We start from the raw sequence: 72,089 nt of genomic DNA, 5'->3' as shown, positions 1-72,089 counted from the left end.
ACATTTGCTTATTAAGCATGCTAGGCTGAGGCTCTTTCTTTTGAACACTCATGTTTGGTTTCTTGCCTCAAGACCTGGAGTTTCTCTTAGGTTTCCCCCTATGCCTCATTGCTTTTGGTGCAATTTGTCCTTCAGTTGATAGAGGTGGTTTAGCAAGGGGTTTTGGTATCCAAATCCATCGGTTACCTGCGTAATACCCTTGAGCACGTAGCAATGCTTTGGATATCCATCACGGCGTTGTGCTGACCCTCCATTGATGCCTTCATCTATAAGGCTTGGGTTTCTTTTGGGGTGTTCTACGATATTTTTAAGTCCAAAGCCCATTCTTGGCATTGTCTCTTGACCTTCTTGTTTCAGGCATGGCCTCACTTACTGGTTCTCGTTGTTCGACCTATGCTTGTTTCAGCTCTTCCAACAAGTCCTTGCTCTCGTTAGTAGGCTTGACTATTATGTCAGCACCTTCCTTGCCCTTCCCTCGAGGTTCGATGAGGTCACTCTTGCTAAAGGTTGTGACTATCCTCACACCCTGTAGTGTCAGGTGTATCCTATGTGCTACATAGTCAGTCTCACACTTGGTCGCCCTTTTAAAGGATCTTCCTAGGAGGGTTTCCTTCCCATAATTAGCACTATTTGAAGGAACATGAAATAGGATAGGAAAGCTTTCAATTTCAATTTTCGCAAGGATTTTGCACTTTCCTATGAGTGCTTGTGGGTGTCCCCCATAAGGGCTAAGAGTTGCATTAGTCGGTGTGAGCTCTGGTTGGCCTAGTAGGGTCCATGATTCATAGGTCACGATATTAAAATCTGCTCCTTCATCAATCAGAGCATCGATAGTATGCTCTCTTTTTGCAGTGAGTTTGACCCTAAGATAAGCAGGTGGTACTATGTCTTTGTCTTTCGGGTCTTGGATTGTAAATTTAAGCCTTTTGACAAATGCCCTTGAGTCCCCAACTGCACGACCAGATGTGGATTCTCCACCGATGTCTTGGGTCGTCTGGTGCAGTGCTACCCAAGGTACATCTCTCGTCAAGAGTGTCATGTCTAGTCATCTTCACATTTGTAGCTTGCTGATGTTGCATTTCGCTCTGACTAGACAAGGCCTGAACACAATGTCTTTGTGTTCTCATGGTGTGGCCTTTTTGCCCTTGATGGCTAGATTGGCATGTTGAGATTCTAGGGTCTCTTTTTGTCTTTGTTTGGGTGTGGGTTTCTGTTTGCTGCTTTGTAAGTGAAGATCTATGCTTGTGTAGAGCCATTACTACACTAGGGCCTAATCTAGAGGACCTATCACGATGCACATTTTCCCTCCAACCTACTTTGGGGAGGTGTGGAGGGGGCAGACTCTGCGGGGGTCCGGGGGGAGGGGGGGCAGTCCCTCCGACCTGTAGGGCCGTTACGGTAAACACCATGTGTAATTTGGAGGACCTTTTATAGCCAAATTTTGAACTACTTGCTCTAGGTTTCAGTCCAGTGATGGATCTGTGATGTGCCTTTAGCTCTAAGTAGCCTTTGGGGTCCATTTCGGGGTTTAGATGCATCAAAATTTGTGTTCTAGATACCTGTCCAATTTTGATAGTTTTATGTTTGATTCTCAGATATTCAAATTTCAGGAGTTCGATTATCAGAGTCGGACGCCCAATTTTGGTCCGATTGGCCTAGTGGTCCGATTTTGGTCACGTTTGATTTTTGGAATTGGATGTCCAATTTTGACAGGCGTCCGATTCTGAGTGGTCCGATTCCTTGTGTTTGATTTTCAAGGTCCGAGTGTCCGATTTTCAAAATCGAACAGGCGAGTGTCCCGATCAGTCAGACCAGGGTGATCCGATTTTCGGAGTCGGACGATTTTCGGAGAGGTCCGATTTTTAGAGTCGGACGGTCTGACTCCAAAGATATGGGAGTCAGATGAAGTGGTCCGATTGCATGGCCGACGGCCCGCGAGTTGCACGCGATGCCTCTAGGCTGATGTCTACTTCACCGAATTGTGCTGTGCCATCTAATTAGATGCAAAGCAACAGAGGGAAACGCCTGGCGTACTTGGAAACGGTGTGGCGCTCGAATCGATCAGCACGTCAACGATCTCCCCATAGCTCTCTCTCTCTCTCGCTCTCTCCCTGGCTCTCAAGCTCACTCTCTTCTCAGAAGGCAGGGTGTCAAATGTGGTATTTCCTGATTCCCTGGGCCTCTTATTGCCCCATCCCAGCCTGTTGTGACCTCAGAAGTTAGTCTCTCATACTCCTCCAGTCAAAAATCTGAATTTGTGCCCCTATTCCCCTATTTTAGCCTGTTATACATCAATAGAAAACCCTACAGTTTGCTCCAATTTTTTGCTCCTATCCTTCCTAAATGCAAGACAAAATTATAAGAATAATACCTACACTACTCCATCATGCTTTCCCAAGTCCAAAACAACAAAAATCTACTTACTAAGGAGATCGAATACCTCTTCAAACTCCCTCGCTTCCTACCTATCTAGCTCAAGCACCGGTTCAGGGAAAACCCTACTTCAATGCTCGATTCGAAGTGCGCAAGCGCTCAAGGCTTGAATCCGTTGGTCCCAACAATGGAACCAAAATGTGGGAGCTTTTGCTCAACTGCTAAGACCCACGGACCGCTTATTGTTTCAAGTGTTCCAAGCCGAGCAGTAATGGCTACTTCTCACATAGCCAACGACCATCCATATCTATGGGTGTAGTGAGCTTACCTCCATGCCGTTTGAGTTACCTCCTCTCCTGCGCACTCTGGTAGCTCCACGATTCAAGTGCAAGCTTCAAGCAAGCTCCATCCTCAAGCTCTATCACCGCGAGCAAGAGAAGAGAAGAGAAGAGAAAAGAAGAAGAGAGGAGAAGATGGAGAGCTTCTCCTCGGTCCCTCACCCTTACACACTCACTCTCTCACACTCTCATACTCCCTCAAGCACAAGCTCAAGCAAGTAAGAAGAAGAAGAAGAAGAAGAAGAAGAAGAAGAAGAAGAAGAAGAAGAGAAGAGCCACTTTTGGCCACACACAAGAATGAGCTTCTCATTCACTTTTCAACTTTATATACAAAACCCTAAATCCCTTTTGGGCTGTCATTCTCTTATCCCCTTTTTTACATGGCTGGGCATGGCCTGGCCCTTTTTTCCATTGTCCTTCTATCTTCCTAGCTTCCTTTCCACCGCCTGTCTACATTTACAAATTGCACGGGTGAGAGCCTGGCGCTCCTTGAATTGAACCATGATATGCTTGCACTCCTTTACAAACGTATTGACTTGCACTTTTCCTTGTGTGCCTTGTTCCCTTATTTAGGACTTTTCTACACTTCTTGTGTTTCCAGATTTTTCTTGATGCACCTTCATCTTTCGTTTCACTTTTGCCTTGGCCTTGTCTTCTGCTTCTCCTCTTCCGGATTTTCCACCTTTGTTCATTTGAGGGTTACCACCTTAATACCTTCGATCTTTGGGAATTTGTTACCCACCCTATTCCCCATCCAATGGAGGATCTTGTTGTTGGATCATTGATGGATCGTGAAACCTTATGGGATTAGCTCAACTCTAGAGCCGGATATTTCCTCTTTATGAGCTTACATGATTTTACCCTAGTGCATGTGCGTATGTTGCACAAAGTAGTGGAAGTGTGGACAAAGCTTGCTTCTTTTTGTACCATCAAAAGGCATTTGCCCATTGACTACTCTTGAGAAGAAATTATGGATGCTTGCTATTGATGATATGAGGGATGAGCTTGCACCCCTTGGCAAGATGATCTCTTCACAGGATATGGCTATGATTCCTTTGACTCAGCTACCATCTCCCTAACTTGATGTCTTCTACACTAGCCTTCTTACATCGAGGACTCATGAGAAGCTTTTATGGAAGGAGCTTGCCTCACTTATTTTGGAGCATGAAGAGAACTCCTAAGAGGTAGCTAGTGGACCCACATCCACCAAAGATTTTATTGTAGGTTCAGGAAGGGGGAAGTAGAAGAAATGAAAGTCAAAGGCTAATAGACAAGAAAGTTCTTTAAGTTTTGACTCTGACTCGAAGAAGACTAAATGGCCATATTGTGGGAAGGGGACACATCAAGAGGAGAAATGTTGGAAGAAGTACCCTCACCTTCATATGGGAGCAAAGAATGGAGCTAAGACATTGGAGTCTTCTACCTCTACTCTAGCAGTTACGCATGAGTCAGTGTTCCTTCATATTGTTGACTTGGAGGAGCCTTGCTCAATGGTTGCCTCATTTTCTGATGAGTGGCCTTGGCTGGTTGATAGTAGATCTTCTATTCATATGACTGAATGAGGTGATTTGTTGTAGGATCTATGCCCTTCTTCAGAGGGTTCAGCACTATAGGTGATATTGTTTCAATGCCTATTTGTGGTGTTGGCACTTTGTCTTTATTTTTTGATATCGTGTCGAGTTTCCTTTCACAAGCCCTTTATGTTCTAGACTTGGGCTTTCCATCCTCTTAGTTTATGGCCTTAGATGGCTTGGTGCCTAGGATGTCTTCACCAAGAAGGAAATTTGTATTGAGGACTCTTCTACAAGGGCTATTATTGTGATAGGTTGGTAGAAGAGCATGCTTTACAGGCTCCATTCCCCTTCTCTTATGCAAGGTACTTTGAGGTAGTTGTCTATTGCTACACCCGTTCTTGCATGTGCACCATCTTTTCCACACATTCCTTTCCATTCCCCACCCTCTCCTCCCCAGTGGTTCCCTCATATCCCCCATCCCTTTTAGAGGGGGACGATCTTGGTAATGTGGTTGTGGATTTCTTGGCCCCTAGTTTTTTAGAGGGGGTTTTTTAGGATTGTGAGGAGCTTTTTCATTGGTAGTCTTCATCGACGAACTTCATCAACATTGACATTCCTCTTAGCACCCCAGGATCCATTTCTCCGTTGGCCTTCCACCACATCCATGATTTGAGAGGGGGTGTTAGTAGTCATGTTTGTCATGCTTTGTTATCTCGTGCTTATGAGCCTTAGTTTAAGTAAGATGAGGACTTTAGGACTTCTGACTTGTTTATCACTTGTTTTGACAGAGGAGACAGCTCATTCCACAACACTTAGTTTGTTGCATTTCAATGCATTTTCTCCTCCAATCAAGATTTTATGTGCATTTCCCGGGGCAGTTTATGCATTCTTCAGCTTGCCTCACATGTTGGACATTGTCTACCCTTTTCGAAAATTTTATGAGCATTTATGTCATTTTTACCAACATTAAATGCTTGTTGGACCAACATTAAATGCTGGTCAACCATATTTTTGGCCTTAGATTTTAGGTCGACTAGTTTTTGGGATATTTGGCTATTTAAAGCCATTTCCCACTTGGCTGTCATATATATCATCATCTTCCCTCCTTCCTTGGTAGGTGCGCTCTCCAACTTTATCATCTTCCTTCGTCTTTGATGCTGCCATCATCATCAGCTTGATCTGGTGCCCTCAATCACAATGTGGACTATGTGTAGAGATTGATCAGTCCTCTTTGTACATTCAACATTTATTCATTGTTTTTAGTGCAAGTGTCTTTTCTTCTTCTCTTGTAGATTGTCTTTCTCTTCCTCTATTTGAGTTCCTTCTTCCATTGTGCACTCTCATAGTAGGTATAAAAACCTAAATAAATAAGATATTAAATTTGTCTGTGACAAAATAGGTGATGCACATTATCTTGACTTGAGAAGTATATACATATTCTTGGTCTTAAAGTTGTTAGGAGAGTTTTTATGATTGATAAGCTTCCATCAGGCTATGGGAACCGGTGTGATCTAGAGGTGTCGGTAAGTGATCTTAAATTTTTTTATTGTAATTCTTTCGGTGAAGGTATCCGACTTTTATGCTTTATGTAGAGTCAATCTTCTCTATTGATATTTTCTTGTCGCACTGGATGTCATCCACCTACTTTTCTTGGAGAGAGTAGCTCTCAATTTTGTGAGTTGTAGATTGATCCTTTGAGTGATTGTTAGCCCCACTACCTTTTAGAGAGAAATAGATTGGCAGGGCCATCTTCTTCATCTCTTTGGTGTGGAGGTCTTGAGAGATCACCTATGTTCTTACTCTATGTATTGGATCTCTTGTGCACACCATCAGGGTTGATTTTGGAGATGAGGTGTGGCACTACACCTCTAATGTGTGCATGCCAAGCATCTTCTTGTCTATGTTTCTCATTTGATATCTATGAAGATATAGTCAAAGCTATGGTTCCACCTCTTGTAGAACTAGGTGCAAATATGGCATGATTGGGTCTTGATGAGGACTTAGAACTAGATGCTTCTACAAAGTGCAAATTGTGGACAATCCCCTATGATGATTAGTGAACATATAGTTATGGCATCTTGGAAGCTACTTTTATCATTGTGACTTTTATTAGCAAGAATTATTATGTGTTTTGAGAACTTTGGTTTTATTATGTACAAGCATAGGATTTTTATTTTATTCTAACTCATTGGTTGTTTCTTTATGCAATACATGTTTTAGAATTGGGCATACAAAGCAACTCATTCTATCTTATTCTTGTTGTGTGTTTTTTTTGTAACATTCTTCCATATTATGCAAGATCTATGGTAGAGATGATCGCTCAAAGTTCAAAGTACGATGTGGATATCGTGGAGAATAATATATCCCTAATAATTTCCTATACAATAACTTTATCTTGATTCTAAACTCCATAAACCCCATCTTAGTTTTAAACTACACTTGAATCTACTATATCATTCATCTTTCTTGCTTGCTTTTTTGGGCTTGCCCAATTTTGTTCACACATCCTTTTGACTGCCTCCAATAGCATTATGTAGATATTTCCATTTTTGGGTGTATGGTCCTAAGTTGATGGCTATAGTCATTATTGAGATCTAGTAATCCATTGAGGGTGTTTGCCCTCTAGCCTTGCAATTCTTGGAGTTTCCCCTCCATGCTCAGGGGTCATCGATGGTTGAGACATCAAAATTTTGCAACTTGCTAGAAGCTATCCATTGAGTCATGGAGATTGTTTAAGGAATCTCTTGAGCCCTCAATTCTCTCCATTATTGTGCTTGGTCTTGTCCTTGTGGTTTGTCTTATCTCTTGGTGGACTAATTGGATAACTTGGTTGATTAGATCATGGATGGGGTTGTTTTCAATGTCTCTAGAACTACTAGGATTGGGGTCTCTACTTGATGTGGGAATTGGAAGATCATTTCCAATCCACAAATGCATGTGCCTATGTAGGGAACATAAGCCCTAGGTATTCTTGTCAGTTTGTTGTTCTAGTCCTTATCTTTTATCCTTGGTCTTCTTATATCTCATGTCCTTATCTTTTTGTTTTTAAGATCATTGAATATTGACCAAATAAGTTTTTCTTGACTACAACTTGCTTATTCTTGTGCACTATGCACAAAAAATATTTCTCTTTTCTTCAAACATCATATGCAAGATACTTATATGTAGTAGTTTAAAATTTTAAACGATATGTTTTTGAGTTCAAGCTAAGAATCCATTCTTGTAGTTTTCTTGATAGTTTATTTTTCATTGTTTATTTTTTCTTTCATTGTGAGTTTCCTTTTCTTGTTGTGGCAATCACCCTTTTCGTTCAATTTGTGCATAAGTGTGGCTACATACTGATGGTGCAATGCAGTGACTAGGTGTGGGTATGTTAGTGCGTGTGTGCCCTAGGTTATGTGTGAGGGATATGTACTAACATGCATACTCACTAGTGGTTAGAGTGTCTAAGTGTGATGCTTGATGTATAGTATTTATTGGGATGAATAGATGGGGGTGACACAAGGTACAACATGTTAACACATGTGAGTGCTAAGTGATGCATACTAGGTGTGCACCAATACTAGGTCTAGGTTATGTGGATGTAAAGTATGCATAGTACATTAGCGAAAGTATTCATAAAGCTCCTATGATGTTGTGCAAGGATGGTGTGAATTTATGTGCACTAGTATAGTCATCCAATGCATTTGGCAAGATACCTCCTATGTCCTTGATACTTTATGAGTTTGTGCTTCTTTTGAACAAGATAAGAGTCAAGGGCTACAAAAAATTGAGACTTCTTGAATTTTTTCTATCATGCCTATGTGCAATAATGGGTATGCATGGGTTAAATACACAATGGGCCTTAAGGTGGAGTCCTACTGTGAATGAGAATGAGAGGTGATGCTTGTGACGGTGGTATAGTGATGCATTAGTGTATGGGCACTTATGCATGTGTGTAAGGATGGTACACTGTTGCAAATGCACTATGGTTTTATGGGCCCTAGTTATGCCTAAAGGTAAGAAGATGTAGATTGAGAAGATGGGTGGACTAAGGTGCTCTTTGGGTCTAGGCTTTGTGTGGTCAAGTATAGTAGAGTTTATCTATAATGTGACATGCAGTTTTAAGTCCATGCACTACAGGTGCCATGTGTGAGTGTAAGTGCAAGTGTAAGAGGCAGTGCACTCAAGCACATACAAGTTCACATAAGTGCACTTGCATGTAAGTACATGTGAGTGCAAAAGCCTAAGTGCAAATGCACTTAAGTGAAAGTGTGTGTAGCCTATGTTCAAGTGCGCCTAGGTGCACATACACCTAAGTGCAATCAAGTGCTCTCAAATGCACACAAGCATTCACAAGTGCACTCAAGAATATGCGAGTGCACGCAAGTGCACAATGATTGGATTAGTATAGGCTTATGGGTAATTGGTTAGGAAACCTAGATTTGCTAGTACAATTTCTCATAAGTGCGCTTCTACGTGCACATGTGTGCTAGTGTCAATGTGTGCTAATACCAGTGCTAGTGCTAGTGCTATGCATGCACTCTCATATGCATACATAAAAAGTGTTTATTAGTGCACAATAGTGAACACAATGGGTGTTGGGTTGATATTGAGACAAAAGAGACTCTTGCAAGTGCATGTAGGTGAGACAAGGTGTTGTGCCCTTGGAGTCTTAATGAATTTATCCTAATAGTGAGTGCACAAGGTGTGTATTTCTAGTACAAGTGCTTATGCAAGGCTATGTGTAGGATATAGTGGACTAAGTGGGATAGTGCACGTGTATATGCACTAGGGTCACATGCACACTAGTACACTACAAGATGTTACCTTCATCCCTCTTCCTTCTCTCTCTGAAACCACCCTTGCAATCAAGGTGGGCATTGGGTCAATATTGAGACAAAAGAGACTCTTGAAAGTGCACATAGGTGAGGCATATGTACTATGCACTTGGGATCTAAATGAATTTATCCTAATAGTAAGTGCACAATGTGTGTATTTCTAGTGCAAGTGGTTGCACAAGGCTGTGTGCAGGGTATAGTGAACTAAGTGGGATAGTGAACAAGTGTATTTGCACAAGGGTCACATGAAAGCTAAAACATTACAAGATGTCACCTTCCTCCCTCCTCCTTTCCTTTGAGCCTCCCTTACTCACAAGATGGGTACTAGGTTGCTATTGAGACAAAAGAGACTCTCACAAGTGCATGTAGGTGAGGCATGATGCTATGCACTTGTCTGTGTACTTGGGGTCTAAATGAATTTGCAGTGAGTGCACAAGGCATGTATTTATAGTGCAAGTGGTTATGCAAGGCAATGTGCAAGGTGTATGGACTAAGGGGGATAGTGCACAATTGTATGTTCACCAAGATAGTGCATGAATGTATGTGCGCCAGTGTATGCGCTAGTGCATTAGGTTGTGCCTAGTGCATGTAGGTGATTCTTAATGCACAAGATTGCACGAGGATAGTGCACAAGAGGCTACAAGGTGAGGGCTTAATGCATAGTAGTGCAATGTGAGCAAGAGTTAGTACACATTTTTAGAGTATTTAGGGTCGAAAGTCACTGCGGGGGTAAGAGGCAATAGGGTGAAGAGAGTAAGATGGAAGAGAGCTTGGAATCAGGAGGTGGATGGGATTAGAGAAGAGTTTTAGGGTTTTGGGAATGGATTTAAGAACTCCAACTTCAAGCACTGATCAAGATCATGTAAACCTTCAATCACTTGGAATGCATTACCATAGGCTTTCTTGTATCTTAACACCCATTCATGTAAACAATTGTTAATCCACTTTGCTTAAGTCAAGCACAATATAGATCGGAGATTAGGCAAGACTATGTTCAAAGACAATGTTTTTAAAGGCAACAGGATTTGAACTGACTTCAAGTGGTATGATTCAAAGACAATGTTCAAAGGCAATAGGATTTGAACTGACTTCAAGTGGTATGATTTGAGATTTCAGCCCAAGGGAATCAAATATTATAGCCAATGATTTGGAACATAAAACATTCTTCTTATATCAAGAGGAATTAGCTAGATGAAGGGTACATGTAGTGCTCTATCGCAAGAGCTCCTGGAATATACAAATCTTATCAAGAGGGCTTGTATGATGCAAGAGGAATAGAAAGAATTGGCTGCCATTAGTTTGGAACTGGTATGGCTGAAAATTACAGCCCTAAATCAGCCCAAAAATACCTTCAAGAAACACCTTTGTCGATAGCTCAAGCTCCCAAAACATAAGACTCCTTAGATTATATCACATGCAAGATAGACTTGCACTTTCCCTTTTGGCATATGATAAGCCCTTTTTTCACCCAATGAGGGCACTTTTCATCTTGTTCACATCTCAAACATGCACAATGGAATTTCTAGGTCTAGATGATCTTCTCTTATTTTCTGGGAGGGGACCTTTGTAATTACTTAAGACAAGCTCACTCAATTGTAATATTTTTATACTCAATATGTTGTTGCTCTAATTATTTTTCCATGTATTCTCTACTTGAGCCCTTTCATTGATAACTCTTGCGTAATTTTTTACTCCTATCATACACATGTAAGATAAGTGTGTAGTGCTCATCACAATTGCTGTAAGTACAACTGCATAAGAAAAAATTCTTCAATTTCCAATATGAAGACTTTTGTGAAAGTAATTCCCAACAAAAATCCTTGTTTTAAGTAAGATCCAACTATTTCATGCTTATCCTAACTATTTCTTGTACATTTCTCAATTCATATGCACGTACCCTCTCCTATTTGGCAACATGAAACATGCGAGCAACTTTGTGGCCAATGTCCGGCCCAACAATGGAACCAAAATGTTGCACTACATGAGCTCACTTATGGGACTTTGGGCACTGTCTTATTCATTCAATAGGTACAATCATGAAGAACAATGGCAATCTCTCACCTAGCCTTTTGTAGGCATCATGAATACTAGGATCTACTTGTACTGAGCTTGCATGGCATTCCTTTAAGCATGAAAGATGCCCTTACAAAGCTCCACAACCCATGAGTGTGCTCCTTTTTTTCTCAACCTTGTATGGCCTTAGCCTGCAAGGAAGAAGCATGAGTGTAAGCATGAGAGAGTGCTCAAGAGAAAGAAGAATGATAATTCACCTAAATGGTCCCTCACCTCTCCCTCCCTCCCCTCTCTCTCTCTCACTCTCCCTCTCTCACAAATGAAAAGCAAGAAGGCAAGAACTCAAAATTTGCACACACATGAATAACTTATTCTATTTTTTATCATCCTTTAAACACAAGAAAATTTGGGTTAGGATATTCCCATCCACCTTGGGCATCTTGCCACTTTTTTGGTCCTTTCAACTGTTCATAGCTCTCTTTTCATGCATTCAAACTCTAATCTTGATTAAAAATAAGTAAAAAATTGGATTCTAGCTACTAAATACAACTTATACAAGAGAAGCTCAATTCTCATAAAGATGAGGGCATCAAGTGTAAAAAAGTTTACTATTTTCTTGAAATTGTAGGCCTTTTTCTTTATCTTGATCTTGCAATTTATAGACGATCTCTCATATTGAGTCCTCCTTCTTGTATATTACAATGCAAATTAAGTTTTCACCTCTTATGAGGTTTATCATTGGTCCTAATATAAATTCAAAGTATGCTTTGAAAATAAAATTTATGCATCTTCCCATGCTTGAAAACAACTTCTTGTCTAACAATTCACACTTTCATGCTTGGCTTTGTTGTAGATTACACATTGCAAGGTCTAATTATGACAATACATTTCTTGCCAAAATTGTATCACTAGAAAGACAAATATTTGACTAATTTTTTATAATGGGCCATGTGAGTGAAAGCTTATTTGGTGAGCTAAATATTTGTTTCTAAAAAGATTACCACTAGATTTGCAAGTAGGCAACCTAATTAATGGGACAAATCTCCACACATTACACATGGGTAGGAAAGACCCAATTGGGTGACTTCTTTTTTTTTTTTTTTGGGCAAGGGGGGAAGACTTTCGCCTTTGGCAAAAATGGTGGCAATAGCTTGGGCCATCTCTAAAGTTCTTGCCTTATTTTCAAAAGTTTTAATTACTAGAAAAAGCCTTTGCTCTAGGAATTTTATTATATTTGTAATATGGATAACCTAGTGATATAATACCTTGTCATGAATATGGTGGCAATATCTTGGGTCACCTCTAAAGCATTCTCCAAAATTGTTTAAATTATTACTTGAGAAAATATTTGCTCTACAAGTTCTAGTCAAGTCATGTATATGTGTAATGGATGATGATGCAATTTTTAGGTACACAAAACCAATGCTTATTCCTTAAAAGGAAAATGGAAGAATTGAATATAAGGAGAAGATTGTAAATGGCAATGGAAATTCATATAATACTATTGGTTATTGTGTTGTATTGAAGAAAAATAAGCTTGTATGGAAGAAAGAATTGGGGGGTTACCTCCAAGGAAAGTGACCATTAGTGCATTATTAAAGATGGATTGACATAGAAATAAAACTACTTATAAAGGAGGGGTATTGGTAAAACAATAAAAAACAAAAGAGGGTAGCTAAGGAGGAGGAGAGGAGGACAAATAATAGTTAAGTGAAGGCAATGATGAGAGAGGTGGTCGAGGATTTGTTGGTGGTTGGTGATGAGGGCTTGTTTTCCTAAAGATGTACTCATGGGGGACTTGTGTTGAACCCCCTAATCCTATAGCCACATTCATTGTAACTTTCATGCCCAACTTGCAATGCACTAAGATATGGCACAAGCAGTAGTACATCATTGCCTCTGTTAGTTCCACCTCAATGTTGCAATTTTGATCATGATCCCTAATAGCCTTTTTGCCATCGTGCATTCCATAGGCTACTTCACTCACTTGATACACATTATGGGCTGCACTCACATATTTGAATGCATCAACCATAAAAAGTATCACCAAAGATACTAATGAACTCATGCTCACATTGTTAACAAATTGACATATTAGAATACTGCACTTGTAACCATAATTGGTACCATCAGATGCTAATCATCTCATGCCCACATATTTCTTGCATTCTTAGATTTTTTCAATTGGTATCCATTGTTTTGTAAAAGCACACATTGAGATCACTTTCCATATTAGCTTCCCTTCACCAGCACATGGCATGTAACTAATTAAAAAAATATGCCTAAAAATATGCTTGGTGTCCATGAGTAAGCATGAAAAACATTAGCTTCTCTTTTCATAAGTAGTTGTGAGACCAACAAAGGTGTCCATGAGTAAGCCAATGGCACTTGTATTCTTTCTTTTGATGAGATCCAAGTAGCCATATACCTTGAGGCGTAGATACTGCCTCAATTCCAAGAAAATACTTTAGTTCACCAAGGTCTTTGACGTTGAATTGAGCACGTAAACATGATTTAATTTCAGCAATGACCTCTTCATTATCTCCAGTGATGATAAGATCATCTACATAAACAACTAGAAACACATATCCATGATCTGTCTTCTTTGTGAACAGATTGTGATATGCATCACCCAATCTAAATCCATGTTGCTGTAAATAACTACTGATCCGAGCATTCCATGCTCTAGGTGCCTGTTTCAGTCCATATATAAAGCCTTTTTCAGCTTACATACATGTGTAGGAAAGTCCGGGTGAACATAGCCTTCAAGTTGCTCCATATATACTTCTTCAACCAAATCACTATTCAAGAAAGCATTCTTGACATCCATTTGCCATAATTTCTAGTCTTTGCATGCTGCCAAAGCAATGACAGTTTTGACTATTGCCATTTTAGCCACCAGACTGAAAGTCTCCTCATAGTTAAGGCCATATTGATGTGCATACCCTTTTGCAACCATCCTGGCCTTATAGCGTTCTAACGAACCATCTGACTTGCACTTAACCTTGTACACCCATTTGCAACCAATGGGGACTTTGCCTTTAGGCAACTCAACCAATTCCCATGCCTCATTTTCAGTCAGGGCTGCAAACTCCTCATCCATGGCAGTACTAGTTATCATCTATAATTGCATCATCAAACTTTGTAGGTTCTTTGTAACCTGTCACACTATCCATATATGCATAATGGTAGGCTGAATAACCAGTGTATGTAAACCTGTCAACTGGTTTTTTGACTCTCTCAGCTCTCTGTAATTGTGGCTCACTTTGAGCTTGCCTCTCATGAGGCTACATAATGACTTTGCCTTGCTCCATGCGTCATAATAGATGGAATGCCCAACTCACTATCCAAACTATCGCTGTTAGATGAATCACAACTTGCTGTAAGTGGACCTATCACATCCTCAAGCATCTATTGTGTTTCCTTTTTCCAATCTCCCCCTCACTGACATATATTCCGTGTCAGTGGATGTAGGAGTACGAATCTGCAAGCGTCCTAACCAAGGACTTATCGTAGGTGACCCATCACCTGTAGGACCACTCATAGATGCACTCATTGTAGGTGTATTTTCAGCATTACTAGTGGTGGTTGATCAATCAGTAGTAGCCACTACAACAAGATTACAATACCAGGATGCCAGCTCATCAAAAACAACATCTCAGCTAATCAATGTCTCATGTGTAGATGGTACATAACACTTGTAAGCTTTTTAGTCTTGTGCATAACCAAGGAACACACTCTTGACAGCTTCAGGATCCAATTTCTTCCTCTTTTCATTAGGAACATGCACATATGCAATGCTGCCAAATACCTTCAAGTGTGAAATGTCAGGCTTATGACCATACAACTTCTCATATGGAGTTACATCATGAATCCTTGTTGTAGGGTTCTATTCAACACATAGACATCAGTACTGCTTCAGCCCAATAACCATTTGGCAAACTCTTCTCATTCAGCATAGCTCTTGCCGATTCCATCAGTACCCTATGTTTCCTTTCTGCTACACCATTTTGCTGTGGTGTATAGTTGCAAGTTAATTGTCTTCTGATCCCATGTTTAGCAAGGTACCTGTCAAAGTAATTAGAGACATATTCTCCACCTCCATCTGATCTAAGACATGAAATTTTACAACTCAACTCATTTTCAACATGCTTCTTGAAGTCCTTGAATGCATCAAACACATCATCCTTATGTTTTAGTACGTAAAGCCAATTATACCTACTGAAATCATCAATGAAGGATACATAGTAACGAGCACCACCAAATGAAGCATTATGAGACAGGGTCCATACATCTGAATGTACCAACTGCAAGGGTCGTGAGCTATTCCGTACATATCTCATAACTGGAAACCGTGCTTGCTTTCCAAAATGACATGCATCACATACATGTCCAAAGTCATGATACTTGAACTTAGGCAGTCCAAGCACAATCTCCTTCTGCTACATAGATTTTAGCTTTTGTACATTCACATGACCAATCCACTTATGCCATATCTCAACATCTTGTATAGCACCATCATCATGTGCAAACATAGCTGCTTTTAATTCTGGAATTGGCGCATCAAGAGTAAACATTCTGCCATCTCTTTGGCCTCTAGCAATCAATTTGCAGCCATTACCATATTCTTCAACAAAGCATCCATCTCTATTAAATCTCACATGCAGATTCTGTTCTACCATCTATCCAACCGACAAAAGATTCTTGGTTATTGTAGGTACATGTAGTACATGCAGGCCCTTTTTCTTGTCATCAGGCTTCAACAACAGAACAATTCCTATGTGTTGAATGCCATGTTGGGTGTCATCCCCAGTACACACATAACCATGTGAATCTGCAACCATCTCATCAAACCATTCTCCATGTGGTGTCATATGATTTGAAGCCTCTGAATCAATGTACCATCTCTCATCTCTATTCTACCTAGATGCATACTTAGACACATATTGCATGGCAAACAATCTGCCAACTTGCTCATCATGAGCACCGCTAGAAGATGCATAGTGCCCATGCTGTTTGCCCTTTACCTTCATATCTCCCTGCTTCTTGTAATAATCCTTTTCAATGTGTCTATATCTGCCACAGTAATGACAATCCTTATCTCTATTTGACTAATCATTTGACTCTGCCATGAACCAAATCCACCACCTCTACCATGGGGTGATCTCCCCCTGCCTCTAAAGCTGTCTCAGATCCACGTTGGCATTGTGTATTTGTGCCATGCTAGGCATTCTGTTGATGCTGTCCATAAGCATTTCGAGTGTCTCCTAGACCTCGAAAAGAGCCACGGTCTCTGCCACCTCTACCAGCTAGCTAGAGTAAAAAACAATGTCTCTGCTTTGAGACATACTAGAACCTGTATTCACCCCAAGCTTAACTTCCTCATGCAGCAGCAAAGCAATCAGCTCATCCCAATCAGGGGATTCAACTCTCACAGAAATAGACGTATCAAATGCTTTATACTCTTTGCCAAGTCCATTCAATGTCACTTCAATCATATCATCCTCAGACACACTGAAGATCCAATGGTAGCAAGCTGATCCGCTATGTTCTTGATCTCTGTAGTGTAGACCTGAATGCTTTTGCCATTCCTAGACATGTTATTGAACTGTTACTTTAGTTGAATCTTTCTTACATGTGTTACATTTCCATAATTTTTCATGAGTATATCCCATGCATCCTTTGGAGAACTGCATCCAATAATATGTATAACCATAACATCTTATATACATAAGGAAAACCAATGTAACACCTTGCATGCTCTCTCAGTCCATAGATTATGAGCCATTTTTTGATTGTTTGTTAGATTCCTTTCATGCATTTCAGGTTCAGCCTCATCACTTGTACATAAGTCCCAATAATTAGGGTCTATGATCAACATGGAAGAAAGGAAGGACTATGTGTCCTTAATCCAATAATTTCATGATATGTTCACCTGATTTATGATGAATTGAGGGGTATTTCCCCCCAGTTTAGCTGTACGTACTATTCCCTTGAAAAAGAAAAGTCAACTTGTCTAACAAAAAGCGATGCGCATGCCTTTCAACTTAAGGGACATGCTATTCAAAGAGTTACAAAAATTACGTAAGGCTAGCCTGATATTTCCCATGCAACACACAGAGTGGTGTTCATCGGTGGTTATCATGAAGAATAAGAATAATAATCAAATCCAACTTTACATTGATTTTAAGGGAGCTTAACAAACAAATGGTTAAGGATTATTATTCATTGTCATTCATTGATCAAATCTTAAGCAGGGAGGGTATATACTCCTTTATGAAATATTTCATTGGCTATAATCAATGGCCATTATAGAGGAAGACAAGTCAAAGATGATATTCATAACCATGTTTGAAATCTTTGTGTATCATGTCATGGCCTTCGGATTATGTAATGCACTTGGTTCTTGGCAATGCACAAGTGATAAAACCTTCGGTGACATTTCCCTAGAAGAACTAAAAGTTTTTATTGATGATCTGGGGCAATTACCACTAGCGAGAGATAGTTAATAATTTTGAGGAAATGCTTAGAAAGGATGTCTTTGGAGTGCCCTATGGATTATTGTTGGGCCACATAATTAGTTCATTCGGAATTGTGATTGACCCAAAAAAGATTAAAGTCATTATTGCTATGAGTCTATCGTGTAATCCTAAGGATGTGCATAGTTTTCTATTGTTAGTCGAATATTACCACAATGATTTCTTAATGCCCTAGTTTAAAGGATATTATCGTTGACAAATTTATTATCCTTCAACTATTCATTTTTTTGGAGTGATATGTGCAAAATATTCTTCGAGAATGTGAAGCATGAATTGGCTAAAGTGCCAATCCTAAAAGCACCTAAAACAGGTGAGATATTCTATGTGTTTTTGATAGCCATGATATATGTATTAGCTACTGTTTAGCTCAAATATAGGATAAGAAATGGTACCACCCGATTGCATTTGCTAGTCACAAATTAGGTGTGTCCGAAATTAATTATACATATATGGAAAATTTTCCCTTTGGAATGGTCTTTGCTATATGAAGAAATTTAGGTATTATATTTGTATGAGAAGGGAGTATTTTATAGAAAGGTAGAAGAACTAAGGTTATTATTGAACCCAAGGGGTCCACTAGGGTTTACCGTATGGTACCACGTGAGTATAAGGGAGGGGGGTTATTTAAGGGAAGGAAGGTACATTTTATAAGGTAAGGTCCCATAAATAGGGGATAGATAAGGGTTATTTTCATATATTTCTTGCACACAAGTGACGTCTCCTTATTACTACTAGTGAATCTCTCGTGTTATTGAACAAGTCACAACTGCCCGATCAACTAGCAAAGTGGTTAATCACTTTGCAAGAAATCGATTACAAGATTAAGAGTAAGATGTGAAGATTGCACGGCATCATAGAATGTATTGTAGACTTCGGGGAGTTGAAAGAAGTATTGGCTAAAGTTAGTGACCTTTAGTGCCTGCTTAAAATAGACACGACCTCCATTCCATCTTAGTATGCTGCAATAATGCATTATCTATCCATAGGAGAGACTAGAGCCTCTTTGTCTAAGGATGAGAAAATGAAAATTAAACAACAAGATGTAAAGTCTACCTTAATTTCAAGAACTCTATATCAGAAAGGGGTAGATGATGTTTATAATCAATGCATTATTCTTGATGAGGTTCCATTTATCTTGGAAGAGTATCATGACTTCGCTTGTGGAGGTCCACCTAGAAAGCTTTATGTGCCACATATTGTTGGCCATCCATCTTCTAGAATACATTTGCATATGTTAAAGATATGATATATGCTAGAGACATGATAGTAGAGTGAATCAAAAGTTCCCATTGACTCCCATTATGTCTTTATTACTATTCAAGAAGTGGGGCATTGACTTTGTAGGTCCAATTACCCCATCGTCCTCTACACAGAAGATGTATATCATAGTAGTGACTAACTATTTTTATGAAATGGTAAGAAGCACAAGTGATAAGGATAACACAAACAAGACTGCTAGCTTTCTTCTTGAGTAGATAATCTATTGGTTTAGTTTGCCAAAATAATTGGTGTTAGACCATGGAACCCATTTCCTAAATAATGTGATTAAAAACTTGATTGAGGCTTAATAGATTAAGCATAATAAAATGATACCTTATAATCATAAGCGAATGGGAAAGTTGAAAGCACCAACAAGTATCTTGTGGAAATCCTGTCAAAGATAATTTTAGAAAAGAAATGAGATTGAGACAAGAAATTATACATGGTTGTATGGGCATGCAACACAACCTTTAAACGAGTTATTGGCCATAATTTGTTCAAATTATTCTATGGAGAGGAGTGTATGGTAGCCCTTGAGATTGAGTTATCTTGCGAAGTCTTCTATGTACTGTAGAATCCTATATGGCCCATAAAATATGTAAGCAAGCTTATTGCTAGAGTCATCTTTCAAAATGGAGTAGTGAAACTTGGATACTTTTAGCAAGACCAACTCTCCTTCTTGGAGCTCCATAGGACTCCTCTTCTCATAAGCATATATATTTATCTACTATTGAGCTTTCCTAAGATTCACTTTATACTATTGAAGAAGGGTCTACACACTCTCTAGCTCCTCTTTTCCATGAGGGTTAATCTTCTCACTAAAAAAAACTCTAGGAAGGGGCACTTTATAGCCATATAATGCTTCAAAGGGAGAAAATCCAATATTAGCGTGGGTAGAAATTTTGTATGAAAACTTAGGCAAGTGTAACCAAGAGTCCCACACATCATGACAAAAGTGTCTAAGGTAGGTCTCTAGCCACTTGTTGACCCTTTCTTTCCAACCATCAGCCTATGGATGATAGGCTACATAGAGGAAGCCAACATAGTACCCATGGAGGTAAATACTTCCTTATTAGAAGCTAGTCATGAACTTAGAGTCCCTATCATGCATAATCCATAAATTGACTAGCCACCTATGATGTAGTAAACTATGTCTTCCTAGGAATAAAATGGGAAGCCTTGGTGAGTTTATCCACCACCACATAGATACTATTCCATCCGCTTTTAGTCATAGGAAATCTAGAAATAAAACCCATGGTTATATGCATCCACTTTCCCTTAGGAATACATAATGGATGTAACAAACCACATGGCTTATGAGTGTTGTTCTTATTTTATTGGCATGGAATTTACTTCATAATATAATCTTTTACATCCTTCCACAATCCCTTCCAATGAAAACTCTTAGAGACCTTATCATGGGTCTTAAATACAAAGAGCCTATGGTGTCTTAAGACATGAAATACCTAATTCCTCATATATGAAAGATGGTTATCTAATATCTTTTTGTAAATAAGTATATCATCAAAGAATACTAGAACAAATTTGGAGAGGAAAGGCTACAATATTTTGTTGATTAGACTTTGGAAAGTTGCTAGGATATTGGTCCCAAGTCAATTTTTGTAAAAAACTTAGCTTCCTTGAGCTCATATCTAGCAAATCATCCACTTTGGGAATAGGGTACATGTTCCTCACTATGATCTTGTTTAGATCTTTGTAATCTATACACATTTTGAAATATCTATCCTTTTGTTTCTTTACTAACAAGACCAATGAAACATACGATGAAGAACTAGGCTCAATGCGACCCATGTCTAATAGCTCCTTGATTTTCTTTGTCACTTCATTGTGCTTACATTTGGATAATCTATATGGTTTCTCATTGACTGGCTTGGAGTGAGGCTCTAGATCAATAAGGTTGCTCACTTGGGAGGTAATGCTGTAGGCACCTTTAAAAAATCCTTGTACTCCTCAAGGAGAGCTTTCAATGTTGAATCATCAATTTATTTCTTAAACTAATTTGCTAGGTCCTCCTTATTCAAATGTAATAAAAAGTGCTTCTTGTACTCCCTCTTAAGGAGTGCTTCTTGTACTCCCTCTTAAGTTGGTTTATGGTGATAAGCTGAAAATCAAGCTTAGTATGGATTCCCTATAAATGGATAAGCAACCCATTAATGGCACACTCCATGTACAAGTGCAAAAAATCCCATAGTAATCCTACCCAAAATTATCAGTCAATCACACCCAAGTACTACATCTATGGGCCCCATTTCTAAGGTAATAAGTTCACTTTTGCTTCATAGTTTTTGGCCAACTATATGTGAACTTGTCTACATATTTGGGTGTTGATTCACTTCACCATTGGCTACTTGAACCTACATATGCTACTATAAATATTTGGAAGAAAATGTCGAGATATCGAGCTGCACTCGTGATACGCCAGGGTGACCGTTGTGTATTTATGTCACCGACTTGTCAGTTGCAGACGCGGTTGGTACACTGCCCATGAATAATAGCTACATGATAGCTATCCTTATCTACTCTAGTTCGTGGCTCAGTTAGTATGCCACCTTAGTTAGTTGAGTTTGGTTTGAGACCCATATATAGGGTTCTTCTATTTCTTTGTACTTGAGTTCTTTTGGCTTACACAACTAAGAAGAGGAAAACTGTTTTCAGCCTCCACCCTTGTGTGTATTCCCCCATTGTGCAAGCAAGAAAGCTTCAAGCGAGACTCCTTCCTTCTCTCCCACAATCCTGACATGGTATCAGAGCCTTGTTCGTGGTAAGGAGCTCAAGAAAGCAAGCCAAGCTCGTGGTGTTCTGGTAAGAGGAGCAGTGTTGCTTTCATTTTCTGTTTTGGGAGCAGATCTCTGCAGGTAGCACAGCCGGAAAGTGCAGGAGTGCATTGTCTCAGGTTGAGACGCCCTTCGCGGTGAAGCAAGAGGGCAGTATATGCTGCGGGCAAGGGCTATAGCCCTTGGCGACCTTGTTTTTTTTATTTGAGGCCATTTCGGGGCCTGTTTTGGAGGCGGAAGTTTTCTGCACGCCCTCAGGAAAAGGCCCAGTTTTATGCTGTGCGACCACTGTTCTACAGGTCGGTGAAAAGTTACTGTAGAAATTGCATTGTATGCCTATGCGCAGAGACATTGGGAGTTACAGAATCATCCCTGTTGCTTGTTGATGCAAAATCGTCACTAGGAAGTGACTGTGTGGTCAAATACCGCTTTCGTCAGTTTTGCAGATTTGCCCTTGTGAGGCTGAAGCTGTGTTCTTTGCAGTGACAGAATTTTTTGCAGTGTTCTGTAATGGCGTCTGTTTCTCTTTCACAGATTGTCACTGAAAAGCTTGACAAGAACAACTTCCAAGCATGGAAGTTTAGAATGACGAATTTCCTTATGGGAAAAGGATATTGGGAATTTGTTGCAGGAAATGAAGAAGAACCAGTTCTTCCTGATGTTCCCAATCAACAACAAATGCAGGCATCCAGTTCACTTCATGACAATCTATTTTGTATAGTTTGGAGAAATGTTTTACAATGAAGTAGGATTTTTTTAAAATAATGTATTGAATCTTTATATATATATATATATAATCAATCTTATAAATATAAATATATTAAAATGAATATAAAATATATTATTTGCATAATGTATAATGTACAATGGATTTACACATAATTGGTGTAAGAAAACTAAGAATATTCATTATTTTAGTGAGTTTGATTAATAATACCATCTCACACTAGCATAGGTATATAAGGTATTGATACTTGTAAAATTTCACCATTCATCGCACAAGATTATAGTCTCTTCATCTCACCTTCATTTCTCATTTTTCATGGCTTCTCTCATCTCTTTTCTATCTTTCTAGTATTTCTCTCTCCTCACCAGTCTTTCTCTCTCCTATTTTCTCTCTCTTTTGCATTCTTTGCTCTCCTCCCTAACCTTATTCATTACAAGTGGTATCAGACCTTACGCTCTTGGTCTATTTGGTTTTCCTATTTTCTCTATCATTTTCCCCTATTTTCATCTTAAAAAATCCAACATATCAAGTACAAGGACACATGGCAAGTACTTGTAGCCTACCTACATGAAGCAAAGGCCAAACTTAGAGCTCTGACAAGAATCAAGGAGGAATTTAGCCAAAACATGGCCCAAATAGAATGTCATGATCAAGTTACATGCCATTTTGAAGGTAACTTGGTAAAATGAGGAATAATTGGACTTAGTTGAAGCTTAAACCATGGTTACTTTTTGAGAAAGAGCTTCTTTTTCTTATTTTTGAGACCTCCATTGAACCTTCAGCCTATCATCTTCATTCTACTCCATGAATCTTACTCTCCCTTGAGAATGGATGGCACAAGAAGCTTCCAGGCATCATCATTATTAAGTAGAGTACCATTGTATCAAGCATTGAACAAACAGATGGTAGCAACATCCAAGATCACTTAGTGCAAAATGTGCTATTTAGGCAGCCCCAATCTTCAATTCAAATGATCAGGATGTCGTGACACTCCACGTCCACCACTGCAAATCTGAGGGTGGAGTTTTTCACCAAGAATTTGATCATATTAGTCAGCGTTGTCGTGATGTTATGAGGACATAGTGTGAAAATGTATGGAATGGATCATCATCCGACTTCTCTATTGATCTAGAGAGTCAATGTGATGTGAGCCATTAGTACTAGTGCGAGTTGCATGAATTATCCAAAAATACTAGATTTTTGGATAATTTTAGTCTATTTTTGATATTATTTATTGTAAAAATCCGAAAAAGTTAGAAAAAGCTTCTAGATTAGGATGGCATGCAAAAAGCTAGTTGCTTTTTCAGCCAGTTAGGGGATTTTCACAAGAAGGACAGATTGACGAAATCGCACGTGTCGCGATCGCTGTAAACAAGTTGAAAACTACAGATTGAACTGAAAGAAGAAGAAGGAGTGATCTAGGAGATCCATGAGCAGGTGTCCTGTAGTTTTACCCCCCTTTTGGAGCCAACGGAGCCATCAGATTTGGGTTTCGGGCAGCAGAGAAAGAGCTGATTTTTCTGATCCACGTTTTTGGTCTACGAAGGAGCTCTAGGAGAACTAATGCCTGGAGATTGCTTTTGAGTAGAGCAAAGATTCCAGGTTCTTTCAATACATATTGTTTCAATTCATTGTGATTTGTTTTTGTCGTGTTTACCAATTGGGTATTCTCTATCTTCTCTTCCATCTCTTATCTCTACTTCCTTCTACTTCTGATCCCCGGTGGATTTGACCTTTCGACAAAAACCCCTCCGACATTGGTGAACCCGACATGAAAGCTCGTCACAGAAGAAGGAAAGATAAGATGGGAGAACCTTCAAATACAATCTCCAGTGATGTTTTGCAATAGTTGGTGCAAAATATGAATATGCTTATGCAAGTCAAACAACAACAACAGATGATGCAAGCTTCAGCTCAAACAGAAAGTGTTGTGATGAATGCTTTGCAAGCAGTTGAGCATGAGTTGAAGTTATTCAATGGCAGGAATGTATTTGCATATGTACATACCTATGTTCAGAAGATGGAATTCTTTGGAGTGGCTCAATCTATATGGAGCCAGTATTTTGTACGTATTACTGTTCATGAACTGAAAGCACGGATTACTGAATTATACTTAGGGAAGAATTTTACATTGAGGACACCAGTTTGATTATGCGCAAGACTTTTCAGGAGTGGGTTATACAACCGAATAAGGGTCTTGTGGCTACATAATTGTTAAGAGAATTTGAAAGTAGATTTGAGCAGTTGGATCTTGCAGAACAGCAAGCTCTTGCAAGTCAGAAAATTGAGTTGTTTCTATAGGCAGCTGATCCTGAGCTTCAAGAGAAGCTTGATGATTTGCTGGAGGATCATACTACAGAGATAGGTTTGAAAACAGAGTGGCGACATGTCAAGGAAGCTGTTACTGCGCTTGTGAAGAAACATAAAAGAAGAGAAAGATTGCATGTCTCTAGCTTGCCCACTGTTACGGGTAAGACAGTTGAAGTATCCAGTAAGCCACCTGCTTCTGTGGCTAACCCTATGGCTGTACTTGCTATTGTTCCCTCTGTTAGGGAAGATGTCTTAGACGAATTGGTCAAAGGGATGCAGGATCTTCAATTGAAGGTTGCAAAATTGGATTAAAAAAGATAAGAGGAAAGGGGCGGGCAGCAGTCCCTAAGCTTGGAAAAAGATGTATGTGGTGTGACAGTTTGCAGCACGAGAGAAAGGATTGTGCTGCCTATCAGGAGGCCTTGGCATGACAGCTTATCTTTTGGAAAGATGGCAAGATCCATGCACAAGAAATGGGATTGCTTCTTGCTTTGAATTTTGGAAAGGGAGGTATGCAGAAGTTGTTGGAAGACTTGGCTGTCCGAAATGCTTATGCGGCAGAACATGCTTCTATTTTGGATAGAAATGCATGGCCAAGTGATGGTTGGTCCAAAGGCTGAAATATGGACACATGCTTTACATGCAGCTAAAAAGAGAAAGGTCACTGATAGTGAAATGTCTCATGCAGGGCAAGACATTCGTGGCATAATTGGTTGGGAATCACTAGTAGATGCATATTCAGTGTATGCATATTTAGCAAAGGTACAAAACATGGATGTTTTTGTGGAAGAAAAATAAAAAAGAGATGAAGATATTACAGTGACATCTAAAAGAATGACAAAAAGAAGTATGGATCAGCCTAACGCTGCAAATCAGCCACCTCCCGAGCATGATATGGAAGAGGTCAGTCAGAAGCAAAAACAGGATAACAAACAAGAGGGCAAAAAGAAGGGCAAACAACCAGGATATAAGCTGCAATCTGACATTGAGATAGCCACAGATCTTAAGAAGGTTCTTGAAGAACGGATCTTAAACAGTCGGGTGGAATTTACCTTGGGAGAGGTGCTTGGCATTGCCAAGTGAGAATTTCATGATGAGATCATTGACATAATTAAAAGGAGGCGCCGGTTTCTTGGTGATACCACTAGTGAATTGCTACAATTTGAGGAGGAAACTGGTTTGTTGGGTATTCGGGCTGAATATAAGCATGAAGTAAGTACATGATTGTCTATGCAGGATGCTACTAATCAATGGACAGCAAGTGGAAAAGAGAAGAAAGTGGCTGAAAATGCATTGTCTTATAGCAATATGCATGGTGGAGTAAGGCAAATGCAACAATATGGAGAAGAGACTCTAGGATTTATTCCTCGAAGTCACTACACAAGAAATCATTGGGCTAGAGCTACCATTGAAACGGTAGTGAAAATAGGGGAGCGTGAAACTCCTTGTGTTGCTTTACTTGACTCAGATAAATGTCATTGAGCGGAGATTGTATGAAAATGGTGCATGGCCTGTGGACACTGATCATGGTTGGCATATGAGGGCTGCAAATAGTTCTTCAGGGGAGCTCTATGCTACATGTCCTAATGTAAAAGTGGCAATTGGTGATGTACAGGAAGAGCAATACTTCTTTGTGCAAGATAATTCCTCATATGCAATGTTTTTGGGACAACCCTATATTACAGGTGTGCATATGGAAACAAAGGTGCTTGATGATGGTTCTACTTATGCAAGAGTCAGAAGCGAAGATGGGAGGAAAGCGGTCCAATTTCTTACTATTTGTGTTAATCATCCTAGAAATTGTGATACGCTTCGAGACTCTCCTTTGGTTCCAAATGCAAGGGAATTCAAAGACCTGGATTTTCATTAAGCACTGCTGTAATGCGGGGCTACAGTAGTGCTGATCAGAGGGTGTACTCGCCTCTTGATGAAATGAAGCATGCATTTACTATTGGTAATTCTCAGTTTACAGCAAACAGTTCATATTGGTTTAAGCCTATGGAAGCTATGTGTAGGGCTGAACGCATATCTATGAAGCGGGCTATTAAGAAACTGAGATAATTGGGGATGTTAGCTGAAAATGATGGCATTTCAGGCATCTTTTATGGGCTGAATATTATTGACACTATGGCTGAAATTTCAGCAACTATACATGCAGAAAATGAGGCTGAAAATAGAGTGTTGTCAGTATGTTATTTGGATATGTATGATGTTATACCATTGTTTGCTCAGCAGGAAGGATTACAATGGGCTGAAGCACTTGTGGAGACAAAGTATAAGACAGTTGACAAAAAGGTGAAACCAATTGCTTTGCCACTTCCACCAGAGAGTGAGGGTATGTATGAAAAAGTGTCAAGGCAGCCAAGCTTACGGGATCCTAAAGATATAGGTCATCAGTTTACATCTGAAACATTACATGAATTGAAAGTTGGTGCAGAAGGGTTTCTTTTGCCTGCTAAGAGAAACTGTTTTATGCAGATGTTGGCTAGACATGGGAAGGCATTTGCATTTCAACCAAGTGAAATACGTTTTATCTAGGATCTTGAAGGGGTATACGACCCCATTTGAGAAGGAAACTTGAACATCCCTCAAGTCTTAGAGCCCATGTAGGTGCCCATTCTACCATTTCATCCCTAGGTATAGCAATGTGGAGGATTTAAGATTATGCTACCGTTGAAGATTTAGACTTATTTCCAACCCCTATAATGGTTTAAAGGTTACCCCTTTGTCCATTATAAGTTGAACAAGTGGAAACAGGGCTTACAATGACAAACATAGCATTTTTAGGATCAAATACAAGTGGTGCAAGTCATTTAATGCTTACCATAGGTCATTCAAAGGCATCTTAGTATCATATAGTGTCATCTTAGCTCAAATAGTGTTCTTACAAGCTTAAACAAGGTTGTAATTAGGTTTGTAAGTCTCCTCGTGGAGTCACTCAGACAAGGACAAGTCCTAAATAGTTTCTGTCAGACAACTTTGGGGAGCTATAACTTTTTCTTTCTCCTAAACCAAGTTTCTTCTATTTTCAAAGAGGGAAGAGTAAGCTTCAATTTGAATCAAAAAGTTTGTCAATCAGAGCTTTCTAGCAAAAGTTATAGCAGATTTAGTGATAGTAAGAACTATGGGACTAAATTACCATGAGAGGGCATAAGGCTTTGGAGGAGCATGCAATACAAATCAGATATTTTCTCTTGGAAAATAACACTCAAAGGTCTTCAAATGATCCTCACGTGTATTGAGAGCTTAGTCAATTGAATTGCACTTTGTGTGAGCATGAGACCCAACATTCTTTTAGACGTGAGCAATTGTTGGATGCCATGAATCAAACCCGATCTTCCATCAATAGACTTATTGATTAGTTTGAAAAATGGATGGAATTCTAAGAGAGGGAAAGGGAAATTCAACTAAAATAAAAGGAACTTTAAATGAAGGTGAAAGAAATGGAAAAATTGGAGCAAGATAGAGAGAGATTTGAGACACAAGTTGAAAGAGTACATATTGAAAGATCACCATTCCAATCTGTAAACGTCAATACCAAGACTTCTCATAAGAATGATGACCCTATTGGTAGGATTGGTGGAGTAAATCTTCTTTCTTCAAGACCATCCATTCGTATACCAAGACCTCAATCTTCCTATGCTAGAAATTATTCTGGTAGCAATGTTTTTACTAGCAATCAAAATGATCCACTCCATAATGGGTAGCCCATGTACAATGAAAAAAACTTAGAGATAAGATAGTGCTACCCATATATAATGGTCAATCTTCTTCTCTATCTAAATTTGAAGAGTGGGTAACCAAATAAAAATCTTACTTTGACATTATCTCATGGACACATGACCAAAATATTCAATATTCCACTTTGCATTTAGAGGGCTTTGCTCATACATGGTGGCACAATATGAAGAAGGAAAATCAGCTTGTGGAAACTTGGGAAGAGTTCAAGGCATTCTTGGCACAAGTTTTTATCTCCCTAGTTTTAAAAAGAAAAGGCTTTCTTGAAGGTGGTACAATTTAGAGCAATGATAGATCCTAGTTTGTCTACTAATGTTATGGCCCAATCATCACCCACTTTTTCAAATCTATTGAGTTACCTGAAAGACACTCAAGGAAGTATCGGAGAGAGCCATCATTTCATACCTCTTATGGACAGTAAAGGACTGATGTAAGGCAAATGTAGTTTAGGGGAAATTATGATGGAGTTACTGTGCCTCTCATAGCATATGTAGAGTGCTTATCTACCCATCATTTAATGCCTCACGGTCTCAAGGAAATTTTAGGCTAAAATGTAGTCCTAAAGTGGATGATAAGCAAGTTGAAAATAGGCCCATACATATTACAGTTCAAGGAGCACAAAAATTCATCCCTATAGACCTCTTTAAAGAGCACAAGAAAAAGGGATTAGGCTTTAAGTGTAGGGAGAAATATTCAGCTTACTATGCTTTGAACCATAAATATGAGAATTCAAAAGCCAAGAATTATAACATTATTGTTCTAGACAATGAGAAAGAAGAAATGGAGGAATGCACTATTGTTATACATGCTAAAAATGAAGGCATTGAAGAAGATTTTTGATCAATAATGATTTTAGATAGGTTTTCATTTCGACCCTAGTGGGCATATCCCTATTAATTGAAGTGGTATTGAAACACCTAATGTTGCTACCACTATACTTTATTCTATCTCCATGGATTCCTAGATGGGTTATAGGAGCCCTAATACACTTCGTATGAAGGGTACCATTCATGGAAAATATGTTTTATATTGGTAGATAGTAGCAATACACACTACTTTATATGATCAATTGTTGATAGGTTGCATTGTCTTCCCACAGATTTATAGTAGCACATATAGATTCAAGTAGCCAATAGTGAAGTGGAAATCAACATCCATATGTATAGACAACTTCACATATAGTTGGCTGAAAACTATGAAGCAAAAGTGAACTTGATCACCTTAGAAATGGGACCCATAGATGTAGTACTTGGACATGATTGACTAATGACTTTGGGTAGGATTCCTCTAGATTTTTTGCTATTCTACATGGAGTTTGCCATTGATGGGAAGCCTATCCATCTATAGGGAATCCATGGTAAGTTTGATTTTCAACTTATCACCATAAAAAAGCTCAAGGAGTACAATAAGCACTCTTAGATATTTGTATTACACCTGAATAAAGAGGTAGTAGATCAATCCAAGGAATCAGTTGATGACTCATCATTGAAAGCTCTCATTGAGAAGTACAGGGATTTGTTTTAGGTGCCTACAACACTACCTCCCAAGCAAGTAGTCGATCTCCCTATTGATCTAGAGCCTCACTCCAAGCGATTAGTCACATTGGACAACTCTACAAATTATCCAAATTTGAGCACAAGGAAGTGGCCAAGAAAATTAAGGAGCTATTAGAGATGGGTCTCATAGAGCCTAGTTCTTCATCATATGCATTGGTCTTGTTAGTAAACAAAAAGAATGGATCTTTCAAAATGTGTATAGATCACAAATATCTAAACAAGATCATAGTGAAAAATAAGTACCCTATTCTCAAAGTGGATGAGCTCAAGGGGACTAAGTTTGTTATGAAGATTGACTTGAGATCTAGTTACAATTGGATCCATATGAGAGAGGGTAATGAGATCAAAACATCATTTAGGACTAGTTGTGGGCTCTATCATTTCTTAGGGATGCCATTTTGGACCAATATCCTAGCACCTTCCAAAGTCAAATCAACAAAATATTGCAACCTTTCCTCTTTAAATTTTAGTGTTCTTTGGTGATATACTTATTTATGGCCTTTGGTGACATTTCCCCAAAAGAGCTACAAGTTTTCATTGATGATTTGGGGGTAGCTACCACTAGGGATATACAGTTAATAATTTTGAGGAAATTTTTTGAGTGCTGCAAGCAAATTTTCATTGTTCTAAATCCAAGAAAATGTGCATTTTGAGTGCCCTACTATGAATTACTATTGGGCCATGTAGTTAGTTCTATTGGAATTATGATTGATCCAAAACAAATTGAAGTCATTGTTGCTATGAGTCTACTACGAAACCCCAAGGAAGTGTTGATAAATGTGCAATCACATCCACCATAGCCTTTGTGTAAGGAACAAACAAGGCAAAGAAACACATTGCAAATAAAGCCTTAGACTGGGTCATGTATGCATGGTTTATTAAAACCAGAGTTGGTGAATACCACAGTCACTTTCCATCTTTCCTCACCTACCAAAACCACCTACTATAAGAAAACATTTAGAAATGTCATTGCTTTGGCAGCATGCAAAGACTGGAAATTATCGCAAATGGATGTTAAGAATGCTTTCTTGAATAGTGCTTTGGTTGAGGAAGTATATATGGAGCAGCTTGAAGGCTATGTTCACCTGGACTTTCCTACACATGTATGTAAGCTGAAAAATGTTTTATATAGACTGAAACAGGCACCTAGAGCATGGAATGCTCGAATCAGCAGTTATTTACAACAATATGGATTTAGATTGGGTGATGCAGATCATAGTCTATTCACGAAGAAGAGAGATCATGGATATGTGTTTCTAGTGGTTTATGTAGATAATCTTATCATCATTGGAGATGATGAAGAGGGCATTGCTAAAATTAAATCATGTTTACAGGCTAAATTCATAGTCAAAGACCTTGGTGAACTAAAGTATTTTCCTGGAATTGAAGTAATCTCTATGCCACCTCAAGGTATATGGCTGCTACAGAAGCAGTATGCTCATGACATGTTACACAAGTATGGTATGGTTGAATGCAAGCTTATGAAGACACCTCTTGATCAGAATGTCAAGCTACAGATTGATGTTGGGAATGACATAGAGAATGTGATGATGTATCGACAGATGGTGGGCAGCTTGATATACTTGACTATTACCTGTCTTGACTTATGTTTTGCAGTGGGGCTGATTAGTCAGTTCATGTAGAAGCCTCACAAACCACATTTAGATGTAGTCAAGAGGATCATGAGATATATAAAGGGTACTATAGATTATGGGATGTTTTATGCATATGGAAAATCCCTTGACTTCATAGGGTTTACTGATGCTGATTGGGCTAGTTGTGCCTATGTTAGGAGGTCAACAAGTGGTTATGCATTTGGATTGGGCAGTAGTATGATCAGTTGGGAGAGTAAGAAACAGCCTACTGTTGCATTGTCTAGTACAGAAGTTGAGTACAATAGCGGCTTGCGAAGCAGTTTGGTTGATGAAACTATTGAAAGACTTGGGAATATAGCTGGAAAGTAGAGTGAGATTGCATTTTGATAATCTCAGCAATGTTATGTTGGCTAGCAATCCTGTCTACCATGCTAGGTCCAAACATATTGAGGTTCACTATCATTTCATCAGAGAAATCGTTCTTACAGCACAGATTGAGTTGATTCATGTGAAGACTAAAGACCAAGTAGCAGATATATCTACCAAGTCTCTCAGTAAATAAAAGTTCATATATTTCAAACAGCTACTTGGAGTTTATCAGATGGTTTGAGCTTGAGGGGGAGTGTTAGAATATGAAGCTCCCATTACTCTTCAGTTAGTCTATCTTTATGTGTGTGATCGACATTAGATGGATACAGCTGTACATGTGTGTGACACTTAATAAGTCGGTGTAGTCAGTGACTTAACCACAGTTAGTCTTAGTTAGTCATACCTATGTGTGTAAGTCTATTTCAATTAGTATGATGGAAGAATAATGGAAGAAGAACAATAATGAGTTGAGGCTCATCTTCCGCTCCACTCTTCTCTCTCCCTCTCTTCCAACAAACTCTTCCAAAAATTGTGTTCTCATTGAAACATATCACTGATGATACTTTCTCTCTACTGTCTATCTCTTCTCCATGGCTGTAAGCTCTTTTCTTACTGCTAAAATCCCTATTACAATAGTTGTACTTGTTGTATTTGATGCTCTGACAATTGTACCTACATTAAATGACAGCTGCATTTGCTGTTTTCATATGTATACATGTAGTAACACCAGTTGCATACTCATTCCCTGCTGTCATAAAGTTATTTTTAGCGCTTATCACATTGTCCTCTTTATCTTCCATCAACTCCTCTTTGTGAAATACGCGGGATCTAGAGCATGGCAGATGCGGAAGCTATGGAGGTTGAAAGAGGAAAAAGAAACTCATGAAGACATTGACCTTGACTAGGAAAAATTGTTACACAAGTGAATTAGGTTCCAAGATTGAGACTTGGACTCATAAACACAATCTTGTGTATTGATAGTGACATGACACTTTACTGGAAAGAAAAGAGTACTATCATTGCATTAGAAAAAGAGTGCAAGTACAATGCTTTATAGGAATTGAGTGGTGGTACTTTCTCCTATTGTGCATATGGGATTTTGGTCATGAGCCCTCATTGCTTCTCACAAAGGGACTAAAGTAGGTGTGATTGCAAATATCTCAACACCCCTCCTCAATCACAACCAAAAGTACAAAGTGTGTAGAGGCTTTAGTGAAAACAACACCTGTAAAGTGTGGGCACACCATAAACATGGAAAAAACACCAGTGGCTGTCGCAGAAAAGGCTAAGTGTGGGTACCATAAACATGATGGATATCCAGAGGTTGTAGCAAGGACCTCACAAAGTGTACAGAGGCTATAGTACAAGGATAACCGAGGAGTTTACAAGTTTATGTTTGAGGCATTAGGGCTAGGAAATACAAAACTAAAAAAGTTTATTTGAATAGAAGGACTGATGAGGTTTGTCCTTCTCCTCGTGGTCTTCTTCTTCTTCTTCTTCTTCCTTTGCTCCATTTTCTTGTTCTTCTTTGACTGCAACTAGATAGGTCTTTTGGGACCTCTTTCTGGCATGGCAAAACTTCTCGGTGTGTCTGGTCCTTTTGCAGAAGTCACAGAAAAGCTGATCCTTCTTGCCTTTGTACCTGTTGCCAACATATAATGTATGCTCATCTCTAGAGGTACTTGGTTCTTCCTTAGTTTTTAGCTTCTTTTCCTCCTCTAACAGTGATGCTTGGATATCAACAAGTTTAGGATTTGACATGTTGATTAAAGTTGTTGATACATTATTATATTCAGGAGGCAAACTCTTAAGTAGAACACCGATGCAAACATCTTCTTCCATTTTAATGTTGATTCTTGCAAGTTGGGTTAGAAGTCCTTCCATGTAATTTAGATGTGTGGCAAGTGATGTACTGGACTTCATTTCAAGGCTGAAAAACTCAATCAGAAGACCATACTTTGATGATTTAGACTGTGCACCGAACAAGGTGTCAAGTCTCTTCCATGTATCCTGTGAGGTCTCACAGTTATCCACATGGTGGATATAGCTATCGTCTAGCTCCAGTTTGATAATGGCCTGAGCCTTATCATCGTTCTTTTGCCAAGTGACAGCAAGATCCGCATCACAAGGCTTCTTTTCTTTTCCAGTGGTAATGGCCCAGAGGCCCTTCTTCATCAGGATCAGTTTGATGCGGGTCTGCCAGGTATGAAACCCGACTCCTTTGAAACGGGCAATTGGAGAATCTTTGCCCATGTTTGACTTGAGAGACTAGCAGCAAATTAACTTCAAATGACTAAGAATAACTAGCAATTATTTGATATTTGTATATGTCAAAAGACACAAGCAATGGCAGTGAAGTATCAAAAGATACTATTTTGAAATTTGATGTTTGTTGCTTTAGTTTGACTTGATGATTTTCAAAAAATCTTCATAGCTTTCCCTCCTTGCTAATTTGATGGTTGAATACTTGCTGAAAAATTCAGATTAGAGTGGCCTTGGCTTAGTTTAAGTGGCAGGAGAGAGAAAATGAGGGAAAAATGAGCTTGAAGGTAAGTGGCTAGGGCTGTCCTGTCAAAACAGGGACCAACGACTGGTAAATGAGCTCCCACGTGCTCCACAGGTTGAACCTGCTCAAACCCTTTGAGATGGAAGACCCTTACTAATGGGTCTAACTCCCCCTAAGAGGGTTTGTACTCATTTTGCCCAAGTTGAGAGATCTAAGCCTTCAAAGTGGTCACTATCAAAACTACACCTAGATTTGGAAAAATGCAAATTTCGGGCATGATGTGCATCAATCTCCTTGATTTTTGTGCCAAGAATTTGCGCCTTGACCTGAAGAACAACTCTCAAGAAGAAAGCTTGAAGAGATATGACTTGGTTGATGAGATATGGCTGCTCCAACAGAGGTAGGTAGGTGCTGTCCATAGACACAGTTATGGCAGCAACTTTGAAAAGAGGCAATGCTGAAGCTATAGTTGCCCAATCTCAATGATTGAGGTGCCAAGGAGGATATTTGGAAGTAGAAAAAAACTTCTCTGGAAGGAAGTTTAGAGAGATTTAGCATGTGGAGAGAGATATGGAAGCTTCAAGCTAACAGGGTACTGCTGTCTATGGCTGCCATGGAAGCTTCATTGAAGGTAGGAATGCAAATGAAGTTGGAGATAGGGTCCAATGTTCAAACTGAGCTGAGCAGAGATGGAAAGGAGCTGAGAGGAGTGAAAGGAGAGTTGAGCCATGCTCAACTGAGCTCTGATACTATGTGAAACACACGGGATCTAGAGCATGGCAGATTCAAAAGTTATGGAGGTTGAAAGAGGAAAAAGAAACCCATGAAGACATTGACTTTGACTAGGAAAAATTATTACACAAGTGAATTAGGTTCCAAGATTGAGACTTGGACTCATAAACACAATCTTCTGTATTGACAGTGACATGACACTTTACTAGAAAGAAAAGATTACTATCATTGCATTAGAGAAAGAGTGCAAGTACAATGCTTTATAGGAATTGAGTGGTGGTACTTTCTCCTACTGTGCATATGGGATTCTGGTCTTGAGCCCTCATTGCTTCTCACAAAGGGACTAAAGTAGGTGTGATTGGAAATATCTCAACACTCTTCATCTTCAAACCTTGCTCGTGAAAGCATGTTAGCCACATGGTTTTCTCTACTTGCAATATGCTGAAAATTAGGGTTAAGTGACTTTATATATGCAATCCACTGTAACATGGCAATATTAGGAGTTGATCAATTTACTATCATGCCCAATAGAGGTAGACAATTAGTCTCTACCACTACATGAGCTCCCATAAAATACTCCTTATCACACTTAAGGCCTATCACTACATCCCAAAGCTATCTTTTGACTTGAGAATACCATCGTTGCTGTTCATTGAGGACCTTTGCTACTCCAAGCCAAATGGCATACTTATTCCCATCAGCATCTTCTTGACCCACTGCCCAACCAATGCCAATTCGGCTTGTATCCATAGTGAGAATAATAGGCTTCCCATTCTCGTAGTTTTCTCTCTTTAGTGTTGGGGATGAAATCAATAAGCTCTTTACCTTTTGAATTGCCTTCGTATGATGTTTACCCCACCAAAACTTTTTCCATTTTCTAAAGAGATGATATAAGCTTTCAGCCACATGAGAAAAATGCGGAATTCATATAAAGCAAAAGACATATGCACCCAAAAATCATCTTATCTTGGATACATTCAAACAAGACTCCCACATCCTACATATGGTGGAAATATTTACTAGTGAGGGCTTTCTTCCATATGGTCCACACATGTGCCCAACAACTAATACTTCCTCCACTCCAGAAATTGACTTTTCTCTTGATAGAGTCAAATGCACTTCTTCAAGACAGCTCAAAATCCTATCACAATCAACAATTCATCAAGCCTTGAAAAATATGCAGACAAGATTATAAGGGAATATGTACTCTTTGATGAAAAATGATAGATTATTGGTTGAGAAGGATAGGGAGAATTAGAGCCTACAACAAGCAATGCCTATCATTGAAGATGCTATGCATGCTACATAAGTGTAGAATATGGAGTTACAGTCTAAAGTTATGGACTTGGACAAGGAGAATCAAAACATAAAGAGGAAGCTCACAAAAACTTTGGAGATTGGGCCTACTTTAAAAACGAAAGAAGCACATTGGCGCATCCGATTAGTTAAACCAATTTACCAATTAACCAAAGGAAGAGGACAATATCATAGATGGATATATGCTCAATCTGCTACAATGAGACATATGTTTCCTCATGCAAAGAATGATACTATTGTCAAAGTCCTAAGCAAGGATATGGTAAAAAATACATTAAAAAATCATAAATTTAGGGACATTGTAGATGGTGTCGCAAGTGAACATCTTAGGGATGTGAGCAACTTGTTTACTGCTACATATGCTCAGAGATTATGTGACAAGGTGGGAATGAGTTCTTAGTCATACAGTATGCTCTATCAACAATTGGATACATGTTTTAAGCAAGTCTTCAAAACTAAGCGAGTAATGCCTCTGTCAAAACCATTTTATGTGAAGAAGGCTTCAAAACTAAATGAGAAAGTTTTAGAACTAATTGGTGAGCCAAAACATTTGGAAAATATACACATATTAAAGTATGGTTCCAAAGAAGTTGCATTTGTATTGAATGCATCCAACAACTTTGTATTGGATATATGTAGGGTTCAGATTGCTATGGTCAAGTTCTACAATATGTCTATGGAAGAATGTAGAGGCAAGCTTAAATTTGTCCTCAAACTTGATGAGAGTGAGATTATTAAGGGGAAAAAACTTGAATGTGTGAGTATAACACTTATGAATCGAGCATTGGATCCCAACATCGATAAAAACCATCTTTTATACTTTAGCATACAATCGGAGAATGAAATATGGTGGCTTGCAGCATTTAAAGTACCAAAGGAGGACCATGAAGTACTTAAAGTTTTTTTAAACCTCACTAATATACCCAATGTTATTCAACAACAAAATAATGGAGCAATTTCACACATGGAGGGGTTTGGGGACTATCAAGTTGAATGGCATCTTACAGGTGATTTAAAATCATTGAAGTGTAGGTTTGGTTTATCAAATGCAGCGAATGCAAAATTTCCGTGCATATACTGCATGCAAAATAGGAAGAAAGGGAAAGATGGAAAGAAAGAATGGCTTGCCAAGGCCGAGACAACAAGGTGCTCCAACACGTGATCAAAAAGTCATGAGAAATGGAATGCTAGTTCTAGTGGATCCAAACTGGCGCCCTATTTTGGAAATACCACTAACAAGGGTTCACTTTTGCATTTTGCATTGTTTGGTTAGAATAATTGAGAAGCTAGTATATGAATATATATGCTGCTTTGCATACAAGATGCAGCTCGTGTCAGAAGTTGATGCTACATCCAAGAAGGTAGAACAAGTCCTCTCTGAAGTTGGATTGCACGAGGGCCAAGTAGAAATAAAAAAGGATGAGAAAAAATTGGGCAAGAGTGGAAATATCCCTTATAAACCATCTCCACCTCGAGATGAGGAAGGCAATATACTTGTAAAACAACCAAGGAAGTATGAGGCATGGAAAAAGTTGCACCTTGTTGTTCCAGATTGGAGCAATGTGGGACGAATTATGAGGATTGCAAAGGCACGTGTGGATACACCTAGATAGATTAGTAGCTCTCTTACAAAAGTTGAGGTTTAGGGATGGTGATGCCAATACATTTAAAGAGACAATTGCTAAATTTCATAAGTCCATGGTGGAGGCATGGACTACAAATAGCATAACACACTATATGGTTAGTATTGTCACCATTACAAAAAAATATCATCATTTCGAATTAGTTTGTATTTCTAATCTCTCTTCTTATGTAGCATATACTTGAAGCACATGGTCCATACTTTGCAGATCAAGGAAGTTTGGCAATATGGTCAACTCAAGGCATGGAATGGTCTCATTGGCAAGCTTGCTATGCTTTTCAAAAGGCAACTAATCATGGAGGTGGCATCAATGATTCCAATTCTATGAGGCAATTATTATAATGGTGGTATATGAGATTAGAGATACGGTACGAGGAAAAAGAAAAGAAGCCCAAAACCTCTTGAGTGGAATTTACAAGTAGGGCAATATATGAAGTGAGAAAAGCAAGATATGAAGACAACACAGCCAGAAAACGCCACATAGAATGGTTGGAAACCTAAGAGAGAGAAGGCAAGAAATGGAGATCTAGATAAAGATAATACTTTTGATGCATGTAGAGTTCACAAGAGAGCACATGTACTAAGGATATGACACATCAATACTCCTATCTTTAACATAAGATGTCTTGCAAAATTTGTTTAAAATTTCGAAGGTTTGTCACTATGTTTTTCAAATTTGATTTCGAACTATGTTTTTTAATTATGAAAAGTCAATTTTGAAATCCTAAGACAAAGATATGAAAATTTCAAACCTTGGAAAATTCACTAGTCTATAGAGAGAGGGGCATGAGGGGGAGGTAGGAGACAGAGAGAGGTAGGGATGGGGTGATAATTTCAAAGTTCATTTACACCATAGTAAGTTTAGAATTTTTGTATTTAAGTCAAGTCTCTCCTTTAATTTTTCCCCATTACTCTTCACTCTACCCTCCACCTTTCTATCCTTCATCATCACAACCATGGCACGTTCCAAGCTTCCTATCAAGAAGGCACCTACTGAGAGCAAAAGCTCAACACTCTTCTGAATCTAGTGAGCGTACTGTGAGTGACAAAGCTCCCGTGGTGGCCGACAACGGTGGCCCTACTACAACTTATAATGGTGGCTCTACTATGGTGACATAAGCTTGTGGGTGAGGTTTCAGCTCCATATTGGAGTGTATGCTTGTGATATTTCACTACTTCTACTCCATAAACTTAATCAAATATTATATAGATTTCTCTTATTCTCTATTTTTTCCACATGTATCTTTATTAAGCTTGATTGACAATATGATCTATCATAATTGTGAAGGAGTCATGTTACATGTGGTACTAGAGTAGTTTTGATCTGTGAAGATAGGAAGCTTGGAGCAAAGATTTAAGGAGCAAGAAGATCTTATATAATGTATTCTTGCTAATTTGAGAAGAGAATAAGTCAGCAAGGAAGTTTCAAAGACACTAGAGATCATTGTGAATCTAGGAGGTGAAGCAAAAAGTATGATTGGTATGGGCAGATCAATTGGGGAGCCGTCTCAACAATCTAGGTCACAACAACAAGTAAAGAGAAGAGAGAGATCTTTTAAAGAATATATTGGAGAATCTTCCATTAAGGAGGATGATTTCATAATGGACTTAAATATAGAAAACTTAGAAAGGACAATCAGAGAAGATTTGACTACTATGAAGTTGACAGTTGAGAGAACAAAGATAGACAACCAACAAGGAAGTGATGGAGATAAATATGAAAATGATATCTATAATATGAAACACAATAGTGATGCAAGGATTATTTGGGATTATGTGGTCTTTGAATTTGATGTTTCCCTTACGATTCTTCATGACAGTTAAAATATATAAGTTTCTTCCTGTCTTTTATTAGTTTTATTCTTTAAATATTATTATGCATATTTTTATATTGATTAAATACTATAATTTCTATCTCATTTTTATAGAAAGAGTTTTTAATTAAATTTTTATCTTGTTCTAACTCTTAACAAAGAGTTTGTTTCAAAAAAAGAAAGCTCTTATTCTTGAGTATATTTGGAAATTACTCTACTCATAAAGCACGTAAAAACATATCATTCTTATTAGACATATAATTATATAGCTAATCTAAAGTGACTAAGGTGTGATTGTTTGTTTCTATTCTTTGTCTGTATGACTATAAAAAATAGTTTCTATCACTTATTGAAACATAATTTTTAAATCTATTTAGGGTTGTTTAGAATGTTAATGTTTTATTCTAGTAAGAAATATAATTAAAGGGAATTCTCTTAAAATAGAAAGATAATGATTATGTGTTTAATGATTTTTAAAAAAATAAGAAATTGAAAGATTATCCATTAAATATTTAAAATATTCATTAAAAATGCTTCTTGGTTATTTAATATTTTTAATAGACAAATTAAGAGTTCTTTTTTTAGTTAAATTTTTAAAATATTTTATTGAGAGTTCCAAGCTTAAAGTAATTATTTTCTTGAGTCTAGTGAATACTTGATTTGAGAGTGATATGATTATTATTTTTTAAGTTTTTTAAATTAAATAAGATTTTGTTAGAGAGAAAATTTCTTATTTTATAGATATATATTTTTAATAAAATGTACGCTCTAATTAACTTAGTTATAAAAGTAGCACAAGAGAGAAATGGAGGTATCTTATCTCTTTTGTTGCCACTCATAGGCTTACCTTTTCAATTTTGTAGATATGATAGAATTGATAAATTTAAATCTCATATGGACCTTGGATATCAAAAACCTTTGATTTATAACTTTTCTCCAAATGAGAGAAGTAGTAAATAATAACTCATTTTATGAGGATTATTTATTATATAGTTCTTATATTATATTTCATGGAGTATTGAATCTCAAAACAAATTTGGAAAATAAGAATTATGACCATTACATTTGATAACTTTGAGTAGTATATGATGCAACTCTCTTAACAATCTTCAAGCTATATGACACTCAATAGGCAAGTTCCTACTTCTCTTACTTATATTGATAAATTTTAACATATTTTCTATATTTATTCCTTTCAAAATTATATGAATCATATAGAAAGAAAAATAAAGTAACGATATACATAAGAGAATGTTAAATTTAATAGAGTTACTGCTTTGTAGATTTTAGCCATGAGCTAGTATTTACCACAGTTAACTATTGATAAGATACTTTTAGTAATTGATTTATGAGTCTTATTATGTAACTAGATAGTATATGATTTGTATTATAAGGTGGTGTATTTATTTATATATATTTTAAATGTTATTTATTATCTATAATTTATTTTTTAAAATATATATGACTATATATATAGTAAAAACTAGACTCATATTTTCAGCCAATAATGTGTTGTAATTGAGTGTGGATTAAATGAGAGAATATACATACAAATATGATAGAGAGGGTGGGAGGGAGGAAAATTCAGTTTGATTTTGATTTTGCATGTGATTTATTTTACAAAGATTTTAATTGTCTTACTATGAAATATCAAAGATACTTCAATCTATAGATGTAGATACAATACATATTATGATGGAAATATGTAAACCATTAGTATTTTGGATGTATTGATTCATATTCTATGATATCCTCTTATATACAAACATTATGATGGATACTATGGAAACATAGAGATGAGAATCTTCAATGGTATTCTCTTATATACAAACATTATGATAGATACTATGGAAACATAGAGATGATAATCTTCCTCTTATGATATGGGATATATTTGCAATATTATATTATCAATAGTGATTGAATGTTTCTTTTAAGAGATCCTAAGATGATTGCACCTCTTTGGAGAGGAGATCATATAAGTGTCTTGCAAAAGACACAACGCTAAGTGAGAATGAGAATGAGAAAACAAAGCCATGATTATTTCTAACTAGATGTAGTTAGATGCAATCTCCAAGTGAGAGTGAGACTAAATTGAAACAATTATAATTATTGTGAAGAATATTTTTTAAGGAGAAAAAAAAGGGGTTCAACTAAAGATTTGGTGATCACTTTATGAAGACTAAATGTGAAGGACCGTTGAGAAGATATCTAAATATTCTCAAGACTTTATGAAGTTGATGTTGAACCATTGCGAATACTCTTTGTGGATACTTTATAACAAAGACTTTGATTTTAAGACTCCATGCTTATGAAGATACATATGAATTTAAATATGAATATCTATGTAAGTGATAAGATCTATAACCAAACTTAAGACATGAAAACAAAAGAGATAATGAAAAAGATACTTTTCTTACCTTTTTCCTTTGACATTTTAGCTTAATGAGTCTAAATTTTATTTGACAATAATAAATAAGGTTTAAAAAGACCATTTGAAGAGGGATCGAATGTAGTGAACCTTTGCATAAAACTATTAAATGTATTCATTTTATGATCCATCCATGTGAAAACTTATGTATATAATATTACCTAATCAATTGTAATATAATAAATAAAGAGTGTTATCATCATAATACATTTCGATGTACTTGTTAATAGGTAGTATTGTTCAAATTATATAGTCTTTAAAAGTTAAATATGATTGTCATATTGATTGTAAATGATATTCTTGATATTTTTAATAATAAATATTATAAATTTTTGAGACAAAATATGTAAAAGCCTAAAATAGTATAAAAGAGTCATAAAAAACTAAAAACACGCTTTTAATAACACATGACCTAAAATCATCATTTTCTCTTACAAAAAGCCTAATTTCGTAATTTTGCCCACATTGCCTTATTGTCTAGGTCTGTTCCGATTGATTTGAGTATATGAAAGTCCATATTCTAAGTTAAAATGACAAACTTATAATATAACTAAGTTACAAATTTCTTTTAAGATAAACTACATAGGTATAGGAAGTTCATATTCCTTACTTACTTTCTTTTTGAGTTATATTGGAAGAGCTTTTCTTGCAAAATACATTGTTTAAGAAGAGCCATATGATTGATATATGCTTCTCAGGCAATTCATGGATTTATATAGAATACAATTAGCTGAGACGGGCTATCATTTTCTTCATCTTCATCCATAAATTTGAGATTCTAATTATAATTGTGATTGTGATTGTGAATGTGAATGAGAGTGAGATTGGGATCCCTTATCATGTACATGACATAAGCTTAGGGTTGGTCGGGAGATTCACACTACATATGGGAGTGTATATTTGTGATATTCCACTACTCCTACTCTATAAGCTTGATCAAATATTTTATAGATTTCTATTCTTCTCTATTTTCTCCATATGTATCTTTATTCAATTCGATTGGTTGTATGGTTTATCATGATTGTAAATGAGTCATGTTTCAATATTAGTTTTCTTATCATGTTATAGACTAAGTATTTTCATATGGAGGAATAAAATAGAAGAATAAGATTATTTTAGCCTTGCTTCTCTATGTACTCAAGTCTTCATTGTGTGTGTGCAATGTTGATTGCTTTCCTCTCTCTCATCTTGTCTATTTATATTTCAGTACTTGTACTAGTGACTTTCTCTAATCTTGCTTTTAGGAGAGGGTAGCAAATTTCAACTCTAGCTCATACACTATGTCTTTTAGTTTGCTTTTAGAGTTGCCTTTAGTTGTAGTTAATGGAATCGATAGTGTGATGATCATGATTGAGGTGATCAGGCTTTCTAAGGAGCCTTGCCTTTCCCTACTACTAGAGGAGGTTGTGGAATTTCTCTATGAAGATTTCTAAATTAGGGCCCATACGTGCTACATCTTTAGTCCTTGTTGGCTACTCAATTGATCTTGTAATAGCTAGGGCTAGATCCTCTACTTCTTTCCTTCTTAACTCCTTCTCTTTGTCTTGTTTTCTTTGCTTTTGTTCCTCCTATTTCCTTCGTATTGATTCCTCTTTGAATTTTTCTACAACCTTCTCCTCTTCTAATGTAGCCTTACCCTTCTTGGCTAGTTTGAAAATGATATTTGTCCCCACCTTTCTTAGACATGGTTGATATTGGCATCTATTTTTTCTTCTTGCCATTTTATTATTGTGCTCTAAGTCCAGCTTATTGTGGGTTGTCGGGAATCTTTTTCTTCTCATCTTTGATGTCATTCTAGTGCTTGAGACTGAGAGGTTTCTATTGGACTTCTCTTGGAGGCTTGGCTTTATTTTCTCTTGCTAGCTTCTTTTAGTGCATTGAGGTTTCATTGCAGTTCTATAAGTTTTTTAGCTTCCTCTACTTCATGTGATAATTTACTTACCTTTTGCTTACCTAGATCCTCTGTAGACTCTTTTTGTGTGTTCCTTCAAGTGTGGAAGACACATTCTACAATTATACACCAAAAGGATTTTGATTTAGTCACACATTTTTCACATGCAAGCCTTTGATTGTGTGTGTGAGCAATGCAAGGAGAAAACCCTAAATACAACATAATGAGAAGAGACAAGGAGCACTAATTAAAGTATATGGCTTGGTACTTGGCTCAAATCGATACACTTTTTGACTACCCTCATCCAAACATCAAGCTAAGTAAATATTTACAACAAGCCAAGAAAGTTACCCAAGTCCTTTTTTTAAAATATCTCAGGCCATAAAATAGGTGTAATCATGAAGTCTCAGTCCAAGACCCCAAGAAGATCGGAGAAGAGCCATACATCATGAAGCATGGCACCAATGTTAAGAAGTTTGTGTAGAGAATGAAACACCCAAAGTCTAATAAGATCAAAGGTTCATCTTACAAGTTCTTCCAACAAGAAATAAGAACAAAACAAATACCCGCAAGATCATTTGAACATGAGTAAGCCATGAGCTACCAACGAAAATCGTACATGTTTGATTATAGAGACTTAAGAGGAGGTACCAACCCATCGAGGCAAGATACATGGAGTTTGTATACTTGATTCATCCATGGGGGAAAGATACATGGATTTTGATAATTGAATTGTATTAAGACAAGGAAACCTTGAGAAATATTGAGGTATTATATCCAACTATTTAGGGAACAATCTTCTTATCTTCTTTTGAAGAGGTCTACAAATTCTCTTCGAGAGCCTTTGTACAGAATTCACCACAAGATTTGGATAAAGACTTCACTATAGGTGGATCACCTCTCTAGCTCTTCCCATTTTATTTTGGATTATTTGCAGAAGCCAAAGCTAGTTTAATGCCATGTTTGGAGAAGAATTTCCTAGCCTCATTTGCATCCAACTCTCCATGATCTACATTAAACTTCCCCACATAACCATACCTACAAAAGATCTCATCAAGGAAAAACTTGCATATGACACTCATAGCCTTTATCCTTAATGCTCTTCTTCCCTCAACCTGATTGGTAAGATATGCCCTTGCAAGCACTATATACATTATGTGCCAAAGCCTAATTGGCATAGTAATAAAATCAATGACCCACTTGTAGTGCATACAAAGTGGATACACAAAATGCAACTCATCCCTATGCCACACTCAAGAGTACAATAGACACTCCTTGCATGTCTCCACAAAGTGTGATACATCCTTTTTCACCAACACTTCAAAAATTGATGTACAAAGCTCTCCAATCTTCTTGATAGCATCCACCTTAGCAAGAGATGGCTTCTTGCCATAATAAGCACCCATGTATCCAACAATAAGCACCTCATTTACTCCAAAAATAGACTTTGGTCCTGATAAGGTCAATTTTACCTCCTCCAACCTAGTCAAGTTCCTATCACAATTCATAATATGATCAACAACATAGTGTTTGTAAGAAAAAGCATCCAAAGATTCATCTTTTTCTTCCTCCATGCAACCTTTAATAGGTATATCATCTAAAAAAGGCATAGTCAACTATACAATGAAGTCATGCAAGATCCTATTCATAGCATTCATTATATGAGCAATTGAATTTGTGGCTCCTTGTGGTAAAGTACCGATTTGAACAAGGCCCAATGGTGTCTTCATGGTGGTCAAGTCTCTACTCTCTAATACAAGTTGAAACTAATCATACCCACAATATAGATCACCAAGAGAATAAATAGCGTGATCGCTTGAGCAAAATTGTCCACGTTTAGACTAGCACCAACATTTCTAATTGTCACTCTATTTACTAGCTGTAAATCATATATGAATCCAAGAGCATCATTTTTAAAAGGTACGCTAAACCAGCAATTCAAATAGGGCATTGAATATGGCTCAAGAATGCCCATTTGAATCTTCTCATTTAATAATTCTATCAACTTCGATAAGTGCACCTTTGACGCTAGAATGGGACAAAGATTCTAGGGAATGTGGAGAATAGTGAAGATAACCATCCGAGGCACTACCCCAGGATCAACACACCCATCAATCTCATTTGGGTAAAAATTCTTTACCATGCTTTTCCAACATATCTATAAAGTATTTCCTCTCTATAGGAAGAAAAAAATCATCATTCCCAGTTTCCAACTCTACTAATATCTATGCTGAGAATTTGTGACCAATTTGTGTAGGATCTCGCAAGCTTGGTTGCCCTACAGCTCTTCTCATCTTCTCATCGCCATCTAAGCATAGTAAACATGTAAAACTAACTTAACTTTCTTGTCCATATTCTCATGCTTAGTGTACATTGTGACCTTTTTTTGCTCTCCTAATCTCAAATCACGGTGCATATGCATCACAAAGAACTCTATGGACTGAAAATAATCATCCTTATGCTCTATTGGTTGAGATACCCTAGCACTCTCTCCTTTTTACTGAAAGTTTTCAACACTGAACTTCAGTTGTGCTGAGATACTCAGTCTCTAACTGCACTGAGGCTTCTTCTTTTTTATTTCTCTTTTCTTTTTATAACTTTCTCTTTTTAAAATGAAATAATTAATTTAAAAATTCTAAAAAATAGTTACTAAATACTAACTATTTTTAGACTTATTTTTTACTAACAAAAGATTATTTTCATGTTCGAACTACTAACTTGACATCATTATGTGCAAGTTTTGTTTGGCTCGAGGCAAACAAGAATTTGTTTTTTTTAAAATATCGAACATATTAAACCCATCAATGATAGCTTTTTTGTATTAATGACAACTGATATGTGGGTATATTACAGTTAGGGCTTTCCTAATGGAGTTTTATAAGAACAGAGCCGAATGATGATTGTTTAAGGTTGAGTCATACAACCTAGCTAGTAGCACTTTAGGGGTGCAAAGTAAGATTATGATGAGGTAGAGAGGTGGATGCTAAAGTGCCCTTCATCTCTCACTCTCTTTGAATCAGTGCAATGCTATCACGCTCTCAATCTTGATCGGTTACAAAGTTACCTTTCTTGGCGGAGTGACATTAGATTGTTGATGGAGATTGATAGGTCATAGATTCCTTAGGTCAATCCTAATGGGCCGAGGCTCTGACATTCTGCTCTACAAAAACTAGACTTGGAAGCTACTTAACAAGCAAAGTCTAAGAATCCTGATTGTACTAAATGGTGCTACTCAAGAAAGGCATTTGAGCAACTTCTAAGCCTCCTTGCCCACCTATCTTGGCAAGGGGCGGGTATATCACAACTATTATGACACAAATAAACAAGTGCTTAGTGAAGATGTTTGATTTGAACTGCATTTGTGTTATAATTAATAGATAGATGACATTTAGAGAGGGTGTGCATTTGTGTATGTGTGTGTGCATTGTGTTTGTATGTGCATATATGCAGCATACACACACACATATGAGAGAGAGAGAGAGAGAGAGAGAGAGAGATTCGACTTGCATGTCATGCCATATAGAAACTTATTTGTGGAATACAAAAGAAATCGTACGGTTACCGTTCTACAGTGTTAAGGATTTAGTTTATAAAATAAACACACTTGTATTTCGGTCATAGCATGTCCATGTGGGAAGAACGTTTTGGACATGAGTATCTCTAGGTGAGGTATGTTCTAGGGAGGGTCTTCCTTCCGGAAAGGTCGACGTGATTGAAGGGCGAAGTTTCTTTGTTCTATTAGATGTTTTCTAATAATGCTAATAGTGATCGTGACTACAAAACCGATGAAAGGTTTTATAATCAACTACAAGAATAGATTTAATGGCGAATATCTCATACAGATACATTGACAACGGTGAAATCCTAACGAGGATAAGGGATTTGAACAAACATACAAGCCACCCTGGCCCCCAAGTTCCAACAGATTGATTAGATTACAAATTTTTGGCATGTCATAGTCCGCCCACGTGCACCCAACAAGGCAAGGAGAAGAACCCGAGAGATAATGGCAATACGAGGCGCAAAAGCTCGGTGATCTGACTGCTTTGGATGTAGAAGGATTCAGTACTGTCTTGATGGCTTATACTATTGCAGGGTCTAGTTACATGTCCAGCTGGGTACTGAGAGACAACATCCTCAGAAATATCAGGCATCCGCTTTGGAAGGCGCTATGCGGGTGAGTTATTAAACATGCTGATCATTCATCCGTTATAAGGAAAATCGCGACCTAGCTACGCGGGTCAGTTATACTTCACTGCTGATTATTAGTAAAGATAATCCAGATCTATCTAGCTATCAAGGGATTGATAATAATCAGGTGGTTCTGTTGTGCTGCAATTATGTGGTAGTAGAAGCTGATCTCTATTAGCCGCAGGCGCAGATCAGCGAATGCTTCACACTGCTCAACAGATGCTGCAGAGACGCTATCCGAACGTGCAAGCGGGCGCGGTAGCAGCGCATGTGATGAGCAGCATCCGGATGGTGAGATGGTGATCAGGCGTCGTGAAGGTGAGGAGGGCACGCCATTTTCATCCTATGCATCACGCCATGGCTGGTGGGCGCCCAACCCTCGGACGCGCCTGTGGGCGCCCGAGCATCCTCAGGGCCTGCCCTCCTCCTCCTCCATGAATGATATTGATGAGGAATTCCACTTATGGTTCCGAGAGGATGTCCATCTTACCCATGATGCCTAATCCCCCGAGTTTCATTACATACAAATAACCTTCCTCGGTGTCCATATAACCCACTCCTGGATACACAACCCTTAATCTCCTTGTAAATCCATATAAGCCACTCCTGAATAGGCAAACCTATGATGTCCATGTAACCCTCTCCTGAATACACAAACCTTAAAACCATGGCCGTATAAAAGTTTCTTCATCTTGTCCATTCCCCTACTATATCTTGAACACCCATATGTTACTCATATGGATTGTTTTTCTTTTAATACATCAATTTCTGAAATGGTTGTGATTGAGCTTCATGTCATTCTTTGCACTTCTTTGTGTAAGGCACCATTAACCCACTCAATCGTAGCATTTGAACTCTTGACCTCACATTTCTCATGGAATTATCTAGCCGGCCGAGCTCGTGCTCATTGGGAGATGTATATTGATTACATGCCATTTTTTTGACCTCTCAAAACTAACCACTTATCCTTGTAATTTCTTATGTAGTGTAAGTGGTCCATTTTTCTATACAGTTGTGCTGATTACTTTGAATGATAATTGCCTATCTATTCAATGAGGGTAAATTTCTACCCCCTTATTGTGGAAACTACAAGATTTTGAAAGTGCTATAAAATCGACTTCTCCCGTTACCTTGTCTCACAAAGCTAACTACTCCTATATTTCAAATAGGTTCCAACTCCCTTTTGTTTAATTTTACTTCTTCCACATGGATAATGACATTCTACTAGATCTAGATACTCGTAAATGTTCTACCTATGCTATCTTATTCTAGGGGGTCCACCTAAAAGTATGTAAACTAGCATGTGAGTTCATTTAAAGTGATATATTAGTTTATATCTTGATTAAAAATTCATACTTACATACATGTGGGAAGTTTTAAATTAGTTTTAAGTAAAACTTGTGAGTTCATTACGGAAAAGATGTTATTTAATGTTGCAAATGGCATAGTGGGGAGACTTGCTTGAGCTAGTGCATTGAACATACATAATACATGCAAGGAGAAGCTCGTACAAGAATAAAAGAAGAGAGATATAGGCCAAATATTTTCTTGCTCGTTTATCTAATATCTTCTTCTAACATAATACATTGTATATAAACTATACTAGATGAGATACAACATAAAGGAAAGGGCATATAGACACGCTTATAGACGCGCTTTTACAAGCACCCGTAGACGCGAACGAAAAACAAAAAATCTCATTTAAAAAAAGATATTTAATTTATTTTTAAATTTGAATTATCTAGCGCGTGTACTCTGCATTGTAGACGCGCTTATAAACACGCATTTTCTGCAATTTAGATGCACGGATAGATGCGTAAAACAGAACTTTTGCAACCACATGCTCTCTGGTTTTTTTTTTCGCCCTCCCATACATCAGATTGTGCATTTGGGAAAAAGACAATGGATCTAAAAGCACGAGAATTGAAAATAAAAGTCCATGTATTCATTACAGATCAAAAGCATTTACATGGAAAGTTTAAGTGCTTGCGACCTAAAGCGTGGCCGCAAGCAGTAGGCTCAAAGATGGATCATACATATACAAGAAAACAAGGCCATAGAGGAGGTATGGTGCTCCTCTACGAATCTGAAGAAGAAACATCTTCGCTAGTACCACCATGGCTACTAGCGTCGATATCCCCCTCCTCGCTATGCTCCACATTCGGGTTTGCCTACACACACAAAAGATCAAGGTTGTTTACGTAGACATGATGGAGAAAAAGTTATAATTAGCTATACTTTTAATAGGAAAGTAAGAAAAACATACCTCCTCTGGCTGTCAAATCCTCATAGCCCGGTTGTATTGGTCCTCAGTGATGAGACCCTCCTCATAGAAGTGAAGTCATGTGGCTGCGCGGTTATGGCCTCGATGGTAACCTATCTCTCTAGGAGTAGGTATCCTACCAACGATAGTAGTCTGCAAAACAATTATGATATATACAAAAAATTATGAGACACAATGTATTAGAACAAATTATATAAAGAATTGAAAGAAATATAAATTTCAAAAAACTAGAAATCAAAATATACTTACAAACTCTGCCTCCCACGACTCTCGTAATGCAACGATCCCATGGTTTCCATTTGGATCCGTCGCGCCTCTGTGTGCTGGCGACTCTTCACTTGCTCTACTACTTTCTTATTGGCTTTCTTCCACTCTATGCAGTGGCACAGAGGTGGTTGGCTATAGGCTCCACGCCCCTTCTCCTGCCTCCGTAGTGAGTCCCTAGCGCGTGTCATAAGGTGGGATCTTTTGTTGTGAAGCAAATCCCTCACTTTTGTGCATCCCCAATTATCTGAGAATTGTTGATCCTCAGGATTTGGATACCTCCTATGGATTGCCCTCAACACCTCCTGCCACAAGCCGCTTTTCTGATTTTTGAAGTAGATGAAACAATCTTTATACGTCGCATGCACGATGCTCCTCATGTACGCCATTACATCCCTTCCTTCATCATCATGGAAGATGCCACCAGTATTTGTAACTCTATAGTACTGGCGTACAGGCTCCTCTACGTGATCTACTGGTGAGGGTGATCGCTCGCCACCTCCTAGGCAACCCCCACACAAGCCTTGTCCTCCCCCTCGACTCTCCCTCCTCCCTCTCTATCGGCTACCCTCTACTTCGCTGGATGCACGTGCTTCTACAGATGCACGTGCGTCGGCTAATGCTTGTGCTTCAGCCGATGTACGTACAAGTGCTGCACATGGAGTACCTGCATATGGAGTACTTGGATGTGGAGTACCTGCAATTGGAGTTTGGGAAGTAGTGCCAGGCAAAGACGTCAGAGGTGTTCCGGACATGACACTGAACACCTCGTCTGCTGTGAGAGAGCGGCCAAGGTGTCTGGTCATCTCTCCCATGAAGTCTTCCCTATTAAGAAAACCTCCAAAAAATGCATTGACCCCCTGCCAAACGAGGCCAATGTATCATTTATGTGATCCAAATCTGGGTCATTCCTAGATGAACCAGGATACGACATCTGCAAAAAAAACACAGGAAAAAGACAAATTTGTTTGCATACAAAAAATCATATATTACCTATTTTTTCAAAGAGCTTTCTTTAGACATTGAGCATAAAACTTAAGTGTTAATGCTTCTCATAAACAAGAAAACTGATAAACACAAACATGGGATTGGTCACATTCATCATTGCAAAAATATATTGTTTTTTATCAGAGCTGGGAGAGCTGGCACGTGTATAACCGTGTCTAAATTGCAGGTTAGACGCGCTCTCAGATGCATTCCTAAAGTCAACTCTCTGTTCAGCGCGTCTATATTCGCATATGAGATGCAGTATAGACGTGCTGTCAGACGCATATTCCAGGTCAATGCTCTGCGCACGCGTGTATTATCACGTGTAGACTGCAGAGCACATGCGCCAGCACACGTGCTCTACGACGCGTCCTCAGACACAATGAGAGGAAACATTTTTTCACGTCTATACTTGCGTCTACACTGAAATGTAGATGCGCTAAGTCGACTGATTTTAGTCTGACGACCGCAATTGATAATTTACAAAATGCAATACGTAATGGAATCAGAAATCCTAATACACAGACAGAGAGAGAGAGAGAGAGAGAGAGAGAGAGAGAGAGAGAGAGAGAGAGAGAGAGAGAGAGAGAGAGAGAGAGAGAGAGAGAGTCACCTTGGGTGTTTGGTGTGGCGGGTGGTGGCGCTTCTTCCTTCTCCTTCTTCCTCTCCTTGGTAAGTTACCCTCCCTTGATGCTTGCTTGCTTGCTGCTTCCTCTTGTTCTCCTCTCTCTTGTTCTCTCTTTCTTCCTCTCCTTGGCTTTCCTTTTTCCCTTCTTGTATGTTTGAAATGAAAGAAAAGGTGAGTCATGAGGAGGTGAGGCATGAAGAGACCAGGTGAGGCATGAAGAGACTGCATGTTGGCTAAACTCAAGCTTCAGAACCGCAAAAAACGCAGGAAAGGAAAGGCGTAGTTTGAAAAGAAATGATTTAAGTATGGTTTGAATTTTGATGTGTGCGTCTATTTTGGCATGTATATACGCGTCTATTGTTCATGTAAACGCGAGTATAGACGCGAACATAGATGCGCAAATAGACGCTAATATAGACGCGTACGTAAACGCGGATATAGACGCGTATTTAGGCTTTATCATAATTTTTTGTTTTTAAGATAAGTTTTGATAGTGAATTCTTATAATAAGTTTTAATGTATTTATGATGAGTTTTGTGTATTTAAAATTAAGATCTTAGAATAATTAATACGCTAGCTTTAAGTTTTTATGTAAACATATGAATGATAAATATTTTGATGTTGTCATGAATTAGGTTTAATCATTTTTCCTCGATCCATTTTGACTACTCAATTACATTTACTCGTACATTTGATTGATGAGATCGCACTTTGTGGGGAAGTTCATGCAAGGTGGATGTTTTTTCTTGAGCGCTTCATGAAAACCTTGAAAGATTTTGTGAGGCAAAAAGCACGGCCTGAGGGAAGCATGGCTGAGGGTTGGTTAGTGCAATTATCCCTTGTTTATATCTCTGAATATCTTGCTGAAGTGGATCCCTCTCAACCACGACTATGGAAAGATGATGAAGACTTGAGGATGACCTCTATAATATCTCAAGAAAAAGGAATGAGTAAAGTGCTAACAAAAGAAGAACTTCGTAAGTTAAATAGTTTTTGTGTGCTCAATAGTGATGTAATGAGAAAATGGGTGACACTATATAATGAAGCAAGGGCAAGAAGAAAAAGCGAAAGACAAGAATTTCGCACTAGATATGGACGTAATGTCTCATTTCCAGATCATCTAAATGCGCTCCCATGTCATATTGATATAGATTGGTTACATGAGGAAATGGAGAGAATGGAAAAAGAGGAGGAAATTAATATATCTCAAGAAGAGTGGGAATACGCACGAGGTTGCTTATCAAAGGTGAGACATACTATCAATTAATTTGTTTCTAAAAGTTTAATATAAATAATTGACATGTTTGATCTTTTATCTTTTACTACTAGTGCACATTATTCAATGCACTTTGGTGTGAGGGTAAACATCTTCGAACTCAACGTATAGATGAAAAGAGAAATACCCAAGATTGTGGTGTCCTTGCTCACTTCGAGGATGCCAATGGTACCATGGAAGGTTATTGTGGCTTGATCCAAGATATTCTGAAGCTTGACTTTAGACGATTCTTTATATATGTACTGGATGTGAAGTGGTTTAAAGAAGTGGTAACAAATGGTGAGCATTGCACAATCAGACGTCATCCAAGTGGTTTTGTAATCATTGACTCTACAAAATTTCACCAAAACAAGAATGACACATTAGTACTACCTCAACAATGCGAGCAGGTATATATGGATAGGCTAATTTTTTAATATGTATACATGTGATACATATACACAATATAATAAGTATTTAAGTTTCTTGCTTTTTTTTTTTCAAATACAAGTTGTGTATCATCCAATGGTAAACAATAACCGATGGTGGTATGTCATCCCTATATCTAATCATTCAAAACCAATATATGGTAATATTACCGACATGGAGATAGCAGATGACAATTCAACAATTAATGATGATGTGCATGATGACACCATAATGGATGATATGCGTGATATAGTACAAGATGAACCTCGCGAGGATCTTCAAGGAAATACAGAAGAAGACAATAATGTGATTGTCGATGATATTGATGAAGTTAAAGAGCAATATAGCAACACATCTGATAGTGGGATAGACTTATTTGTTTCGTTACCTCTTGATAACATAGACCTAGAAGTAGATAGTTTAGCAAGGGCTGATCTCATTGAAGATGAGATGGATCATTCACTGTAACATACTTAATTTGCTTAATGATTCAATGTGTATTCTTAATTCTATGGGTTTTTATCATGCGCACACGTGCATACTCAAGAATCAATAGTCAAGTTTAAAGCTAAATTGAATTTTCCATAATAAAAAGGAAGTATTTTTTATCATCTTCAAGTAGAGAAATTACAAGATACATATTGCAATGCTTGCTACTAATTGTATAATAAGGTTTCTGTCGCTTGCCGCTAATTACTTATATCAGGCTTGTCAACTGAAGGAACTGCCATTCATTAGAGAGCAATGAAAAAATAATTATTAACTCTGCTTTTTTAATTCAATGATTCAATGTGTATTTTTAATTCTATGGTTTTTATCATGCGCACATGTGCATGCTCAAGAATCAATTTCAGGTGGTTAAATAATTATTAACTTTGGTTTTTAAATTATATTAATTCCAATTTTAGGTGGTTAAATAATTGCGCGTTTGGTGGCACGTCTATATTGGTGTCTATTTGTGCGGATATATAGACACAAAATTTGCGTCTATTTACACGCTCTTTAACACGCACATATAGATGCAATGATAGATGCGCCCGACTTTGCGCGTCTAACATGCGCATCTATGCCTCATTTCTATTGTAGTAACACATGCACTAAGTGTAGACATGCGAACCTATCTAACTAAGTAGTCCATCTTTAATGCTAGTATAGATATTGAGCTTTTTATCTCAATACTTAATTCATGAAAGCATCTAAATATAAGGGGTTTTAAAATGTTTTTTAAATGTACACGAGAAGCTTACAAGCTCAGATTTTTTCAAATTTCCTTCTTTTACAAGGTTGACTACATACTTACTACATCTTAAACTCCACTATCAATAATATGCTATCATACAATAATATTAAGACTTTTTACACATATTGGATAATAAAACTTTAAATAGTTTTGGTGCTTCTTTTGCAGATATGTAGTTGAGCTTAAGAGGGAGTGTTCAGATAACAAGCTCAACACATGCAAACATTGATGATGGATTGTCTAGTTAAATAGGTTTGCATGTGTATACTTACCACATTGGTAGTCATTATGATCCTCACATGGCCAGTGACTTACCACTTCTTATATTTGGTTAGTTACACCTACTCACATTTGGCATAGTTATAGCACCAGTTGATCAGTATAGTTCTATATGCACTGTTTAAAGTAGTAGGATACTTTCCTTTATATTGTATCTATACTTCTTTTACATTGCATTGTGTATGGAAGAAGAAAGAAAAACCTTTAAGAAAATGTTTTGGCCTCTAGTTCTTGAATGAGCTTTCTCTTGTGTGCATTGTGTGTGTTTGGTATAGTAGCTAAAGCAAGTCCCTCCACCACGTGATTCATAATAAATTACTAGATAGAAACACTTGGGTGTTGAGAATCTATGCCTTTAAAATGAGGAAAATCAACTTGAGACACCATCTTGCAACAACGAAAAGGTGGAATATAAGGAAAAACGACCAGAACACAAGAGGAGCATAATTGGCCCACTAATTTGAGTGAGGTTTGATGGGCAATATGAGGAATTGAAGGTGAACCGTGAGTTGGAAGAAGGGATTATTGTGAGCTGGAAGAAGGGATTATTGTGAAAAGAAAATGTGCACATGGGCCACAAAGATGTGGGGCCCTTATTAAGCAAGTCAGGAAAGAGAAGAGAGAGATATAGAGTAGATGAACCGTGAGCTAGAAGAAGGGATTATTGTGAAAAGAAAATGTGCACATGGGCCACAAATATGTGGGGCTCTTATTAAGCGAGTCAGGAAAGAGAAGAGAGAGATATAGAGTAGATGAAACACAAGAAGAGATGCTTTGAATTTTTTGCACAACACTAAGAAAATCCAAATTATAATCTCTATCAAAATCTTTGAATCCAAACTACAAATTTCATATGAGAAACTCTTGGCTGTTAGCCCTCCACTTTATCCAAGCACTTCCTTGGCTTAGGATGATCAACATTAACTCCAAACTCCACTTAGATCTCCACTTTATCCAAGCACTTCCATGGCTTAGGATGATCAACATTAACTCCAAACTCCACTTAGATCTCCACTTTATCTGACCATAATGCAAGCCATAATGTATCTATGGAGTGATTGAAACTAAGCCCTTGTTATTAACCTTGATCAAGTCCTTTCAAAGTATCATGCAATCCATGATACATCTTCAATTATGTGCAAGAACCTTGTATCACAACCATGAGGAGTGCGGTCTTGTCTTGAATTTCCTACAACTTGATTCTACTCTAATTTTTATATATGAACCTAGAATATAGTTGTCAAGCCACTCAAATTGATCGAAATAGGCCTGATCTATAGGTTAGCATGGGTGGAATTACAAAAATTGTTTCACAATAGTCAAAAAAGTCACTTTTCATAAAATGCACTTCTTTTCTTAACTTTTTGGGTTTGGACACCCTGCAACACTTGCACATAGACTTCAGTTAACCCCAATCATAGATTATTAGCGTTGTTACTTGGTTTATCTCTAAATAGATATGCATTTTCTCTTTCATCATTCTAATACTCCTTATCCATTTCTTTCTTGTAGATCTTTCTTCCAATGATTTGTGAGGTCACTCATAGTACATGCCCACAGTCTAGAATCCCACTAAGTTCTTGCATAACCGTGTCTATTTGGATCTAACCTACATAGTCAAACCAAACAACATGCATAGAGTAATAATATCACATATAACTGAGAAACTTAAAATCCCATGGAAATAGAGCTATCTATGAGCTTTCACAGGTGGACACATAACACTACGACATCTACTCCATCCGAACCTACACATTCCTTAGATGTACCCCAGTATGTAGCTACCTAGACCGAACACCCATATGATTGTCACCCACCCAGATATATGTGTAATCAACCTCCTACTAGGAGCATATATCCAAATCATGTGTAGCTTCAAAAAGGTATAGCAAGTCCACTCATGCCCACCTAGATTGTAAGGCACTAATAATGCATGATATCCCTCTATCGTGTAGCCCTCCGCAATTAAATCTATGAACTCAATAGATCCTCTAGATTTGAATGGAAAATACAAATCCCATTGCAACATTATAAATCCAATAGCTTTTCCTATAGAAATCCTTTTAAGATTTGGCCCATCAGCTTGCACCTTAAAGCAATTAATCCCATCCCCAGTACACCATGAAGGAGCACTCTTCCAAACATATAGTTCTTCATGTGATGCAAGAGCATGACTTATAAATATGTCTTCTTTATCTTGCATAACTAAATCATTCAGCTGCACAACTGAGTACTTACCTAAAGCATAGCTTTCTTCGACATCCTTAACTATCATAGCATTATCCCTCTCTTGCACAAAAACATCAAAATCCTCTTTGCATCTTCATTAGACATGGTATCAATAACTTTAATAGACAATAGATCCATATTACCTCTTATATCATCTATAATATCCTCCATTGTATCAATCAAGGCATTTGTATCATAAATGCCCACTTGCATATCAGAAAGTATAGCATCATCCTCAATCAAAATCTTAGTATTTGTATGACCCTTGATTACTATGTTTCTTTTTCCAATGATAGGTAATACATCCATAATTGTAGCTCCCTAGACAAAACATGTACAACATTAGTTATCCCTCGGGGAAGTTACTATATGTATATCCTCTACATCACGTGCATTCAAGGCCTATTTATAAATACCCTTATCTGTGATTTTTTCCTGAATAAAACATAACGCCTTTCTATTCGATCTATAAATAATGTCTTTATATTACACCCTTCTGTATGTAAAAATGAATAAAAGTGGTATTTTAAAAATACCTTATTTTGAACCCAAGTGATGCACATTGTTCATGCATATCTATGACTTGATGCAATAACTACATTTGTATTGCCTTTATAAATACTTGAGCTACTTGTACCTTGCAATCCATATCCAAATATTAGTGCTTGACTACATGTATACACTTTTCTAATAATTGCACTCAATCCTTCTTACATTCTCTAACCTTATTAACTTTATGATTTTTACAAGCTCCCAGCTTGCAATCTTGATATGGCATTCATGTCAGGTTCACCACTTGCGTTGGAAGGATTGCGTGTGTAGATTGGAAAGACCCAGAATATTTGTCGTCAAGCAACTCAAGAAAAAGAGAGAGAGAGAGAGAGAGAGAGAGAGAGAGGTGATGATGAAACACAATAAATACCATATTAAAGAATTTGGGAATCTCGTAAGTCCCACTTTCAAATAAGGGGTAAATATTTGACCATGTGGCTAAATCTTAACCCATGCTTCAAAGTGAGACTTGGAAAGACCACCTATATAGTAAATAGGGTAGACTCCACTTTCAAGTAAGGGGACAAGATTTGATCATGCAGCCAAATATTAACTATATTGGGAATCTCTAAATTATATGAGAACTCCCAAATTTCCTAATATAGTGTTAAGAAGGAATACTTTGAATATTATGCAGAATACTAAGAAAAAATAGGATTATGATCCTTGTCAAAAACTTTAAATCTAAGTCTCAAATTTCAAATTAGAATCTATTGATGTTAAGCCTCCACTTATCCAAGAACTTTCATGGCTTAGGAGTGGTTGACACTAACTCTAAACTCTACTTAGCCCTTGACTCCATCTTCATATGATAATCTCTTAGATAGGCCTCCACTTATCCAAGCACTTTCATGGCTTAGGAGTGGTTGACACTAACTCTAAACTCTACTTAGCCCTTGACTTCATCTGAGCATAGTGTCACTCAAGAGTGATTGAAACTAATCTGCCATTATTAAATCTAATTAGGTCATTTCAAACATCATGCAATCAAGGATACATCTCGTCATGAGCAAGAACCTTGTATCAAAGCCCCAAGGATTGGATTCCTATCTTGAATTTCCTGTAACTTGATTTTGCTCCAACTTTTATATATTGATCTAGAATAAGTCATTAGGTACTCAAATTGACTAGAACAGGCTTGATCTACAAGCTAATGCAGGTAGAATTACGAAAATGATCTCCTAATAGTTGAAAAAGCGACCTTTTGTAAAATGCACTATTTTTCTAATCTTTTTGGGTTTGGATGCCATACAGTATTACTTGAACATAGACTTGAGTTAACTTTGGTCATGGATATTTAGTGTTTTTGCTCCAATAATAGTGAAAGAGGCTTACATGCCATCATACCATACTTGGATAACATTTGCAAGAAGAGTTAATACTTTTTAAAAATAAAAATGGAAAGGGGAAGAAGTCTACTAATAAGGAGCAAAGTTTAGATGATAGTGACTTAGATTCAAATTTGAACACCGAGAAGGACAACAACAGTGATGAAAATGGCTCTAAGGAGGAGGCCAAGGAAGAAGCCCAAGGAGTCCAAGAAGAAGAACAAGGGCAAAAAATCCTCAGAGGGCACTTGTAAATCTACTATGAAGTCCCTCTGGTGTACCACATGTAATAATCTGGGCCACTTGCTAGCCAACTATGTTCTGAATCAATGCTAGTGTGGAATTTGTAAGACTTCCACTCACACTACACATGTTTGTTGTACAACTCGTGTAGTTTGATGGAGCACCAAGGAGGATGGTATGGCTCAAGAGAAAACTAGCTTACTAATTGGAGTGCTCTGGGGCCATCGGTGATGAGAGGTTGATAGTTGCTTATACTCAACAAGATTATCCAATTTTCAACATGGGTCACAAAGGTTGAGGATAGGGTTGTGGTGATCAAGATGGATTCCCTAGTCCCCCTAAGAGATATCCATGCTATTTCTACATGCAAGAAGGGCACTAGTGAGCATAATGTACAAATGCCTAAGTATATGATGTTGAGAAACTTAAAAGTTAGAAGGAAAGTTCTATCTCTTCTATGAGTAATGTGGAAATCGAAGAGATTCAAGAGCGAATAGTTTAGGTGGGGACGCACTCTGGTAAAAAGGCAACATCTAACAATGCTAAAAATCCATCATAGGTGGAATAGGAGATGGTCCATCATCAGGTGGTGAGATAGTTTGTAGTAAAGCAAGAAATGATGCAAGATCCACATCTTATTCCTAATCTACCACTTTTAGTGCAACCCATGGAATTGGATGATTTGATGATCGAAAATTTAGTGGTGATCAAAAATTCGATCACACCACCAATCAAGTCCATTCTACCTATCGTTTTCTATCAGGGGAAAGCTATCTATCGTTCTCTATTGCTATTCCTTTGGGTCCCTTTGTCGAATTTGGTTTCAAAATTTAAGGACCGTTTGTTTAAAATGATCCACTTGGATCATCTTGTACAGGCTATGCAAGAGATTGCAACTCTAATCGTGGAAGTAATATTAGAAGAAACTTAGAAGGTTCAACACAAGATTATGGCCATAAGACCTTCATTTGATTTGAGTATTCCAATCATCTTTGTTTGATGTGAGTCAAAGTTATCAATGATGTTCTTCTAGATAATGAAACTAAGGTCAATATCATTAAAAATAGCAACATGCAAAGCTTTTGGGTTGATGGACTAGGATCCGAGGCTCCATTTCTAGTTCTCATGGCTAATAAACAATGAGTGTAGCCATTCAATATTCTTCCTTTGGTGATGATTGAAGTGGCTAGAATTCCTTTTTCATTTTCCTTGGCAGTGCTCAACATGGAGGCATTTTGGTTGATGATAGCAAAGACAATCAGTGTGGAGGAAAATGATGTGGAAATTGCTTTCTTGGTGGCTAATTCCAATCTCAAGCCATTCTGTTTGATGGAAATTTTGCAAATCAATCAAAAATATGGTAATTCACCAATGTGGCCTCTTTCGTTTTGGAAGATGCTTCAGAAATGGCAAAGGTATATTTGGGGAAACCACTATCGAAACCAAGAGCTTTGAATTCTTTTAAAAAAATTGTTCTTGCCACAATGATTGCAAACTCTAATGTAGTGGAAGTCTTGTGGAAACAAAGGGAGTTCAAGGCCTAGCTAGAAAAGGTAACTAGGGTTACCAAAGATGAACTTTCCACAGTTTATCTCGAGCTTGATGACACGAAGCCTATTGAAATTAGTGCTCACTTGGCTCTTGAGTTCCAAAAGCAGGTGATCCCCCTACTTCAAAAATTTGAATATGTTTTTACTTGGGATTACTCCAACACGAAAGGCCTAGATTCATGGTTTTATCAATTACATTGGATTTCTCTCAAGCCAGATGCCATTCCATCTAGATGCAATAGTATCATATGAATTTGGATATGGCAAAACTATTGAAGGAAGAGTTGGATTGATTACTCAAGTTGAATTCATTCCTCCACTCGATAGAGCATAATAGATTTCTCCCATAGTGATTTTTCGATAGAAGAACAACAAGCTCCACATTTGTGTGGATTATAGGAAGTTAAATGAAAACTAGAACAAAGAGGGGGTGTTAGAGATGCAACAAAAAATGACAGCCAAAGTGTCACTGACTGAGGCGAAGCCCATTTTTTTAATTTTTAATTTTTGGTGGGCATCGCTTAAGTGATGTTTAAAGTGTCATATAAGCGACGCAATTTTACGTTGCAAATGAAGTCGCTTAAGCAACGCATAATTGCGATGCGTTAAGCGACATTTGCAATATGGATGGTGTTGATTAAGCGATGGCATCGCTTAAGCGATGCTTTGTAAATTTTAATTTCATCATGGGCTGGGTCAATTCCTAGTCTCAAAGAGAGAGAGAGAGAGAGAGAGAGAGAGAGAGAGAGAGAGCTCGCGCTACCCTCTTCCCCCTCCCCCCAACACACATACCCACCCACACACTCTTTCCCTTGTCTCCCCCCCTCCACCCCACATACACACACATACACATTGAGAGAGAGAGAGAGAGAGAGAGAGAGAGTCTAGATCTTGTTGCTCTAGCCATGCCCCGCATCCGACGAGCGTTTCCCCAAATACGTCATGTCGGTCACCCGACAAGCACCTTAAAGACATTCCAGGTAAGCATCTTCTCACAAGAACATTACAACATACTATGATCGAACACCCTAGGATCCGTCACTTGATACCAATTGGAGAGAGAGAGAGAGAGAGAGAGAGAGAGAGAGAGAGAGAGAGAGAGAGAGAGAGAGAGAGAGAGAGAATAGATAAGATAAGATAAGATCTATTAACGTCTCTAAAGGCCAGAATGGCCTATGAGACCACAACCAATACAACTGGTACCATCATCACTCATCAGAGAAGAAGATATAGAGATAAATATGTAGGTCTACATGGTGGATTGGGATAAGAGGTATGAGAATTATGGAGAACTGAAAAAACTAAAAAAACTAGGTTTACAAAAATTAAAAGAGTATAAAGTATCTCCTCCTCAATCTATGGAATCCACCAAGACTCTACAAGCTACCTCCATCTGCATCAGCACGATCTGTGAGATGAGCAATCATGATGTGAATGTGACGCATATGGGCATGCCTATGTCATTGAGTAGGTACTCTAGGGCATCGTGCTCTACGTAATGTTGTAGCTCTATCAACTATGATGCCTCCTAATGATGTCCCTCGATGACGCCTATCAGTAGGAGATATGAGGAGAAGCCAATGAGAGGAGAGGGAGACAAGAGGAGAAGAGGTAGAGAAAGCTTGCCATTAGGAGAAGAGGTAGAGGAAGCTTGCCATTATGTATTCATGGAATGAGAAAATGAGAAGAGAGGGAGACAAGAGGAGAAGAGGTAGAGGAAGCTTGCCATTATTCTACATAATAAAAGAAATTACTTATAGCTTACCTCAAAGAGATGGACTAGCATGAGAATATTCTAGAGTACTCTCATGTGCTTTTCATTGTCATTCTCATTGTCCTTCTCTCCATGGGCTCCTTATATAGCCTCCATGAGGGATTAGATTAAGCTAATCTTCTTGATTAACATAATCCTAGATGATGTATGGCGTCTTTGAAAATATGGAGAATAGTGGATGGGACAAGTCCCTGGTCATCATGCAAGAAGCCAAGGGTGGTGGTAGATAAAATAGAGAAAGGGAGCTAGATTACAAGAGTTGGGTGCCCAAAGCACATTATTATAATATATTTACATGAAGGATAGAATGGAAAGTTGGTGTGGTGAAAGCTCGGGGGGTTCACTATATATATATTCCCTATATAACATGCATTCATGGCCTATTTATAAATATCCTTATCTGCGAATTTTTCTTGAATAAAACACAACCCTTTTCTATTCAATCTGTAAGTGATCCCTTTATATGACACCCTTCTGTATGTAAAAAATGTATAAAAATGCTATTTTAAAAATTCCTTATTTTGAACTCACGTTATATATACATATATTCATGAGTGACCCCCCCGAGGGTGAAAGAGAGAAGAAAATTGCATGTAGCTAGCAGTCCGCACCTTCGTAACTTCAAATCGGTGAAGAATTTAAAAAAAGTTTATTCTGCAACTTTGTAAACCAGGTCAAAACCAATTGGGAAATGTGGGAATGTTCTTGAAATTTGTGTTTCCTTGGGAGTTATTGAGATGATAAAAAATAGCTTCCAAAAGCTACTTTGACTTTAGTCTCCCATATATATATAAATACATATAAGCATGTGACAGAAGGGGTCCATGCTTGTAAGCTTTTTTGTAAGATCCAAATAACACCATGATGTGGATATTGACTTGTGTACTAGGGTGAGGTGTCCTCTAATATTGGTGATAGATTCCAAATCTTAGTGATGCAGGCGGAACCTATGTGTAGTTGGAGGCTAGTCCTTTGAAAAATCTACGCACTCACTCAACTCCTAGGTGTAATCCATTTCCATCTTCACTAAGATAACCATCCCTTTTACCCTTTACATTGACATCCCTCCTAAGAACTTGTTCCCCCCATTTGCTAGAGTTACCATAATTGAGGAGCAATGTAGCATACCTAGTGCTTGAAGAGTGCTTGAAGAGTAAACCCAAAGTGATATGGTAAGGCTCTTGATAGGGGTTTTGGCCAAATTTTGTGGTAGGAATCCAGTTTGTAAAAAACCCGGATCATTAGCCCTCCCCTTAGGCTAGATGCATTCATGCCTCTAGCTTGCTAATGATAGTCCAATAGAGCAGGGAGGACGTACCCCCTCATTGGTGGCTCTTCATTGAATGACTACTTGAAAGTGTTCATATTTCTTTGAAAATAAGGCTTTAGTTGCCATCCATTTACCCTTGTCTTGTGAACCCTCCCATCCATGTCACCTAATTTATAGTTGCCATTTGGATATCTCCTTATGACCATGAATGGCCCTTCCCACTTGAACACAATTTTAGCATCCTTTCTGTTATCAAAGAGGTTATCATAGCATAGCATAAGTGATCCTTCCCTTATGTGTTTGCTAGCTAGCTTCTTTTTAAATGTCTTCCTCCTCTCTTCAGCCTGCATGGAATAGTGTTAGACTGATGCTTCTCTGTGTAACTCCAACCCCTCTAGATCCAAGATCCTTTCCTCTAACTTCTTATCTTGATTCTTCTCTCGACCGACCACTAAAACACGTAAGAGCTAGCCAGTTCCACCTCTATAGGAAGCAAAGCCTCTTGGCCATAGACGAGGTGAAATGGAGTATAGCCAAGTGAGGTTCTGAATGAAGTCCTATAGGCCCAAAGAGCTGCACTCAATTTTTTATCCCAGTGCTTGGGGTGCATGTGTACTTGCTTGGTAATTATCTTACAAATCAGCCCATTCACTTTCTTGACCAAACCATTACACTGTAGGTAGTAGGGAGTAGAATGCATGTGCTTGATTTTTAGCCTTTCCATTAGCTCTCCTACTAGATTGGTCCTAAAACCAGGACCCCGGTCAGAGATAATTTCCAAAGGTGTGTCAAACCTACAACAAATGTTTTCAAACACAAAATTTTCCACTTCTTGGGCAGTGATCCTACTAGTTGCTGAAGCCTCTGCCCACCTCATCATGTAGTCCACACCCATTATGATGTATTCCTTGCCAGACTGAGTTTCTGGGAGTGGCCCTATTTCATCAATCCCCCATTTCTCAAGTGGGCCATATGTAGCTATGGGATTTTGTTCCTCATGCACTAGCTTCCTTGGTCTGGCCTTTTGGCAATCATCACAAGTGCGGCACTAATGTTGCACATCTCGATGTGTTGGGGGTAAAGGCGCCTCCGCCTAGCCGCCCATGTATTACTACACTGACAGTCACCGCCACTGCACACTGTAGGTGGCGGGCGCCCATCACCGTCACTTTATTCTTTATTCTTTTAGTGACAGTTTGAATATAGGAACACTCGGCCACACATTGTGACTGTTGGAGTTCCCATTTCTTATATATCTCTCTCTCTTGCTCTTGCTCTCCCGCCATAGCTCTCGAGTATAATCTTCGATCCATCTCTCCCTTTCAATTGGTATCAAAGCTTTGCTTTCCGACTCGTAAGCTTGGTTCATGGCATTCTCAGCTTCCCATCGACTCCCTACTTGCATTGGGTCTCCTTCTCGGCAGCCATAGCTCATTCTCTTGAGCTCTTATCACTCCCCAGCTTCTCGAACTTCTTCCCGGCCTATTGAGGCACCATTAGGGCATTGACATTGAGGTATTGCTTCATTATTTTAGGGTTTACTTTAGTTCTCAAGTCTCACAAGCTGTAAACAAGTTGTGGGCAGCCATAGCTCACACCTCTTAGAGCTTCCTTCACCTGGATCTTGCTTCTAGTCTATCAAGGCTTGCTGAGGCTTGGTGTAGGCCTTCTTTGGCCCTCATTTGTGCCCCCTTTGGGCCCCATTGTTGACACGTGGGACAACAGACCCCCCAGCCAGCTCACGTTCTTTTTGCGCATGTTTCAAAATCTGACCGAAAAATCACTCTTTTTGTCATATCTCCGGCATTCGAAACCCGATTCAAGCAAGGTAAGAGTCTAAATTGGGGTTTTGACACACTCCGGATGCGATGGTGATGTTAGATTTTCCAAATTTTGATGACAAAATCTTCTGCAATAGATTTTAGGTCTGAGACAACATGTATTTGTATGTCTATGCTTGTTTGGGCATGACTACATTACCGGTTTGATGCCTATTGCATCCCGATTGATTGGGGGATTGAAGCTATATGTAATGCTATGATTTTGGCCTAATTTTGGGGCTAGAAATACACAGTTTAAAACAATAAATGCATGTTGAATACTCTTGGGCTGAAGCTATCTTTCATGCTTTGACATATGCATATTGGTTCCGGATGTATGTCTTGGGTTATGCTATGATGTATTGATCATGAGGGACGAAATTTGAGCTTGTCATTGAATCCGGATGCTTTTGAAAGCTTGAGCTTATTTCAGCTCACACTTATTGACATTGGTATATGCTTTGACAGTGATGCTTCTTGGGTTTATGCATACCCGTTGCCTACAACTTGATGCTCATGTCATGGTTGATTACCCTATGCATACGTTGAGCTTGAGTGCTCATTGAAGCTCCACCTTGGATGCATTTTGGATTATCTGGAGTAGTCTTGGATAATATTTGTCTTGTCAGAGTTTGGATTGGGATGTATTTGATGTCTTACATGCTTAGGGAATCATTAATATTAACATTGTATGTGTGCTTTAGCAAGAAAATAATTTGTCTTGTAGTTAAAAAATCAATGAGATCTTTGATGCATTAAATGGAATCGAGAATGCTAAATCAAATATAATGTGGAAAAAAGTACGATCAAGCTGTCGTAATATTATTGACAAGGCGTCTTTGCTTTTTGTTGGGTGGTAACATTGAGACATCTTCTCGTGTCGGATTGTGGAATTGATTTAATGCAAGACTCGATTTTAAGAAAATTATGTGCGGTCACTTATGTGATAGCTCGACAAGTAAATTTAGAATGCCTCAAGCCAAAATTTGTTTCTTGATATGAAGTGCTGTGGTGGGAATATTGCATCCTCTCCTCCTTTAGAGGAATTGAGATGTTTTATCTCGAAAAGAACTAGGGAAACTACCTTTCTAGAGCTGTCTCTTATCCTTGTAGTCTTTCCACTAGATAAGATACTCTCTAATGGTTCTATTTCTCAGATGTTTATCTTTTACTTCTAGAATCTTATCAAGATGGAGTTCAAGGGCTCCTTGACTAGCCATTACAATTTGCTGGTCATCAAGAATGTTATCTTGATTTGCCACATAAGCTTTCGGAAGACTAACGTGAAATACATTGTGGACTTTCACATGATTAGGAAGTTGCAATTTATAGGCATTAGCTCCTAGGCATTTGAGAACCTTGTATGATCCACAATACCTTGGACTCAACTTTTTGAACTTTCCTAATGATAGATAACTCTTCTTTGGGCGTACACAGATGAAAACCATGTCTCCCTCTTGGAAAATATGCTCTTGCCATCCTAGATCAGCATAAGCTTTCTGGCGGTCTTTGGTAGCTTGGATATCTTGTCTGATAGTTTTGACCTGATCATCCATGTCTTCTAGCATTTTCTTAGAAGACTCAACATTCAAGGTTGGATTAGAGAAATTCAATGGAATCAAACAATCTTGCCCATACAATGCTTGAAATGGAGTCATTTGAATACTCTCGTGATATGATGCATTGTAGGAAAATTCTATTGAGGACAAATACTATATCCACCTTATCGATTCTCTGGAACAATAATCTCTTAGTATATCTTCCATGTCCTGATTAACCTGCTCTGTTTGACCATCAGTTTGGGAATGCTAAGATGTGCTAAAGCAAAGGTGGATTCCAATTGTTTCAAATAGGCTTCTCCAAAAATGTGACGTAAATAGAGAGTCGCGGTCACTAACGATCCATTTAGCCAATCCATGAAGCCTAAAGATTTCTTTCACAAACATTGGTGCAATATCTAACGCTTTGTAGTTGGTCTTGATTAGATAAGATGAGTGACCTTTGTCAGCATATCCACAATCACCATGATTGAATTATACCCTCCTTGAATAGAAAGTAAGCCAACTACGAAATCCATATTGATGAACTCCCATTTCATCTGTGGAATGTCAAGTGGTTGGAGCTTGCCTATGTTGGACAATGCGTGAGGGAGACGAGGAACGGAGGAAGAGAGAGAAGAAGAGAGATATGAGACACCAAAAGTGGAACCCCAGAAGTGTGTCAACTAAGCACACATGATAGGAATATATAGAGGGGACCCGGGGCGCTATATATAGACAGACTATATATAGCTAACAGGGGTGCTATATATAGCTAATAGCTTGGCATTTTGACATGCTCAACTTTCACCCGTTGGCAACTTAGGCATTTAGTAACATACCTAAGTACATCATGCTTTATTCTTTCCCAATAGTAACTTTTCCTAATTGCATTAAGAGTTTTTGCATAGCCAAGGTGTCTTGAGAATGGGGATTCATGGGCTTCCCATAAAATCTTCTTTTTTAGCACGACTGAGAGGAATGCAAAGCGTAGTCCTAAAATGGACAAGTCTATCATCCACCAAAGTGAAATTTTGGTATTTGATAGTGAGCTTAGAATTAGTGTCCTTAACTAGGATTTCTCTAAGCATTAGCTGATACTTAGGATCCTTGTCAGTCTCTTCTTTGACTAACTCAATGACTGGATTGCTAGGCATCGATATCATGGTAGCCAAAGTTATCTCTCCTTTAGATGGCTCTTCCATGATAAGTGCATTTAGAAAAGATTTACGACTTGATGCATCAAACAATCACATTCTCTTTTCCAGGTCTCGACTTGATTTGAAAATCAAATTCTTGCAAGACTTCAATCCACCGATGTTGCCTCATGTTGAGGTCTGGTTGAGTAAAGATCCATTTGAGACTTTTGTGGTCAGTGACCAAAGTAAAGTTTCTTCCAAGCAGATAGTGTTGCCACAATTTGAGAGTATGAATTATTGTAGAGGTGAGCTCAAGCTCAATCCCCAAGACCTACGGACCGTTTATTGTTCAAGCATTTTAAGGGAGCACTAATGGCTACCTCTCACATAGCCAACACGCTATCTCTCTCTACGAGTGTAATGAGCTTACCTTGATCCCCGATTGAGTTGCTTCCTCTCTCAAGCACTTCGATAGCTCCATGATTCGTGATGTAAGCTCAAGCATCCTCAAGCCTCTTCCTCCAAGCTCCATCCTCCATAGCCATGCGTGAGATGAGAGAAGAGAAGAGAAGAAGAAGAGAGGAAATGGTGGAGGGCTTCACCTCCAAGATCCCTCATTCTCACACACTCACTCCCTCACTCACTCACACTCCCTCTCTCAAGCACTCACAAGCAAGAAAGTAAGAGAAGAGAAGAAGAAGAGTCCACTTTGCCACACACGAAAGAATGAGCTCTCATTCACTTTTTGAACTTTATATACATGCCCTAAAATCCCATGGGCATCCATCCCCTTTACACGGCCTAGGCCCTTTTTTCCATTGTCCTTCTACCTTTCTAGCTTCCTTCCTACTACCCATTTACCTTTACAATTTGTATAGGTGAGAGTTTGGTGCTCTTAAAATAAATCATGATGTGCCTTGTGCTCTTTTACAAAAGTATTGACTTGCACTTTTTCTTGTGCACATTTCTTCTTGATTTAGGATTTTTTTGCACTTCTTGTGTTTCCATATTTTTCTTAGTGCGCCTTCGTTTTCTATTTCACTTTTACCTTGGTCTTGTCTTCTACTTTAGGTTTTTCGGATTTTCCACCTTGTTTGTCTGAGGGGTTAATATTACCCCCTCCTAGATAAGTGTCAGTCCCATGGCATTGATGCGCGGAGTGGTTGGAAGGGGTGATGGGTATAGCCAGATGGCTTTTTTGAGTTTGTATACAAGCCCTGGTTGAGGGTGTGTTAAAGGGATTTATGCCTTTGAAATTGAATATTGTGTTGGATAGATCACTACGTGGAGAGAGGAGGGTGTGCAGATCCATCTTTGAAATTGAAGATAAAGTTGGATAGATCCCTATGTGGAGAGAAGAGGATGTGTGGATCCATCTTTGAAATTGAAGATAAAGTTGGTGGACTGATCTATCATTTGGCCCTCCGTGGCTGCATTCTCCTATGTTGTTCCAAATGAGCTTCTTCTTTCACTTTTTGATTGGGGCTACCTTGATCTGTCTCTGCCTTGGTTTGCCTTCATGGGAACATTGCTACATAAAATGGCCCCTCTTTGGATGCTTTTGCTAAGTTGGAGTATGAGAGAGTGAGTAAGAGGTGTGTTGAGTGATGGACTAAGGTAAGGTGAAGTTCTTCATTGTCTTCTCTACTAGTTTCTCAACTTACTAGTGTGCTTGGTTGATGCCAGGAGGCATATTCCACGGTGGATTCTGTGAGGTTTTGCGGTGGATTCCATAAAATTTTATTACCGGGGCTCATACACAAAGTGGATTCTTTGTGCGAAAAGTCGATGGGGACACCTATCATTTTTAGGCGTTTTGTTAATTTTATATGTACGTGGGTGATTCCATAGCGGATGATTCCGCAAAATACATATTTAAATTAATAAAGTTTTATGAGTTTAGAGTGTGCACTCGTAATAAATTGAGGTTAGGATTGATTTCTAACCAATTTATTTTTGTAGCTGAAGACTGCTAGGTATTCACTTTTGTTGGTTTAATTGTATTATTTTTCTAACAATTGTGAATGCTTCAGTTGATGTGTAGTGCAAGCAGTGGTGGCATTGGGAAGCATTGGAGGATAGTGTGTATTCAAATTATCATCAATTTTTGATGGGCGCATATCTTAGGCATGGCGCCTATATATTGTCGTGCTTATTTATTAAAGCACTTGATATTTATTTATTATTTTTGTATGCGCATGGGTGCACGTTTTAAATACTTTTATTGAACATTGTATTTGGGTACCGCCTGACTTCTTGGGCACCCATTAGCTTTAATTCTTTAGTGGCATAAAAGCAAACTCAAAAGCAAAAGCGTGCTATTTTGTAAATTGGGCTATTTTTTGAGCTTGAAGATGAATAATATATTAAATACATGCTTTGTGAAGTGCTCACACAAGGCATGGGGGGAGATTGCACCCAATTGGTCTCTTGTTCATGTCGTGCAAGCTTTCTTTATTGGTTTTTGTGTAAAAAGTAGAGTTATTTTGTTCTTGGGGACCTTCTCACGCTCACTACGCGCGCATACGGCAACTGATCTGTGCACCAGTGGTATCAGAGTGAAGCTAAGATCGAGAGCTTCGAATCGCTTACCATCTCATGCGAAGGCAAAGATCCTAGAATGATCGAGCTCTACAGTCCGTCTCGTGGCAAACGGACGATACCAGCATGTTCCTGGTAGTCAAGAACCCCCTTCTATATCCTCTGATCGCGAGAGACCAGCCTCTGTAAGCGAAGGACAGGTGGCAAAGCTTCTTCATCAAGTCGTGAAGAACAGATAAGAAGTCTTAGTCATAACTCTTCAAGCTTA

At 38.2% G+C, this 72,089-nt stretch overlaps 1 protein-coding gene across 4 annotated transcripts; it reads left to right on the top strand.

Moving 5' to 3' along the window:
• The first annotated feature begins 48,103 nt into the window (after window positions 1-48,103).
• On the top strand, window positions 48,104-49,480 carry LOC148033378 (uncharacterized). Of its 4 annotated transcripts, none has more exons than XR_015691460.1 (2): window positions 48,104-48,520; window positions 48,656-49,480. XR_015691460.1 is itself a non-coding variant. In XM_087682277.1 (2 exons), the coding sequence occupies exons 1-2, from the start codon at window positions 48,357-48,359 to the stop codon at window positions 48,972-48,974; spliced, it is 414 nt and encodes a 137-aa protein (XP_087538403.1). In that variant the 5' UTR covers window positions 48,143-48,356; the 3' UTR covers window positions 48,975-49,427. The 4 variants fall into 4 exon arrangements, 3 of the variants coding, with proteins under 3 accessions (XP_087538403.1, XP_087538404.1, XP_087538402.1); XM_087682277.1 differs by having other exon boundaries at window positions 48,143-48,457; window positions 48,662-49,427; XM_087682278.1 differs by having other exon boundaries at window positions 48,144-48,457; window positions 48,633-49,427.
• The last annotated feature ends 22,609 nt before the right edge of the window (window positions 49,481-72,089 follow it).

Source organism: Lygodium microphyllum, chromosome 7 (assembly GCF_053477565.2).
Source record: "Lygodium microphyllum isolate KBCC chromosome 7, Lygodium_microphyllum_v1.1.10, whole genome shotgun sequence".
NCBI classification, from domain to species: Eukaryota; Viridiplantae; Streptophyta; class Polypodiopsida; order Schizaeales; family Lygodiaceae; genus Lygodium; species Lygodium microphyllum.
Note: the sequence above shows the minus strand (reverse complement) of the source record. Positions and strands in the feature narration are given on the sequence as shown.

Excerpts from the sequence above, each read along its gene's own strand:
- LOC148033378 (XM_087682276.1), top strand. The coding sequence starts at position 48,357 with ATGGCTTATACTATTGCAGGGTCTAGTTACATGTCCAGCTGGGTACTG. Across the intron at positions 48,458-48,655 it reads CTTTGGAAGGCGCTATGCGG|GCGCAGATCAGCGAATGCTT; the intron begins GTGAGTTATTAA and ends TATTAGCCGCAG.